This window comes from Lathyrus oleraceus, chromosome 3 (assembly GCF_024323335.1).
Source record: "Lathyrus oleraceus cultivar Zhongwan6 chromosome 3, CAAS_Psat_ZW6_1.0, whole genome shotgun sequence".
Lineage (NCBI taxonomy): Eukaryota > Viridiplantae > Streptophyta > Magnoliopsida > Fabales > Fabaceae > Lathyrus > Lathyrus oleraceus.
In genome coordinates, this window is record NC_066581.1 from 233,202,198 (window position 1) to 233,274,286 (window position 72,089).

Consider the following 72,089-nt stretch of genomic DNA (forward strand, 5'->3'; position numbering starts at 1 on the left):
ATATATATAGATATATAATTTTCAGCATAATAGGTGTAGGATTTGGTTTCAATTATATGTATAAATGGTACTAGTAGGCAATGATAGTGTGTAGAATTTTGCAATTAAAAGAGTGACAATTGAAACTAATAGAACAATCAAAGATAGAAATTATAATATTAAAACTTAAAATAAGAAAATGCAGAAAAATAAAGGAGAAAAAAATACGTACTAAAAGTAACACAGTGCAGGAATTGGATACTGGAAAACTTGTAAATACAACTCTGGAATTGATATAGCGGCAAGCTTAAATGATGAACGATCCAAGTACAAACATGAAACTTGTAGAATCTTAAAACTATGGTGTGCTTATTACTCGATGTGAGCAATTAAGCACTTTTACAATAAGTGACTTTTCTTCTTATTTTATTCTAAAAAACTTGCTTCTCTTTTAAACCTAGAAACAAACACTATATATAATGTTCCAACTGCTAAAAAGTAAGTCAAATTCGTGTAAGAGTAGTTGACAAAATAATTCTGAAGTGAGAGAAGACTGAGCAATTGCTATTTTTTTGGTTACGAAGTCCACGGCGGACGACATGGCCTCATGGTGAACGCCATAAGCACTTAGTGGTGAACGTGGATAGTGAAGGGGTCATGGTGAATGCCATGCCCCTGTGGCGAACACCGTGAGCTTCAGATTTCAATTTTCTTGCTTTTTCACCAAGGTGGGTGGCGCCCCATGGGTGCCACGTCATGGCGCACGCCATGGAGGTCGTTACTAGTGCATTTTCTACACTTCTTCTTCTTCTTTTTGACATTTTTGCTTTGTTTTCTCTTGTATCTACTTCTACTTGTAAGGTACCTGAAATTGACACAAACTACCAGGATAACACTACAAAAAGGTGACAAAATAACATCAAATGTTAAGTGAGTCGAGTCAGAAAATGCGGTATATTATGTGGTTATCAATTATCCTCCCTCATAAGCTTTCCTCTTTCATTTAATGACTTATAGATCAATTTTATCAATCATTTTATGATCTCCCATTCACAATTGTATCCGGTGAGCTGGGTATTTGTCAAGGTTTTTCAACATTGGTGTGAGTTTAAGTTTTGTTTTCATCTCTTCAAGACTCAAAATAGTACGGCTAATCACGCACGCATTTTAGGTATGATTTCTTTGAGTCAAAACTCTCAATTCTTTGAGACCTATTATAACACTGTGAAGCATTTCAAAGATTGCTTCTTTTTTGTTACTCCCTTTAACTAATAAGCTCATGCGGATATATGTAAAATAGAATTTGGGCCTCCGTCTGTGTGTACGAATTCATTTCACAAACTCTAGAGCCAAAGTCATTTTTTTACTGGGACATGATTTTAGGGTTAGAAGGATGAAGACTTTTCCCAAGAAGAGTTTAAGGGGGATAAATTGTCTCATGGAACCTACAAACTCGAAGAGCTAGATGGAAGACCCATATCAAAAACTTGAAACTCAGTTAACCTGAGATATTATTATGGTTAGTCATTTATTATTTCATGTCTAATAAGGCAAGAGGCTTTGCCTCCCCAATGCATGAACTCTCTTATCGTTTTATCTTTATATCAAGGATAAAGTAACATTTTTTCCTCACATGGTTTTTAATGAGGCACACATCCTAAGAATTGTCTAAATGATGAGGTTAGATGTATTGAATGATGGAACTTCGGTATAGTATCCTTGTTTCCTACGAGGCTATTGAATGTTGGAACTTCAATGAAGTATCCTTGTCACTCACAATGCTATTGAATGTCAAAATCTAATGAAGTATCCTTGTCGAATCTTCATTAAATATATATATATTTTTAGGATAAATCACTTTGCCCTTTCCAAGTCCTCATGCTTGAGGAATTGTGGACTGTGATAATTTTGCTAATCTTAATAAGGGTATCCCATGAGATTCAAAAGAGAACCAAACACTTTTGCGTCAGGAGAGCTCATGCATGAGGGTGATATCTGTCCAAAATAGGCATATAGGTCTCCAAACTCGGTTGGGCCGCCTCAGGTAGATTGTATTGTAGAGCCAACATTGAACCAAAGATTCGCACCACCTATCACACATGGCTGCGACGTGGATGAGAAATAATGGTCTAGAGAAACAGTCAAGGAGGGATATTTTCTTTTTCCATAATGGAAGGAGAATTTTCTCCCTCTCTCTCTCTCTGTTCCACATTTTGAGGTTGAGGAAACCGCTCTTAACTCTTGAGTGTAAGCCCAAAGATCTCCAATATATCCCGATTTTAGAATGCTAAAGGGGGTCACGAAATTCTCTCAGAAACACACTTATGAACTTTCTACAACCCTTATATGGGCGAGATCTCAACATCCTCAAACACCCTAAAATTTCATACACACCTACACAAACAGGGTATCCCTCATTATACTCTTGTAGCAAGTACAAGTTTCGATTTATGACACAAGTTTATATTGAATGGATTTGGATTACAAAATTCGAAAGATATTTTTGTCAATTCCAAAATTTTCTAGTGTTTGAGGGGTGGAAACAATTTTTTTAAAGGCATATTAGTTATTCAAGTTCCCTGCATGTTCAAGTTAAAAGAAATATGAGTGGGACTGAAAAAATTTAAATCATAAGATCTTAAACATAAAAATAATAGACAGATATAGAATCAAGATTAAAACAGGATTAGCTAATATCACACTAGATAACAAATTTCAAATCAAATCCTAGCTAAAACTAATGCAAAATTTAATTCAACCAACCAAAAACTTTGATATATGAAACCAAAAATTAAATTCTGACTCCATTCTATTAGAGTTAAGGAAATAATAAAAACAAGTATGTGTTGAATGTTTAAACAAAACCAAACATTTAAATGCTAGTTATATGGACAACCAGTTGCAATAGATTTCATAACAGTAAATTGGAAAGAAAGAAACAAGCTAAAGTTGAGACAGTTTCATAATAAGATGGAACACGATTGATCAATTGAAAGATGGGAAAATCTTCTAAGGTGTGACAAGTCAACATAAAGACTAGTTTGAAAAATACAACTATTTTAAACAATGACTACCCTGTCTAACTAACAACATTACATTACATAGTTCCATGTTTTTCTCTAATCACATTACACAACATCTCATGATCTCGTTGTTGTCTGGCTGTCATCCCAGATATATCCTTAAAGAGAAATTCCAACTTAAACTCTCTCTCATTCATATTCAACTTTTTATCCTTCAACTTATTTTGTTCATCTTGAATACCTGCCATTTCTACCATGATGAGAACTTTTCTCTTTGGAATCTCTTGCACTTAAATTACCTCAACATTAGCCGAAGATGTTTCCTCCAATTTTGACTTTCCCTTTCTTTGCTCAACTTTTGTCCCTGTTGGACAGACCACTGTAGGTGAAATTGCGTTGTATTCACAACATGAAGGCATCTCGAGATTAAAAGTTGTCGAGTATGTTCCAGAATCAGAAATCTTTATTTTTTACTCGTTCCTTCAATTGATGCAGCATTTGACCATTTAGGTTCATCTTTTAACAATCGCCATGCAAACTCTTACTTGAAATGTTCGCCTTCGTCTTGATAATAAAGTGTATATGCATCTTGCCTGATATCAGACTCATCTTTCAACCGCAAGTTTGGGAACATTTAGCCATGTTTGGATGAAAATTTTATCTTCTCCAGCGGTGAACCTTGTTCTTGGCTTTTTTTTAGTTAATAGTTGTTCTTCACCAAGCATAACATTATTCAACCCAGACTGGCTTGAAATCGATGGGGTTTGAGCCTGAAAATAATATCATAATAATTACTGAACATTTAGCCCATTGACACTTCTGATGCTCCCCAGACTCCCCAACATGTTATTTACTAATTTTCTTATAGAACATCAAACTATATGCACCAGAAAATGAATACCTATAGCATGCCTAGCCTATGCATCAATGGGAAATTTATATAAGAACCAACAAATTGTCAAACTGAAAAACAGGCCAAACCAGATAGTTATAAAATGAATTGTTATGGACGAAAATTTTACATAACTACCAAGAGTCTATTTAATATCCATACTGAATAGTTCATCGTATTTAGGCACTAGGCTCTGTCCTAATAAAGAAGTGGTATCAGAAGGCACGAACAAAGATTTAGTATCAACCTAAACAATTTGAAAAAGTAATTGCGTGCAATTAATTTATAAATCAATTCATATTAACCACGACATTGCCAAAATTTGGCACAACCAAACAGTTGAGTTCAAATCTAAAAACCTTTTAGCCCACCACAGGCCGCAATGGCGTAACTATATAGCAGATTTTTGGCCTTCCGCCATCGACAATATTAAAAATAACTGCTGAGTGTAAAAGTAATTGACAAATACCTTAGATATAGGTAGACCAGTCAACCCATCTCTAGCGTTGGGAATGAATAATACCCGGAGGAGCTTCAGGAGCTCTATTCCTAAAGACGAGCACATGTCCAACATAAAATATGAAGGGATTATCAATTTCTATGACATATTGCCCAAACCCTATAAAATAGCTTGACCAATATAGAATCTACTATGTAAAGAAAAAATAACAAGCTAGAAGGTTTTACAAGCAATGTGAAATATTCAAAACTTTCATTGAAACTAGAAAAACAAAAGAGAACTACACTTCATAGGACAACATATGAAGTTTCAACAAATATTAAGTGGGGGATTCTATAAATTATCAGATTCAGACAGTACCCTATGACCCTCATAAAACATAGTAGAAGATTTTTCCTTTTTGATGTTCCTCCTGTCAAACATGTCCATCAAAGAATACATGAGAAAACACATAAATATTATGATTTAAAAATATATATGATTTTTTTAAAGGGAGAAGAATGCAAGATTAAAAAAATCGGAGGTTTGAGAAACAAGTGGAGAGGGGAGAGTGAGATTAAAAGCTTACATGGTTGGAGGATTGGATTCAAAGACAGAGGAAGTAGAAGCAAGAACAACTTATTTATATGAAACCATGAGACGAAGAACAAATGAGGATCTAGACTAGATTACTGTGATAAAATGGTGTTTTATTTTATACTGCTGACTAAGAGTATGATGATAATGATACGAGACCGAATTGGGTCTCACTCTTGCACTTTATTTTAGGGCTAAGCTATGTAACTTTGTCTTTTTTGAAGAAGCTTTATTCTCATTAGGTATTTAGTAAAAAAATTGTATTATATGTAAATCAAGTTTGAGTTTTGAGTTACTTATCATCGGAAACCGAACTTTTATACAATTTGATTACGAATTAAATTGAGATTTTTATTGTGTTGATCTTGAATTTATTGAGATTTTGTACAAATTGAACTCAAAAAATTGAGTGAGATTTTATACCAGGTTCATGTTTAACCAATAGAGATTTTAATCGGATCGAGTTCAAGAATCGTTGTAAAACATTTTCTCTAGTTATTCTTCAAGAATCCAAAAGAAGAGTTTTTCTTCAATGGTGGAGATCAGAATCAAACTGGAACTTATACTAACGCCAACCCCTCAAAGAGTTTTTATACAAGTTTAGATCCAAACCGAAATAAAAACTTCCTAAAAAAGAATAATTTATCGAGAGGAAAAAGAACTCTTGGTAAATGTATAATAATGTCCTTACCCAAAACAATTTTTTCACTAAACTCAAGAACACTCTCAAAGAACTATGGGTAAAAATATGAGAGAAAGAGAAATATTTTTAAAGAGATTTAGAGAAAGGGAAAAATTTAGATATTCATGTTTTTCTAGATGTTAATAAATGAAAGGGAAACTCTCTATTTATAGGCCAATAGATGGTTTAATTTAGAAAAAGATTCATAGGCAAAATAAATGACCGGGTCGACTAGGTACATGCAATAATCGATTGTTTTTGCCCAAAATGAAAGGTTTTGATAGAGAGAGTTGTTATCATTCATTAACACATTTTCATAATCGATTATGAACTTGATTCACACTCATCTAATCGATTAGGTATGTGTTCTAATCAATTAGACAATTCAAAAATTTGTCCAATCAATTTGACAGTTCCCAATTCATCTGGTTAGGATCCAAAAACATTTTTGGTGATTTATTTGAAAGAGAGAGAATTCTAAAATACTTTTAAGTGTGTGTGCATGTGTATGTGTGTTGTTATTCATACTACTTACAAAAACACCCTTGTGTCTTTATAATACGTTGATCCCTTAGACAGACACGATCAAACGAGCTTTCACACTTTATCTCTTTTACACTTTAAAGCTTTAAGTCCTTTTGTTGGATATATCAATTATATAAACACTTCACTCAAATATTTTTATGGATGAGGCTTAAGATACCTTCAAGCCAGTCACCATCATATGAGAGTAGTAAAGATATCACTCGTGATTATAAATCCTAATTCTTTAGCTTTATTCTGAGGAGTAAATTATGGAACCTTATTTTACAGGTCATAGAATATGCTTTTGATGATGACAACTATTAAAAATAATCATGCCCTGATAATAACTAAAGTCAAGCATAAAATGGTTAAGTAGTTAAAGATGCAAACCATAATATTAGGGTTAGATAGACTTGACTATATGATGATGGAAACCAAATGGAATATAACTCAAGCCTTATTTCAAAGCAAACTCAAACAAGTGTCTATATGGATGAAACATCTGACAAGTCTTAAAGCATAAAAAATCTCTACCTCAATTAGTCTGAGTAAATACATTGTAAAATATAAGAGCATTCTCGTAAATGTGCATGGCTAAGTCACACACACACACACACACACACACACACACACACAAACTTGCTTTCAAACTTAGTTTTATAAAAAAAAAAAATTCAAAATAACTTGAAGTTGGGGCAGAAAAGTTAGGAGTTATCAGAAAAGCTAGGGGCAAATTTTTGTCTTTGCCAATCGATTGGCATCTTAACCCAATTGGTTGGGTCAGTTCAAAAATATGTCCTAAGCAATTAGGGCATCATCTTAATAAGGTGTAGCGGTTAAATATCTTTTTTTTCTTTTCATTTTTAACATAGTAATCTATTAATTTGAAGGCAACCAATTGATTGGTGTATGTTGTCAATCGATTGACAAGTCATAAAAGGCCATAAATCGTTTTCCTTTTTGTGTCAACTTCTAACCTATAAATATAGTCCCCTTCCCACTTTTAAAATATCCAGAAATGTGATTTCATTTCTCACTCACTCTCTCTCTCTCTCTCTCTAAAAACTTACTTTATTTACTTCCTCTCACTAAGAATTTAGCCCAAGTGCTTTTCAAGAAAGTTATTTTGTGTGTAAGGAAGTTGTAGTTCTAGAAGGGTAGTTTTGCATGTTCACCAATGAAGCTTTGTTTATACTTTGGTTGAATATTTTATCCATTTAAGGATTGTTTGTTTGGGTTTGAAGCTAAACCCGTAAAAATCTTTGGTTTGAGATTTATGTGATCAAGTCTTTGTTTATGTTCGAGGTCAGCCCGTGATAAATTATCATAGGTTCTCGGTTAGCCTGCGATAAAACTTATATTAGTTTAAAAATCATCCCAATGTTAAAAGCTTATTTCGGTTTGAGATCAGTCTGGTGGTAAAATCTCACAGGTTATTGGTTAGCTCGATATAAAACTAAAATTTAGGTTCGAGAGCTCATCCAGATGTTAAAAGCTCCAAAAGTTTCTTTGAATCTTGAAGACTAATTGCTTTAAGATTCTTGTGAAAAGGAGACTGGCTGCTTTGATCTTCCGTTTGGAAGGAAGGATCACCGCTTCTCTCCCGTGTTTGTTGTTTCGTTGGAAGTTAGTCATAAACATCATTTTCCTCGTATAAGAGGGTTCAAGAGTTTAACATACTAAAAGCTCTCAAGTTCATTGGATAACCTCAAGATCAGTTTTTGAGAACTATACTAAATCAATTTTTATTATACATGTATAAATTTTGGTGTTCCTCTCTTCCCTTAACTATTTACATTTCCGCATTTATCTTCTTCAATTTATTTTCTACTGCATAACCCTATAACATTTCTAAAAATGTTTTCAAACTCTGATTTTAATTCTTAAAGTTTTCAAATCCAAGTTTTTCTGAAACACGCAATTCACCTCCCCCACCCCTCTTGTGTATGAAGTCACATGTCCAACAAGTGGTATTATAGGCTAACTCCTATTTAAGGACTAATCCTGTAAAGAGGAGGATTACTTCCATCATTAGTTCCTTTCTAAACTCACCGCCACTTTTAATATTAGTATATTTTATATTTGGAATACTAGGTTTATAATTTTTATTCAAAGTCTAAATCATGAATTATTGGAAACTATAATAAATGGTCCTTTTATCCTTACATGCCAAGTAAATGGAAAAGTAGTAGATACATATGATTCTCTTCAGGCAAAATAGGAAGAGAGAAAGTTTGAGATAGATTTTAAAACCAATAGTTTTATAATAATGTCTTTAGATGATTGCAAAATCTATTATGTTCATAAATACAAAATTGCTAAGGAAATATGGGATACTCTTGAGATGATATATGAAGTTTCTTCAAGTATCGAACAAGAGGAGATAAACACACACGGTAAAGAAGATGAAAATACCATCTTTAATGGTTTTTCAAATTTTAGTAATATTATAAATTATATTGGAACGTTCGTCACAAACCAATGTCTAAGAGCTGAAAATTGGAAGTTTAATCTAATCCTTAAATCAAAAGATGGGAACCTTCGTGAATTTTAGGAAAAATCAAGAAAGAATGAGATCATAGAGAAATTAAAAGAACTAGTTTAATTACTAAAAGATGAAGAAATAAAAATCGATTAATAATTAACTTTATCATACTCTTATCATACAACTCCAGTAGAATCCTTCGAAAGAACATATTCAGTAGTTGAACGACCTTCAAAAGATTTAACATCAAATGAAGAAACCTCATGTTCAAGAAACAATGAAGAAGAAGAAATGTCTTCAATATTCAAACAAAGAAGAAGATGAGAGACATCAACCTCGGGGAAAAATATAAAAGAACCTTCTTCCAAAGAAGAATATGAAGTTTTCTTAAGGGCATCATACGGGAAAAATATTATTAAGGTAAACTTTAATGATTATTAATGGAGATGTGCAAAGCAAAGGTATACTTCTAAGTATACAGTTTGTATGAAGTCTCGAATCCAAGAATGTAAGATGATGGTAAATATCAATAAAAATGATCAAAGAAAATGTTCTTGAGAATATCTCAATGTGTATGATCCTTAGTGATCAGTTGAGTGGACATGTTTATAATGGACTTGCTCATCTCGTTGTTTATACAAACTCTTGCATCCAATGATGTGTAGAGAAAGACACACCATAATATGTTTGATGTTTCCCTTTAAAGGGGAGTTTTTATCAAATTATTTTTATATGAAAGGTAGTAGACAATTTTAAGGTTGAAATGACCGGATAACTCCGACTAACCCTTTAAAATAATGGTTTTAATTTTGGCCACCTCGATAAAAATAGTTTTAACAACCAAAAGTATCAAACTTATTGTGTTGTAAATCGTCACTTGCATTGTAAAATCGTAGAAACCTTGAAAAAGTACTAAACATCCCCTTTTACACCAGTCAAATCGGTCTAGAACACTTCAGAGTAGACCCAAAAAATGACATATCATGCACGTGATAACTTGCATCCCACGTGATACTGACTTTACTTTTCTATCACGCGCGTGATTCAACGTGTGATTATTCTAGTAGATGCATATTTTTGCTCATTTCCCACCTGATTTTCACTAAGTCCTCATTTCTTCATACTTAGCCATTTTTGCATCTTTCTTTGATATTTATTCTTCGTTTTTTGCTCCTCTTTAACTTGTTTTGATCTGTTTCTTTGATCGAAAACATGCAATGATAGAGTGTCATCACAACCGCAAACTTAATACGTCGACTGTCCTTAAATAACTCGCCACAATTGCATATTTCAAACAGAAAAACGAATTGTAATAATAACGAATGAACATTACCAATTATGTTACCTGATCATCATTCCAATTCCTGACTTCAATCGAGCAAATTTGGAAAAGTTCTTCCAACACAACAAGTACTCAACCTGTCTCTCAGCTCACTAATTTTTTACTCGAATTGACAAGGTAATCACACAATCAACATACATAAGTATTTTACCATAAGTTTATAAAATTTATAATAAAATCAATTAAAGTCATCTAAACACACACTTTTGGAGGTCTTTTAAGGTTGTAATAAGACTTATGTCAGGGAAGGATAATTTGGGATAATATGCTTAAACTTTTGGAGTTACGTACCTAGTTTTCCTTATTTTATCATATCCCTTTTCATATAAACTCTTGCTTATTTACTTTTGTATTAGAGATTAACATTTTATGGTACTAAACATTGCTTTTCTCATTTTTTTTAAGAAGTTGCTTTGAATTCTTGATTTTTCTTATTTTTATTTTTGAATTTTTGACCAAAATCTCTAGTACACCAACCCCAAACTTAAATTTTGCTCACTTCCAAGAGCAACCTCAAACTTATTCTTTTGCATGTGATTAAGGAACTCAATTTTCTACCTAACTCAAAATAAAAGATGGAAAGATTTTATCTTTCAAGTCAATTGGCTAATTATCGTGACTATGTCACCGAAAGAAAATGGCTTAGAATCAAAGTGGTTAGCAAATGATATAAATATGATATACGAGTTAGTTTGAAAAGACTCAGACTTTACCACAAACAAGTACCTCATTGTGTATTCATTAAACCAATAGATTAAATCAGAAACAATGCAAATTCTAGAAAATAGCAATTATATGGATACTCCCATAATAAGGAAAAATAAATAAGGGAATAATTTGCTCAAACGTTATTAGTTGAGGTATCTGGAGATTAAGTATAAGGTAGTTGGTTGTTTCTTTCTTTCTCAACTCTCAATCCGCAATGAACTTTCCTAATGATCACCTTTGTTTTTTATGATGCTTATGGCTCATCTATTCACCACTAAAATTGCAATTTAGTAAATTCGAAAGAAATAGCAGCAACAAACTTATTTATTAAATACAAACATAAATTTGTTGGTACAAAGGGGAACCAAGTATTGTGGGTAATACTGTAGATTGACTTGTTGGACGTAAAAGAGAATCGCATATATTAATACAAATTTTGAAAACTCAAAATTAACATGGCATTGGAGCGGAAAAAGTCTTGCATGATATTGTTGAAGTCTTGGTTCTGTTTGGTCCACTATGCCCTCGTCTGATTGACGATGATGCTCGAGAGGAGCGATTCTGTAACACCCTGTTTTTTTATTAGATATTTTATTATATTTTAATTGTTTGAATTAGGGATTTTGATAATTTATTTTATGGTTGGGTGTTGGCGGAGTATGTATCATTGAGTTAGGGGTATAGAGGGATGATAGAAGTAAGTTGAATAATTGAGAATTGTTTTGATAATTAAAAATAATGTTTTATTTATTTTTATTATATTAATTAGTGAAGATAGAATAATTTGGTCAAATATGAGAAATTGATAAAGTTAGTGTGAGGAAGGAATATGAGATAATTAAGTTTGGGTCAAGTTGGTGTTTTGAAAAAGTTTACCCTAAAAATAAAAAGTTAAGAGGAACCTAGGTTTAGGGAGATTTTTCACAGTACGTGATATTTGAGAAAAAGGAACAAAGAGGCAATAGGAAAAATGATCAAGGGAAGAGAGTGAAAGTTTCAATTCAGAATTTTTATAAGGAATTCAAGTAAGGGTGAGAACTTGTTCCAATAGTAATGGGTATGGTAGAAGGGTAGAATGGAGGAACTCTTACCCTCCTTAGGGTTAGGTGTTTTGATTAATAATTTTGAATATGGATGCTATAATGGTTGTTATATGATGAATTTCATGTCCCTTATGTGCGTGTATTTTTTTATTTTTATGATTGAACATATATACACCATTGTTGCAATTTCGAAGGTTTTAGGCATAATCTTAAAACTGTGATTAAATGATTTAATTATGTTAAAACTAGGGGTGGCAAAACGGGCGCGGGCCAAGGATTTAGGCCTTCACCCTCAAATGTGTCCACCCCGCTGTAACACCTCAAAATTTGCCCTCCTCTCTTGGGACTAGTTTAACATATTGCATATCATTTTTAGGTCATTAGGCATTGCATATTGCACATCATGTGGTTACATTGTGCAAGGCTTCCTCCTAAGTCTTGATCAGAAGATGAAGAGGTCATGATGCAAGCTAGGGTTTCATTGGACTGGATCACTAATCATCTGAGGATATGATGGTTCAAATTAGGGTTTTTGATTCTCAGGGAGATTGATCTACATCTTGGTTGAAATGATACATCATCATCATCATGGTCTTGTTATCATCTAAGAGATTCAAGAGGTTGATCAGATACCTTGAGATTAGGGTTTTGACCACTGGTCAACCCTAATCAGTTGCATTGGGCCAACCAGGGCATAGCAAGGAGATGGGGTCTACAATGGATATGGAGATCATAATGTGATTGTATTGAGCATATTGAGGCTAGGGTTTCATCCTTGGGCCATTTCATCAGAGAATTAGGGCTCAGATTGATCAGTGCATTGCCAAATTCATCTATCAGTTAAAAAGTCAACTGTGGTCAACTGTGCTTGATTTTATGGATTTGGAGGTGGGAGAGAGTTGGATACACTTCATTCATGTTGAAACAAGTGTCATTTGACATGTCAAAGCTCAAGAATGAAGAAAATAAAGTCAGACAAAAAATTGCCAAAAATAGAAAGTGACTTGTAATGGAAGTTTCCAAAAATGGAAAGTTTTTCACCACAAAATTACATGTCCAAAAAAGCTTCAAATTAAAATTTGTTCAACATGAAAGCTGTAGATCTTGTTCTCACCTTTTCAAAAAGTCCAAGAACTTGAAATTCTCATGTATGGTTGGCAAGTTATGGTCCATTCATTTTCCAAAAATGCCTATAATCAAAGTGGCATAACTTTCACATGGAATGTCCAAAATGAGTGATCTTTTTATGAGCAAACTCCATTTCACATGTACTTTCATGGTGCATAATCAAAATTCGTCAAAAATGGTCAATGCAAAAGGTCAATTTTCAAGTGCAACAATTAAAATCCAAGGGCAAAATGGTCCAAGTTGAGAAATACATGGAATTTTGGAATGAGGATTTTTGCAACACTCTCCAAATGCCAAATAGAAGTTGTTTGAGCTGTCATGAGCTGTCATGGTGCAATATTTGGCAAGGGCATTTTTGGACTTGCACTTAAGTTTCACATTACACTAATTAAACTCATTTTTGCTAATTTGTGATTAAGAGGATGATTAAGGTGAAGTATAAGATGCTAATCATAACAGAAATGCAAATCAGAATCACAATTCACAAGAAATCTAACTAACTTTCCCTCCATTTTCTCCAAATTCATCAAGAACTTCATGAAACATTTTTCACAAAATCTTCATCAATTCTCAATCAAATTGAGTAATTCTTTTTGATTCATCCTCTACAAGTCAAGATCTCCAACTGTTTTGCCAAGCCATTGCCAAAAAGCTCAAGAACCGTGATTGTTCAAAGGAGGCTCAACAATGAAGTTTTGAGATTTCTTCCACTTGGATCAACATTGAGCTTAGCTAGGCATTGCGTTCACCTTCCTCAACCTTCATCATCATCTGTTTGAGGCTTTTGCGTCCAAATACATCAAGAATCATCACTGTCTTCAACCTAAGGTGCAAAATCGAATCTCACCATTTTTTGCTTTGTCATATGCGTTTTGTAGTTCATGCATTGTAGATCATCATGATATGTGTAGTTTTTGGATTGGTTAACTGTAGAGAGAGATATCGTGCTTCGAAGTTTTAAGTCCATATCTTTAATCGATCGATCCCGAGTGTATGTTAGGAATTAGGTTGAATTGATCACATATCCTTAATCTACATGTTGAGACGGTCACGATGATATATGATTTGTTAATTTTGGTTGAGATTTGCGTGTTTTCATTTTTCTGGAATTTGGACGAAGAAGATGATGAAAACGCGTGTTTTGATCTTTGATTTCGCCTGGCCACTTTTGAAAGTTGTTTCCCGCCGTGTTTCAGCCAATAGGAAGGCGCCATCGCTTATAAACCAAACGGCGTCGTTTTGGCCGAGTTGTTTAATATTACGACATTGCCATTTTCTGATTTATTTATATATTATTTCAATTTGTTTTTTCATTTCATTTTCATTTTGTTACATGAACTTCCAAAATTCATATCTCACTCATTTTTCATCCAAATTGAGTGAGACTTTTTGCATTATTTTCATGATGATGTGTAGAATTTTATGGTGATTTTTGTGGATTTTTTGCATGTATAGAAAAATAATTGGCCTAGGGATTGTTTCAATGTATGCATTTTGTACATGTTTGGCCAAATCCTTCATGAAATAGTGATGCTTGCAAATAAATGGATGAAAATTTTTGTGCTTATTCTGGACATGTTGATGGTGATTTTCATGTAGAGTTTGTGATTTTTGGATACTTGGTGATGGAGATATGATTTTTTGAATAGAGGTGTGACAATTTGTGTCACACCAAGCTAGGTCAACTTTCTGATTTTATTTAAAATGCTTAGGGATGTTGGTTTGAGCTGAAATTTTGTGTGGATGATCATTGATATGTCAAGATTACATGAGAATCTTTCTGGAATTTTTGATGGAGTTTTCTAATTGATTGATAATTTTCTTCTCTGTGTGCTCATTTGGTAACTTTGTGTGACACATGTTGGTAATTCATTTGTGAAATGCTCATATTGTATTGGATGAAGATGAAATTTGACATGAGCATTCTAGACACATTATAGGACATTGTGGTTTTGATCCCATTCATTTCTTAATTGTTGTCACTGTTTTATGATTTATGGAAGTTAATGCTTGTGTTGATGCCTTGTGTTGGCTTGTTTGAATGTGTCTGGACTTCTTGATTTTCATTGACCTACTTTCTTTTGTCCAATTGAGCTGAAAATTGACATGCTATACATTGAATGGGTCCTATTTAGGTGTGAATTTTTGTGGAATTAATTGAATTGTTTTGGTATGCTTTTGATTGAGATAGTTCTGTTTGGACTTTTGGAGTTGCAAATTGCATGATTGATGTTAAATTGTGCATAAAATGATAATGGTGATTGATATGAGCATGGGACCAATTGCATTTGTTTCTAATTTGTTTGAATGTGATTTTGGATAAGTTTCACTTGCTGTTTAGAATTTTTTATCTCCTTTGGACCCTAGGCTTGGCCTAGTGGTCTAGTTTCTCACATTTGGCTTGGATTTTCAGGATTAAAAGTGCAAAAGGCTTAAGGAGAGAAATTCAAGTTGTAAATTGAGTTTGTTTGATGTTGTAAACTAACATTGGTTTTGTGTTGTAGGGTTTGATGCTTGAGCTTGAGCTCATGGCTTGCACTTATGTGCATTAACTTGTGTTGTCTGTATAGATTGACTTTTGCTGTTTATTGTTGGTTTGTCTGAGTACTGATGATACTTGATTGATTTCAGGTACATTTAGTCGCTTACAGTTCTTTAAGAACTTGCTTGCTGCTGCTTGGTTTTTAAAACCAATTGAGGTAGACTCTCTTGTCTCCATGTAGTCTGGAAGACCTGGCCTGTTACTTGGCCAGGCAACTGTCTGAAGTCCTCCTTAAGAGGCGATGTTTGTGATTGTTTACTTTTGTGCCAAGCAGGTAAAGACCTCTATGAGGCAATTGGCGGAACCCAAGGGATATGCAATTTATCCCCCGCTATTCTGTTGAGTCGTCCCTCTGCTCACACCACTGTGTTGACGCATTGGGACACAAACTCAAGATCTTATACTTTGTACAGTTGTGTCAGAGTCTTGAGCGTAGAAGGGTCCCTCCATTCTGGACCCACGCTCCTTTGTCTGAAGCTCTCCCTGGTCAGGGATAAGAGCTGTGAAGTCTAATCTTCACTCACCTCTCATCGGCTTCACCTTAGCCTCTCAATAGCAAGGTTAAGAGCTAACTCTACCTCTGTACAGATGACTTGCCTCGGCAGTCCACCCTTGTTTGAGCCTCACTTGACTGGATATAGTGTGTGCTTTGTGAATACTTGCTTGAAATGTTTGTTTTATTTTGATTGATGCTTGCATGCTTGCTTTCTTCCTGGATAGGATTAGCTTGCTGTTGTGCAAGTAGGTAGAAACCACAACATAGGGCAATGATGCATGATAACACTAGGCTCGAGTACAGCTCCCTGGTAGTGTGTCTCCCCTTGGTTTCTGGCTAGAATTTCTTTCCCTTTCAGGGGAACTACATCGCCCTGATCCTCGTTCCAGACGAGGTATGTAGGCAGGAGACCGTGCGAGGTCTCTCCGGGCACTTTTTCTTTCTTTTTGTGTGTGTGCTTGACAGTTATAGGCTCGAGTTCCCGACTCCCTATTAACTTGTTGGTTGTTGTGTGCTTGGAAGCTGATGTAAGTCCATCGAGTGGCCTTCGGGTTCCAGTGTGCGTGTGTTTGGTTCGGATGCCGACGTAAGTCCAGTGATTGGCGGTCGGGCTCCACGTTTGCCGTTTTGTGCGTGTTTTGGTTCGGATGCTGATGTAAGTCCAGGGATTGGCATTCAGGCTCCATGTTTGCCGGTGTGTTTATTTGTTTATTTGGCGTTCGTGAGCCGAACTACGACAGCTCTGATTCTCGTTCCAGACGAGATACGTAGGCATAGGATGCGACGTCCTATCGAGCTCTCTTCCTCTTAACCCCACCTGTGTTGTCTTCGGTGCGTGTGTGTGTGTGGTGTTTTAGCAACCTTTTCTTTTCTTAGAGCGTGGATCCCGTCGAGTACGACGGACGTGAGGGGTGCTAATATCTTCCCCTTGCGTAACCGACTCCCTTACCCTTTCTCTTTGGTCGCGAGACCATGCTTTTTCCAGGTTTCTCTGAGCGTTTCCTTTCCCTATCTTGGGATAAATAACGCGCAGTGGCGGCTCTGTGTTGTTTTTGTTTCAGCCCGCCGGTTGTTTTTTCGCGGATGCGACAGCTGGCGACTCTGCTGGGGATGAGAAACAGATGTTGACCTGTGCTGGTCCATCTTCCCTAAGCGAGTCCTTCCTAGCGTTCTAGGATAGTTTAGGTTGCTCGTTTTGCTTTATTTATTGCATTTATTATTCTGACTGTGTATATATTTGCATAAATATTTGCATGCATCATATTATCATGATTGCCGTCCTCTATGCAGGTGGTTACTCTGTTTGGGGTGGGTGTTCTGAGTGGGGCTAAAACCCAGGCCCGAGTATACACCTAGGATTAGTGTGGTCTCATGTTGCCTCCTTCATGTTAGGTCAACATGTGCCTGGCAACGTGATGTACCACAAGCCGGACGAGGTTCATTTGATAGTGCTTTCCTCTGTGGAGTATCCACTTTGGTTGAGTTACTTCATTTGAGCTGTTGACTCTGGTGACCGATCATTTCCCGGATCTTTGGTTTAGACGATCTCAGGAGAGCTACAATGGCACACCCGAAAGGGCAAACCCATTGAGTATCTCTGCCCGATTGTCGAGACTATTATCCGCCTTAGGGTAACCTGATTAGAATTTACCTGTGAGGGGAGGGTGGTTCTTTCAGATGCATGTTCTGTTGGTGACTCAAATGGTGACTTTTGGTTCTGTTGATCAGAGTCCTATTTATAAGTCGGATTTATGGACATTTCTTTCTGAGACGCCGGAGTGTTGTCCGTGTTATTTATCAGTGGGGATCCGTTTATTTCAGGATTCCCCGGGCTGATTCAAAGATTATGGGGTATCTGCTCAGAGATTGTTTGGTGACGGTGATGATGTATCTTTCACTTCCGTTTATTTCGGAACCCTTGAGTTGGATTTGTGGTTACATTTTCCTTCAGATGGTTGTGATCGGTTCAGAAAACAAGGCCGTGATTCAGAGCAACAGATGATCAGAGGACTGGGAGGATGGCACAGTGCATTGCATTCATACACCTGCATCATTCTCATTTTGCATTCATCTGCATCGAACCTATGTCTAGCCATATGGGGAGTATTATTGATTGAGAATCTGGTTGAGAGACATCTTGAATTTCAGAATGTGGATGTCAAAATATTATCTGTCTCGATGAAGCCAGAATCAAAGGACAGATTCTTCCTCATATGGATAGATGGTGCATGCGTGAGTCATACTAACCCATTTGCTGTTTTGTAGGTGTCAACCGGTGCCGTTTACGTGACATAGCTTGTTTGCTCAGATATCCTGCTAGGGGCAACAAATCCAAACTGATGGATCCTCCCAACGCCGACATCCTCGAACTGAAAGAGATGGTGAGGGATTTGTTCAGTGTTGTGCAAGGGCTTGCCTTGGGGCAGAAAGCCATGGCCGAGAGATTGGAAAGGATTAAGGGCTGGATGATCAAGGAGAAAGTTCAGGGAAAGGTTCTGTCGTCCGAAGTGACAAATCCCTCTGTCGCTGTAGCAAAGAAGCCCTCTGGCAATGGTCATCTTGAGAAGGAAGTTGAATCAGGTGGTGTGCATGCCAAAAGAGAACGCGGTAAGGATCGTTATCACCCATATGCTGATACGGTAACAATCCCTACTAGTAATCAATCTGCACAACAGCGGCAACCACCACCTCAACAGAGGACACAAAGAGCAGTGGGCCAAATGAGAAGGAGGACGACAGATCGTCATTTCAATAAGCCTCCCGTGACTGACGCCTCTCTGTTTAAAAAGTTGAAGGATCTTGGGTTGGTGCAGCCGAGGACATTGATTCTGGGGAAACCGATCAGAGGGTTGCCAGTTACGATGAGAATGTCAGGTGCGAGTTCCATGCTGGGGCACCCGGACATCATGTTGAGGATTGCAAAGCTTTTAAGCATGTGGTCCAGGACTTGGTGGACTCTAAGGCTATCAATTTTGCACCATCACCGAATGTTAATGCCAATCCCATGCTGGCGCATGGTCAGGCGATGATGAGTGCAATTGCTGTAGATTCGGATCACGCCTGTGCAATGGGTGGAGAGATCAACAGTGACTGCGGGTTTGATGGTTGGATAGAGCCGTGCATACCAGGAAGTTGGAAGGCCTAAAACAGATCATCACTGTCACTTATCCTGAAGGGTAATATTTCTTGTTTCTCAATTTTATTTGCATGAAAGCCATACGTGTTGCCCGACACGTAATGGTTCATTGTAAGGGCCACCTCATGTTTCATTTCGCAACATTTTGCATCATTAATAAATGGATGTTTTTCAGTCAAAAAGCGGTGTTCCCTGTTTTTCATTTATTTTTGCAGTTTAAAAACAAATAAAAATGGCGATGTTTATTTTCATTTTTCTCCTTTTTTTGATTTGTCTCGTTCCGAATTCAAAAATAATTCTCCGGATCTCATTGATAACAATTTGGTTACACCTCATATGACTTCGACAAACCGATCTATCATGCCAAAGAAGAAGGCGAAGAAGATTGTGATCTGTTGGAATTAGCCAAGTTGCTGAAATAAGAGGAGAAGGTGATTCAGCCGCACGAGGAGCGGGTTGAGGTTGTTATTCCAAGCACCGCCAAGGTCAGGAAGGAAAAAAATTGAGGCCGCTTCAGAGGCGAGTCGAGAGCAGAATGGTAGTCCTGTTGAAGGGACATGTGGATACCTTCGCCTGGTCGTGTCAGGATATGCCAGGGTCGGATACCGGTGTCGTTGTGCATAAGCTGCCATGGAGAGAAGATTGTCCTCTAAAGAAGCAGAACGCCAGTGCGTGTATCAGAAAGCCATGGTGACCTTGTTTCATGATATGATTCATCATGAAATCCAATGCTATGGTGATGACATGATAGCAAAGTCCCAAAGCAGAAGAGGGGCATCTGGAAGACCGGGGCAAGTCATTTGACCGGTTGAGACAATTCAAACTGAGGTTGAATTCAAGTGAGTGCACTATCAGAGTGCGGGCCGGTAAGCTGCTGGGGTTCATTGTCAGAGAGGAATCCGAGGTTGATCCTGCTTAAAAAAAAAGAAAAGAAAAGAAAAATGCCTGAACCGAGAATAAAGAAAGAGGTTCGTGGTCTCCTGGGTAGATTGAACTACATGTCATGGTTCACATCTCACCTAACAGCCACGTGTGAACCCATATTCAAGCTGTGAAAAAAGAGATCAAACGGTCAGGTGAAATATTGATTGCCAAAGGGGCATTGAAGAAATAAAAGGGAAAGTTGCAGGAACCTCCGATTCCGTTGCCTCCCTATGGAAAGATATTGTTAATCTGTACTTGACAGCCCTCGAGGGGTCTATGAGGTGCGTATTGTGTCAGCATGACGAGTCTTGTCAAAAAGAGCATGCAATTTGCCTTAGCAAAAAGTTTACCGACTGTGAAACAATACATTCACTGTTCGAGAAAACTTGATGTACTTTGGCATAGGCTGCTCGCCGACCGAGACAGTGTATGCTGATTCATACCACTTTGTGGATTTCGAGATGGATCTGATCAGGTAGATTTTTGAAGAGCCAGCAATGACCGGACGGGTTGCGAAAGGGCCAATGATTTTGATTGAATGCGATATTCAGTATACCGCTCAGAAAGCAATCAAGGGGTGTATTGTCTGATTACATCGCCCAGCAACCTGTGGAGGATTATCGACCGATGAGGTTTGAGTTCCCTGATGAGGACATCTCGAGGTACTCTAATCGAAAGATTGAGGGTAACCGATCCCGGAGGAGGGGCCTGACCCCAAATCCGAACGGATTCTGATGTCTGATGGGGGAGGTTAAGATGAATAAGCTTTTGCTGCCCGGATAACATTTGAATACACCAACAATGATGGCTGAGTACGAAGTCTGTATCCTGGATATTGAACGTCAGTGCGTGCATCTACGGGGGCAACGCCTTTCTCACTCAGGTATATGGAATGGAGGCTGTATTACCTGTTGAAGTTCAGATTCCCTCTTTGAGAGTCCTGATGGACGTGAAGTTGCAAGAGGCTGAATGGGTAAGGACCCGGTACGAAGAGCTGAGCCTGATTGAAGAGAAGAGGCTGGCAGCCATCTGTCATGGGCAGTTGTACCAGCAAAGGATGAAGCGTGCTTTTGACAAGAAGGTGCGACCTCGGGTATATCACGTGGGTGATATGGTGCTGAAAAAGATCCTTCCTCCTCAAAACGATCGAAGGGGCAAATGGACACCCAATTATAAAGGTTCATTCGTGGTCAAGAAGGTTTTCTCTGGTGGAGCCTTGTTGCTAACGACCATGGATGGTGAGGATTTTCCATCCCCTGTGAATGCGGACGCAGTTAAAAAATACTTCGTGTAAAAGAGACCCGCTGGACGAAAAGAATAAAATAGTCCAGGCAAAAATGGGCATCCCGGCGAACCAAAAACAGAAAAAAGGTTCGGGCAAAAATTAGGGATAAAAAAGAAAAATGTACACCCGGCAAGTCGAAAATCTGAAAAGGCGACTTGGGCAAAAATGGGTATCCCGGTGGACTGAAAACCCGAGAGGGCGGTCCAGGCAAAAGAGGGATTGAAACGAACAACTGCGTCTGGCATGATCGTTTGCGCTTTGGTTAAAGCATCATGGATAATACCCGGCGGGGATCAATCAGAAACGTCTTGTTCAAAAGGCAGAAGGAATGGAGAGTCTGAGGACATATGGGGTGTAACCGAGTTGGAACTCGATGAGATCACGGGTTTCACATTGCCATTAGGATAGATTTTTCCTTTTGTGCGCAATTACCTCTTTTCAGGAATTGCTTCCTTTGTATTGCTCAATTTTGAGCCACACACTTTTTCAGTCAATAAAATGCATATTCAGTCAAATAATTTTGTTTTTGTTTTTCATTACCGCTTTGATTGCAAAAACATCCAGATATTTTTGATAAAGAATCTTGCATTTTAAGACATACAGGTCCCTTCCAATGCATGCTTATAAGATTGAAAGCTTGAAATCTTATTCGGAAGGTTGAGTGACCCAAGTGTTGAAATCTTGACACGCCTGGGGCACGGTTTTATCTAACGATCTGTTTTGCAGGAACTGTTAGATATTTTTCACTCGCTTGCAGGTTGTGATGAGGAAGTTGTTGGCGAAGCAAATCCCTATGGAGTCCGATCAGGGACGAATGAATGTGAAGGGATGACGAAGAGACGTCGAGACGTACGACGACCCTTGAAATTAATCAAGAAGACTCTTCAAAGTCGGAAAATTGAAAAGTCTGTATGAATCCCCAGGAGTTCGCTCTCCGTCGAGCGCGGAGCGGTTGGGAGTACAAGATGATGGAGCAGAAAAGGTCCAAACGAGTCTGGGAGTTCTCAAAAGTGGAAAGCTGATACGAGGTTGGGAGGCGGATACCATGGTTCGATGAGTCGACGGGTGTTCTGTACCAACTTTTCTCATTTCCCCCAGTTAGGTCCCCAAGCAGAGTTGTGAGGACTAACTCCCCAGCAGATCTAAGGTCTGTGGATCCCCTAGCTGAGTCAGGATGGTTATCCCCGGCGGGTTTAAAATGGTGTTTCCTCAGCAGCCAGGCCTGGAGGTTGCTATTCCCCGAGTGGAGCGGGTTTCAATGAAATATATCTCCAGCAGTGTTCATCCTACCAGTGGATTGGATGAGTTTCCGTAGCAGACTGATATTTGCGTCCCCAGCTGGGTTGATTCTACCTATGGATTGCATGGGTTGTCCCCAGCGGAGTAGCATTCGCTTCCCTAGCAGGGTCAGGATGGTTATCCCCAGCAGGTGTCAAATCAATGCTTCCCCAGTCACCAGGCCTGGCGGTTGTTGTTTCCCCAGCAGAGCTATCTGTGAGCATTTCCCCAGTGAAGTTGCCAGATATCTGTGAGGGTTTCTCCAAGCAGAGACGGGATTGATATCCTCAGCAAGTCAAAGACCGATGTATCCCCACAGGGCGTGGGTGGTTCTAATCCCCGGCAGTTTCCCGAGCGGATTGGGTGCAAAGGAGGTTCTTCCCCAGCAAGGGTTACCTTTTCCCAGCAGCATCAGTGTTATTCCCCAACGGGGTGGAGATCGGAGTATTGACGAGTTCCTCAACGGAGTGTCTCGTGCTCCCCAGCAGAATCCCTTGAGGGGGACGTTTTTATGCATTCATCATGAAAAAAATAGCATAGCATGTTGCATAGAAAAATAATAAATCGCGTAGCATTTCCATAATTATGGAGCATTACGCAGAAAAAGTCATGCATCATTGCAAACATAGGCTAGTCTCAAACTGTGGTTATCGTTTGAGAGGTGGTTTCGCTGGTTGGAAGATCAACATCAGCGTTGCAAGCGTAAGTCAACAATATTCCCCAGTAGTGCGATGCTGGAGGAAGCTTTTCCGTCGGACAGAGATAGAAATGTTACGCGATCAGCGCGACTCGGGCCGTGGTTACCGCTTGAGATTTGGTTGTGCCGGACAGTGAAGACGATACTCCGAGGAGTTCAACATTGTGAGTTTGGAGCAACAGTATTTCCCAGTCATCAGTAAGTGTCTGGTCGAGCTTTCTTTGGTGTCAGTAAACATCATCATTCGATGTCCAGTAAACGTCGAGTTATTTCCCAGTCATTGTTTAATGTCTGGTCGATCATTGTTTGATGTCCTATCAACATCCTTGTTTGATGCCTGTCAACATCATTGTTCGATGTCCTGTCAACATCATTGTTTGATGTCCTGTCAACATCCTTGTTTGATGCCTGTCAACATCATTGTTCGATGTCCTGTCAACATCATTGTTTGATGTCCTGTCAACATCCTTGTTTGATGCCTGTTAACATCATTGTTTGATGTCCTGTCAACATCATTGTTTGATGCCTGTCAACATCATTGTTGGTGTCTTGTAAACATCATTCTTCGATGTCTGGTAAACATCATTCTTCGATGTCTGGTAAACATCATCGTTCGATGTCCAGTAAACGTCGAGTTTCTCCCAGTCATCAGTTAATGTCGAGTCGAGTTTCCTTTGGTGTCTTGTAAACATCATTCTTTGGTGCCTGTAAACATCATTGTTCGATGTCCAGTAAACGTCGCGTTTTCTCCCAGTCATCAGTTAGGGTCTGGTCGAGTTTTCTTTGGTGCCTGTAAACATCGTCGTTCGGTGTCCAGTAAACATCGCGTTTTCTCCCAGTCATCAGTAAGTGTCTGGTCGAGTTTTCTCTGGTGCCTGTAAACATCATTGTTCGATGTCCAGTAAACGTCGAGTTTCTTCCCAGTCATCAGTCAGTGTCTGGTTGAAGGTGTTACTCTGAGGAGTTTAGCATCATGATGTCAGATCAGCAATGTTCCCCAGTAGTGCGATACTGGAGGAAATTTTTTCCGTCGGGCGGAGATGGAAATAAAATCAAAGGACGTTACGCGATCAGCGTGACAATCGGGGTTCAATCGGAGAAAGGGAAATGTTGAGGCATTTTCTGGAGATCGGGGTTCAATTGGAGAAAGGGAAATGTTGAGACATTTTCTGGAGAGCGGGGTTCATATGGAGATTGGAGATGAAAATTATATCCAGGATGAGGTCCGTAGGATTGTCTTCTGTTCATGTGTCACCTTAGACTTTGGCTGAGGCCAGTGGAAGTCGTTATGGGTGTCTTCTGAAGAAGAGATGCACATGTTACCTTCCTTTGTGAAGGTGTACCCTCTGATATGTCGCCCTCAGAGTGGTGTTTGGTGTTATTTCCGTCGTTGCCAGCGGAATTACCACGCGAGATGGGAGAAAGGGGTCCAAATGGAGAAAGGGAAATGTTGAGACATTTTCTGGAGATTGGGGTTCAAACGGAGAAAGGGAAATGTTGAGGCATTTTCTGGAGAGCGGGGTCCAAATGGAGAAAGGGAAATGTTGCGACATTTTCTGGAGATCGGGGTTCACAATGGCGATCGCAAGTTATCGTCAGGCGACTGGGGTTCAAACCGGAGAATGGGGTTCATTATTTTGGCAAATGGGAGAACGGGGTTCAAATGCAGTGATCGGGGATCATTGGCGCGAAAGAAAATTTCAGGGTTCAAGAAAATGAAAAAAAAGAGCGATTATCAGAAATTTCGGGGTTCAAGAAAAGCATAAAAAAGAAAGGAATGATAATCCCCAGCGGATATGTGGTGTTCAGGCCGTGGTTATCCCTGCGTTACCATTTATTTTGGTATCCAGGTCGACGTTGTTGTTTCGGTGATTGGGCCGACTTTTCCGTACCAGATGGATTTTTCAAAAGATTGTGTTTCTTTGCCGATTCTGACAGGCATTGTTAATTATTTCCCATCAGAGTGCAAATTGTTCGTCTGTTCTTGGTATTCAATCACTCTTCATCCTGATCATCTGAAAGCCGAGGCTGTTCATATCGACAGGTTCACAGTGGATTGAATAGGGGCAGCTGTAACACCTCAAAATTTGCCCTCCTCTCTTGGGACTAGTTTAATATATTGCATATCATTTTTAGGTCATTAGGCATTGCATATTGCATATCATGTGGTTACATTGTGCAAGGCTTCCTCCTAAGTCTTGATCAGAAGATGAAGAGGTCATGATGCAAGCTAGGGTTTCATTGGACTGGATCACTAATCATCTGAGGATATGATGGTTCAAATTAGGGTTTTTGATTCTCAGGGAGATTGATCTACATCTTGGTTGAAATGATACATCATCATCATCATGGTCTTGTTATCATCTAAGAGATTCAAGAGGTTGATCAGATACCTTGAGATTAGGGTTTTGACCACTGGTCAACCCTAATCAGTTGCATTGGGCCAACCAGGGCATAGCAAGGAGATGGGGTCTACAATGGATATGGAGATCATAATGTGATTGTATTGAGCATATTGAGGCTAGGGTTTCATCCTTGGGCCATTTCATCAGAGAATTAGGGCTCAGATTGATCAGTGCATTGCCAAATTCATCTATCAGTTAAAAAGTCAACTGTGGTCAACTGTGCTTGATTTTATGGATTTGGAGGTGGGAGAGAGTTGGATACACTTCATTCATGTTGAAACAAGTGTCATTTGACATGTCAAAGCTCAAGAATGAAGAAAATAAAGTCAGACAAAAAATTGCCAAAAATAGAAAGTGACTTGTAATGGAAGTTTCCAAAAATGGAAAGTTTTTCACCACAAAATTACATGTCCAAAAAAGCTTCAAATGAAAATTTGTTCAACATGAAAGCTGTAGATCTTGTTCTCACCTTTTCAAAAAGTCCAAGAACTTGAAATTCTCATGTATGGTTGGCAAGTTATGGTCCATTCATTTTCCAAAAATGCCTATAATCAAAGTGGCATAACTTTCACATGGAATGTCCAAAATGAGTGATCTTTTTATGAGCAAACTCCATTTCACATGTACTTTCATGGTGCATAATCAAAATTCGTCAAAAATGGTCAATGCAAAAGGTCAATTTTCAAGTGCAACAATTAAAATCCAAGGGCAAAATGGTCCAAGTTGAGAAATACATGGAATTTTGGAATGAGGATTTTTGCAACACTCTCCAAATGCCAAATAGAAGTTGTTTGAGCTGTCATGAGCTGTCATGGTGCAATATTTGGCAAGGGCATTTTTGGACTTGCACTTAAGTTTCACATTACACTAATTAAACTCATTTTTGCTAATTTGTGATTAAGAGGATGATTAAGGTGAAGTATAAGATGCTAATCATAACAGAAATGCAAATCAGAATCACAATTCACAAGAAATCTAACTAACTTTCCCTCCATTTTCTCCAAATTCATCAAGAACTTCATGAAACATTTTTCACAAAATCTTCATCAATTCTCAATCAAATTGAGTAATTCTTTTTGATTCATCCTCTACAAGTCAAGATCTCCAACTGTTTTGCCAAGCCATTGCCAAAAAGCTCAAGAACCGTGATTGTTCAAAGGAGGCTCAACAATGAAGTTTTGAGATTTCTTCCACTTGGATCAACATTGAGCTTAGCTAGGCATTGCGTTCACCTTCCTCAACCTTCATCATCATCTGTTTGAGGCTTTTGCGTCCAAATACATCAAGAATCATCACTGTCTTCAACCTAAGGTGCAAAATCGAATCTCACCATTTTTTGCTTTGTCATATGCGTTTTGTAGTTCATGCATTGTAGATCATCATGATATGTGTAGTTTTTGGATTGGTTAACTGTAGAGAGAGATATCGTGCTTCGAAGTTTTGAGTCCATATCTTTAATCGATCGATCCCGAGTGTATGTTAGGAATTAGGTTGAATTGATCACATATCCTTAATCTACATGTTGAGACGGTCACGATGATATATGATTTGTTAATTTTGGTTGAGATTTGCGTGTTTTCATTTTTCTGGAATTTGGACGAAGAAGATGATGAAAACGCGTGTTTTGATCTTTGATTTCGCCTGGCCACTTTTGAAAGTTGTTTCCCGCCGTGTTTCAGCCAATAGGAAGGCGCCATCGCTTATAAACCAAACGGCGTCGTTTTGGCCGAGTTGTTTAATATTACGACATTGCCATTTTCTGATTTATTTATATATTATTTCAATTTGTTTTTTCATTTCATTTTCATTTTGTTACATGAACTTCCAAAATTCATATCTCACTCATTTTTCATCCAAATTGAGTGAGACTTTTTGCATTATTTTCATGATGATGTGTAGAATTTTATGGTGATTTTTGTGGATTTTTTGTATGTATAGAAAAATAATTGGCCTAGGGATTGTTTCAATGTATGCATTTTGTACATGTTTGGCCAAATCCTTCATGAAATAGTGATGCTTGCAAATAAATGGATGAAAATTTTTGTGCTTATTCTGGACATGTTGATGGTGATTTTCATGTAGAGTTTGTGATTTTTGGATACTTGGTGATGGAGATATGATTTTTTGAATAGAGGTGTGACAATTTGTGTCACACCAAGCTAGGTCAACTTTCTGGTTTTATTTAAAATGCTTAGGGATGTTGGTTTGAGCTGAAATTTTGTGTGGATGATCATTGATATGTCAAGATTACATGAGAATCTTTCTGGAATTTTTGATGGAGTTTTCTAATTGATTGATAATTTTCTTCTCTGTGTGCTCATTTGGTAACTTTGTGTGACACATGTTGGTAATTCATTTGTGAAATGCTCATATTGTATTGGATGAAGATGAAATTTGACATGAGCATTCTAGACACATTATAGGACATTGTGGTTTTGATCCCATTCATTTCTTAATTGTTGTCACTGTTTTATGATTTATGGAAGTTAATGCTTGTGTTGATGCCTTGTGTTGGCTTGTTTGAATGTGTCTGGACTTCTTGATTTTCATTGACCTACTTTCTTTTGTCCAATTGAGCTGAAAATTGACATGCTATACATTGAATGGGTCCTATTTAGGTGTGAATTTTTGTGGAATTAATTGAATTGTTTTGGTATGCTTTTGATTGAGATAGTTCTGTTTGGACTTTTGGAGTTGCAAATTGCATGATTGATGTTAAATTGTGCATAAAATGATAATGGTGATTGATATGAGCATGGGACCAATTGCATTTGTTTCTAATTTGTTTGAATGTGATTTTGGATAAGTTTCACTTGCTGTTTAGAATTTTTTATCTCCTTTGGACCCTAGGCTTGGCCTAGTGGTCTAGTTTCTCACATTTGGCTTGGATTTTCAGGATTAAAAGTGCAAAAGGCTTAAGGAGAGAAATTCAAGTTGTAAATTGAGTTTGTTTGATGTTGTAAACTAACATTGGTTTTGTGTTGTAGGGTTTGATGCTTGAGCTTGAGCTCATGGCTTGCACTTATGTGCATTAACTTGTGTTGTCTGTATAGATTGACTTTTGCTGTTTATTGTTGGTTTGTCTGAGTACTGATGATACTTGATTGATTTCAGGTACATTTAGTCGCTTACAGTTCTTTAAGAACTTGCTTGCTGCTGCTTGGTTTTTAAAACCAATTGAGGTAGACTCTCTTGTCTCCATGTAGTCTGGAAGACCTGGCCTGTTACTTGGCCAGGCAACTGTCTGAAGTCCTCCTTAAGAGGCGATGTTTGTGATTGTTTACTTTTGTGCCAAGCAGGTAAAGACCTCTATGAGGCAATTGGCGGAACCCAAGGGATATGCAATCTATCCCCCGCTATTCTGTTGAGTCGTCCCTCTGCTCACACCACTGTGTTGACGCATTGGGACACAAACTCAAGATCTTGTACTTTGTACAGTTGTGTCAGAGTCTTGAGCGTATAAGGGTCCCTCCATTCTGGACCCACGCTCCTTTGTCTGAAGCTCTCCCTGGTCAGGGATAAGAGCTGTGAAGTCTAATCTTCACTCACCTCTCATCAGCTTCACCTTAGCCTCTCAATGGCAAGGTTAAGAGCTAACTCTACCTCTGTACAGATGACTTGCCTCGGCAGTCCACCCTTGTTTGAGCCTCACTTGACTGGATATAGTGTGTGCTTTGTGAATACTTGCTTGAAATGTTTGTTTTATTTTGATTGATGCTTGCATGCTTGCTTTCTTCCTGGATAGGATTAGCTTGCTGTTGTGCAAGTAGGTAGAAACCACAACATAGGGCAATGATGCATGATAACACTAGGCTCGAGTACAGCTCCCTGGTAGTGTGTCTCCCCTTGGTTTCTGGCTAGAATTTCTTTCCCTTTCAGGGGAACTACATCGCCCTGATCCTCGTTCCAGACGAGGTATGTAGGCAGGAGACCGTGCGAGGTCTCTCCGGGCACTTTTTCTTTCTTTTTGTGTGTGTGCTTGACAGTTATAGGCTCGAGTTCCCGACTCCCTATTAACTTGTTGGTTGTTGTGTGCTTGGAAGCTGATGTAAGTCCATCGAGTGGCCTTCGGGTTCCAGTGTGCGTGTGTTTGGTTCAGATGCCGACGTAAGTCCAGTGATTGGCGGTCGGGCTCCACGTTTGCCGTTTTGTGCGTGTTTTGGTTCGGATGCTGATGTAAGTCCAGGGATTGGCATTCAGGCTCCATGTTTGCCGGTGTGTTTATTTGTTTATTTGGCGTTCGTGAGCCGAACTACGGCAGCTCTGATTCTCGTTCCAGACGAGATACGTAGGCATAGGATGCGACGTCCTATCGAGCTCTCTTCCTCTTAACCCCACCTGTGTTGTCTTCGGTGCGTGTGTGTGTGTGGTGTTTTAGCAACCTTTTCTTTTCTTAGAGCGTGGATCCCGTCGAGTACGACGGACGTGAGGGGTGCTAATATCTTCCCCTTGCGTAACCGACTCCCTTACCCTTTCTCTTTGGTCGCGAGACCATGCTTTTTCCAGGTTTCTCTGAGCGTTTCCTTTCCCTATCTTGGGATAAATAACGCGCAGTGGCGGCTCTGTGTTGTTTTTGTTTCAGCCCGCCGGTTGTTTTTTCGCGGATGCGACAGCTGGCGACTCTGCTGGGGATGAGAAACAGATGTTGACCTGTGCTGGTCCATCTTCCCTAAGCGAGTCCTTCCTAGCGTTCTAGGATAGTTTAGGTTGCTCGTTTTGCTTTATTTATTGCATTTTTTTCGCGGGCTTTTGCGGGCACGTGTATTTATATAAATTTTTTCATTTTTAGGCTTAAAGAGTGCAGTGCCCGCGGGCTTTCTCTGCCCCGCCCTCACTTTTTTGCGGGGAGGGTCTAAGTTTTAGGCCCACATCCTCAACTATGACCGCCCCTCCCCGCCCTGTTTTTTTGCAGGCTTTTGCGGGGCGGGCCTAAACGGGGCGGGCATGCCCGTTTGCCACCCCTAGTTAAAACTGTAAATTAACTTTAGATAATTAGAGTATTTCATGGCTTGTAATTTTCTGAGCGTTTGACTTTTTACAGAATCGAAATCGGAGGTCCGGAAGGCCTCCAACAATGAAAAACGCAGAAAATTCTGCATTCTGTCCGTCACGATCACACTCAACGCAGAAGCCTTTTTTGTATTTTTCAGTCGAAATCGTTTTTGCCATAAATTTTGATCCATAAGTCCAAATCGAGTGTCGTTTGAAGCATTGGATATCTGAAATAGAAGACTATAATTTTGTTTCAAGGATAAAATAATTTTGGTGATTATTTCATGGATGTTTTGGAGGTTGAAAAAGATGAAAATTGTGTTGAAAAATTTAGAAAACAACAACTTTTTAGTAACGCCTTTGTGCATAGTTTTGATCATAACTTTCAACTCGTGAATCATTTTGGGTTGGAGTTTAAAGCATTAGTAAGATGACTCTAAGAATATAATGTGATGGTGATAAGTGAATTGATTGATTATTATTCCTATGGCTATTATGTTGGTGAAGTTTTTGTTCATACGTTTGGTTAAGGAATTGTTGACACATCCCGACGATTTGGTCATAACTTTCATTTCGTAAGTCCGATTTTGATGGCGTTTGAAGCGTTAGAAAGCTAACGCTCAGACCGATAACATGGTAGTGATTTTTGAGATGTTTTAATAGTACTCACATGCTTACTATGTTAATAGATGTATTGGTTTATACGTTTGGTTAATGAATCATTGCATTGTTGTAATATCGTGGTGTGATAATTATGTTGTTATGTCGATGCTGTTAAGATGTTACCAAGTTGATTATGTTTGTTGATATTATTCATGTGGTAACACGAATTGGTTGTTGCATGATGAATGATGTGATGCATAAATGATGAGATGTGTGTGGGGATCCTTTAGGTGAATCTTGTTGTGTTGATGCATGTTATTTGAGAGTCATGCATCTTGGTGTACGGGCTTCGGTCCAATTTTGGCGAGCCTCGATTCTATGGTGATGGGTCGGATGTGAGTAGATAATTCTTATTATGAAGGATTAGTGAAGCGTTACCTATGTTGATGGTAACGAGTTTTCGTGAGCCCCGATCCCATTGTGATGGATCGAGTGCGAGTAGCTAATTTCTATTATGTGAGATTAGTGAAGCGTTACCTATGGTGATGATAGCGATTTTGGTGTGCTCCGGTTCCAAGAAGGAATCGATCCTATGGTGGGGGATCATGGAGTGAGATGAACCTAAATGTTTATATTTGGTACCACATGCATGTCGAGTCAGTGTTAAGTACATTACATAAGTGTTGTATTTGTATTGGTTGTTGTTGATGTGTTGTTAGATGAGATGTTATTGCATATGGTGTTAATGATAATTAAGATGTGGTTTTGTATGATGTTGATGATAATTGATATGTTATCGTGTATGATGTTGATTATGATTTGGATGTAAGAATGTGATATATTGTTGTGCATGATTGTGTAGAGGTTGTACTTTATTCTTCATTCTATATCGTTATTATTGAAATGAATTCTCATCCCTTCTGTTTGAGTGTTGCCTTTACATGGGCATTGTGAAGATACTAAAGAGTAGTATTGTTGAAGTAAGTGGAAGGTAGCTCTTGGATTACTTCTTTATTTTATCGCTTTTACTAGTGGTACCTTGCTCTAATCATGTAACATCGGGTTGGGTTAAACGCTTATTTTATTCCTTAAGTCTAATTATGTTGAAGTCATAAGACTAATTTTACTGTTGAGAATTCTTAAGATGTTGAGTTGATTGATTACAACTCTCTTATTTTGTTATTACAATTGAAGTTGAGACTAGATGTTATTACTAGCTTTATCTTTAAAAAATTGTGATGATAATTCCGTTGCGATGATACTTTAAAATGGAAGTGAGCATGTAATGACAAGTTATGAATATCTTATTATGTGAATATATAATACCAATCAGATGAGTAGATGTCGTGTAAACACCCTTATTACAAATGTGTGTATTGAAATTTACTGTTGAAACCCGTGTTACGTGACGGGTCATGTGTGTTATGAATGTGTGACACCCAACGCGGTTTTATTTTATATTTAATTTACGTGATAAATTATGTGAGGGGTTTAGGGTGTTACATTAGTGGTATCAAATCCTAGTTGGTCCGTCCGGCTAGGTTGTTTAATTATGTTTGTTCCCTAGTATGCGACATGTGTATGAGAACATTATCAATGCTTGTTTTGTTTTCCATTTGCAGGTTGGGAATGAAACAAGTATGGAAGAAATGTCTTCTTCTTTTGGATGTTCCAACTGTATAGAGCTTGGACATCATGTTGTTGCATGCAAAAGTGCAGTGTTGGCTAGTTAACCTGTTTTAAGAATGTTGTGCTTTTCCTGAACCTGAAGAGAGGTTGGATTCGAGGATGGTGTTGGTTAACAAAATGGTGTGATCCTTGAGGGAATATGGTCAGGTGTTATCGTTGGTTGCTTCCTTGTGAGGGGGGAAGGCGATGTTTTGGCCATAGATTATCTAGTGTTGTGTTGAGTATCATGACGTGTTCCCTAGGGATGTGTACGGTTTGTATTTTGTTGGAACAAGTTAACGTTATTCTTGGAATGAATTAGTTAGAGTTAAACCAATTGTTTATCAATTGTTTTGATAAGTTGATGCAGTGTGCCATTGATTGCAAGAGCTAAGGCGATAGTAAAGTTGTGTTATTCCTAACACTAAAGATGTTGTGGATTTGAGATTCCTGTCTGCCGACCAAGTTGGGAAGTCTTTAGGGAGATCGATCAGGTATTGCTTATGTTGGCTTCTCAGAGAGTAGAGAGCAATGTGACGACTACTGTTATGCCAGTGGTGTGTGATTCTTAATATTTTCCTAAAGATATCTGCGACTTGCCTCTAGAGCGTGAATTTGAATTTGATGGAGGTGAAGTGTTGAAGTTTGTATGAACTACGCAAGTGAGAGAATTCGTGAAGGATATGGCACAAGTGTTTGTGATGTTAGCTTCGTTGGAAGCTAGAGGACAGAGAGTTGTTCGTGATCTTCCTGGAGTGTGTGAATTTCCTAAAGTGTTTCCTGAAGACATCAGTGATTTACCTCTAGAGTGTGAAGTAGATTTTTCTATAGACTTAGTACCTAGTACTAATCCGATGTCAATGGCTTCTTATAGGGTGTTGTCATACCCCAAAATTTGCCCATTAATATTTCAAGACATTTTTCAGGGCACTCCGACTCATTTTTATGACACTGATCTCAAAGGAACGAAGGCCCAGCTCACGAATGGCCCAATCCAGAAAATGGCCCAAAACTGGCATGTTCGCTACACGTTCGCTACACGCTCGCCTAGCGAACGTTCGCTACACGCTCGCCTAGCGAACGTTCGCTACACGTTCTCTACCAGCTCGCCTAGCGAAGCTGACAGACAACAGAAAATTCCGGGCTTCATTCTGAGCCCATTAGGTCATGAAAAAGGCATTATAAATACCAGCACTTCAGTAATGAAAGGGGAACGAAAAACCGAGAGAGGGAGACGGACGGAAACCCTGGCACAGAAACCCTGGAGGCTACTTTAGAGAGTTCCGAGTGAAGAAACCCTGAAGGCCGCTCCTCCGCTCCGAAGCTACCGCCGCCCAACTCCATCCGATACCAAAAGCGATCAGTCTCTTCAACATAGCAGCTTAGTTGCAAGCAGGTTTGCGCATCACTATTGTTTTATGCTTTTAATCGGTAATCTCTATATACATAAAGCATCATGATTGAAGTTTCGAATACGTAATTTGATTTCACATGCGAATTTAAATATGCTTGAATATCATGAATGTTTGTCCATGTTATGCTTATAATCAAATGCCATAAAAGTTCAGGTTTTCGGAGGTCATGCTGCTGTTAAAACTTCAAACCCGTGGCCGCTCGCTAGCACATCGCTAAGCGAGCCTGTAGCGAGCATTCGCTGAGTCGTCGCTAGGCGAAGCAGAGGCGAACGGGACAGTGGCTGCTTTGTTTCTTTTCTATTCTATCTTACGTTTGTCTAATCATGATTTATTATAATTCTGCATCATTTGGCCTGAGTTCATGACTGTTGTGTTTATGTTATGGTGCAACTTTCAATTATACTTTATCTCGATGCTCTAATCCGTGTGTTGAATTGTGTAAAGGCTTACATATTCTCGAAGAGACGGCCGGCTAGGTATTCCACCTTATGTGTGGGATACCCTTATGGAGATTCACCATGAATTACTCAATTGATTTTAATGTATTAATTTCATGGTGAAGTTCCACCCTAGTGGCTTAATTGATCTTAATGTACCGATTTTAATATGGACCTAATTACTTAATCGACTACGGCTATCTAATTAATTGTAAAACTTTGCCTTTTAATACGCGATCTTGGACCTCTCTTTGTTACCCTACGATTACGGTATTATGGTCATGTCCCGCGAATGTGGGGATGCACTTAGCAAAGACCCTTCGGTTAAATCATCATAGTCCCTCGAACGTTGCCTTTGTCCCTCGATGACCCTTCGGTGTAGCCTACGGTTAAATGATGATAGTCCCTTCGAATGCTAAGGTATCCTCACAACTGTTGCCTTCAATGACCAATCGATGACCCTACGATGTCCCTTTACATCCAAAGGATAAAACTACTTACTTCTCAATAGTAAGGACAGTTTTACCCTCATAAGGATAGGAAATGCCCGGAAAGACCTCGGACAGGTATAACCCTTAATTGCTCATTCATAACCACTTTCAAAACAACTTTCAAAACTAAACAACTTCCCTTTTCAAAACAACTTTCAAAACTAAACGAGATAACCACTTTGTATACATTCATACAAGAATCATTAAAAAGTTAAATTCTCCTTTTCAAAACATTTTCTACACATTTTTCAAACACTTGTTCAAACGAGAAAAACATAAATGATTGAGCAATTAAGAGCCCATGGATAACCATGGATACAAAGGGTGTTAATACCTTCCCTTTGTATAATGTACCTCCCGAACCTAAGAATCTAAATTAAGGTCTTTCCTGTTCTTTTCCACCTTTCCTTATTGAATAAAAGAAAAGTCTGTGGCGACTCTTGCTAACCGCGACATTGCGATTAAAAACACATAAAAGTCAGTTCACCGTATGACAGAACTGGCGACTCTGCTGGGGACATACAAAGAGAGGTCACCTTAAAAACCATTTATGTTTTCAAACTGTTCCTTCTTTTGAGGGTATTTTATGCTTGAGTGAAAGATCCTACACCCGGATCTAGTGTACCTTAGGTAAGTAGCAATAGATCATCGCGACTATCCGGCGTATACTGGAATGGTTAAAATGATGGCTACGGTTAATGTGACACTTTGGATGTCCTGATGTTCCTCATGTTTACTTGAGGAAAAATTTGGCATTCGCGTGGTGTCATCAAAGCATTAACCAGACCTTTAGAATCCTAATTGACTCATCCTAGCCATTAGAAAGTAGTGAGATAACTGGCTTCGGTTCCGACTGGGGTTGGTTGATACTCGATACTACACTCTTTGAGATTGGACTTTAGGGAAGCTTTGGTCAACCACTTGGTGTTGCACTGAAGTGGACTTAAAGAAAGGTCAATGATTTGAGATCCTTCTAGAACCCGGTTACTATTCTAGGACAGGTTGAACCAACCAAACTTCAGTGGGGAGGGTACTTACCTATGGAACTCATGCAAGCCTTAAAACTTAGGAATGATGGTTGTGTGACTTGCTTGTGCTTGTTATTTACTTAACATCATAACATCATCATAACATCATGGCATTGAACTAACCATTTCGAGGACTTAGGGATTTAACTTTGCTCTATTTTGTAAAAAAAAAAAAAAAAAAGTTTCCTTTTTTTGGTAGTTTATGCAAAGTTAAATTCCAAAAGTCCTTGAAAACATTTCATACATTGCATAGCATAACATTGCATAACAGGTACTCTAAAGGGATCAATGTTCTCACGGTTTTCCTCCAAACAGAAAAATGGACCTCGAACAAACTGTCAAGGATCTCCATACTCAGAATGCTCAACTTCAGGAGATGATCTTGAACTTATCCAAGGGGCAGGAAGAACTGAAGGCTCTCTTGCTCGAGAAGAAAAAAGACAAGAAATCTGTGAGGCACATTAACCCGGGAAGAAGGCAGTTTACGAAGATCAATATGACTTTAGCACAAGCACTGCAGGGTATGCTAAAAGCAAATTTAATTACCCTCAGAGATCCTCCTGCAAAACCCAACACTACTTCTCCTAGTTATAATCCCGACGCCAGGTGTGCGTATCACTCCGATAGCCCCGGGCATAATACGAACGATTGTTGGTCGTTGAAGAATAAAATTCAGGATATGATCGACGCCGGAGAATTTGAATTGAATCCGCCTGAGACTCCTAAGGCCATCACTGCTCCTCTGCCTAATCATGACAAAACTCTTAATGCTATAGAGGATGCCGACAGCAATTGCGACCTGGATAGCTGGGTCTACCCAACAATTGGTGACGGACTCAATAATTGGAAGGCTGAAGACACTATCCCGATTTCCTTTAGTCGGGAGTAATTGTTATTGCTATTTTGGTATTTCAAAAGCATTGTGTCTATACCCGGGGCACAATAGCTAATTTTTCAAGGGTTTTGTCATTTTCATAAGCATATTCATATTCAATAAATCAATGGACTTTTTGCATTCAAATATTGCGCTCTTTATCTTTCCTGTCATTTTTCAAACAAGCTATGTTTTCTTGCACACACTCACGTAACAATTTGCCGATCCATATCCACTCTGGATCCTGTTGGTAATGACTCTGCTACTGTTCATTATGACTTTGAAAATCCGATCTACCAAGCCGAGGATGGAAGCGAGGAAGATTGTGAAGTCTCTGGAGAACTTGCCAGACTGTTACTGCAAGAAGAAAAGACTATACAGCCGCATGAGGAGTCAATTGAAACTGTAGATCTGAGTACTGAAATAAACAAGAAAGAAGTCAGAGGTTTCTTGGGGCACTCGAATTACATTGCCCGATTCATTCCCCACTTGACTGCTACCTGCAAACTATCTTCAAATTACTAAAAAAGAAAAATCAAGAGATGGTATGGAATGATGAAGGACAAAATCAAGAAGTATCTCCAAGAACCTCCAATCCTGATACCACCAGTTGAAGAAAGACTCTCATCATGTATTTGATCGTGTTAGAAAATTCAATGAGGTGTGCGTTGGGGCAACATGACGAGTCTGGTCGAAAAAGAGCATGCCATATACTGCCTTAGCAAAAGGTACCGACTGTGAAACAAGATACTCACAGCTTGAGAAAGCTTGCTGTGCTTTGGCTTGGGCTGCTCGCCGACTAAGACAGTATATGTTGAATCACACCACTTTATTGATTTCTAAGATGGATCTTATCAAATATACATTCGAGAAACCTGCTGTCTCCTGAAAGAGTTATCACTGATAATGGTACTAAACTGAACTCTGCATGCAGTTCAAAATAAAACACCATAACTCTTCTCCGTACCGGCCAAAGATGAACGGCGCCGTGGAGGCTGCTAACAATATCAAGAATATAACAGTAACATACAAAGACTGGCATGAGATGTTACCTTTTGCTCTTCATGGTTACCGCACTTCGACAGGGGCAACCCCTTTCTCTTTAGTCTATGGAATGGAAGCCGTTTTACCAGTGGAAGTTCAGATTCCCTCTCTAAGAATTGTGAAAGATGCAGGCTTAGATGAGGATGAATGGATTCAAACTCGACTCGATCAGATAAATCTGATTGATGAAAAGAGACTTGCGGCTGTTTGTCATGGGCAGATGTATCAGAAGCGCATGACCCAAGCATTCAACAAAAAGGTCAAGAGACGAGTGTACCAACTTGGCGCCTTGATGATCAAGCGTATCATCCTACCACAGGGTGGTCCCAGAGGCAAATAGACTCCCACATACGAAGGGCCATTTGTAGTTAAGAAGGTATTCTCTGGTGGAGCCATGATACTTGCTACGATGGACGGCGAAGATTTCCCGCATCCTGTGAACGCGAACATAGTTAAAAAATACTACGCATAAAAGAGACCCGCTAGGTCGACGTATCTAGGCAAAAGTAAGGGCATCCCGGCGAACCAAAAGGGTTCGGGCAAAAATTAGGGCTAAACGTATAAAAACGTACACCCGGCAAGTCGAAAACCTGAAAAGGCGGCTTGGGCAAAAAAGGGTATCCTGATGGACTGAAAACCTGAAAAGGCGGTCCAGGCAAAAATTAGGGATTAAAGCGTAAGACTATGTCCCGTTCTCAGTCAGCTTCAACCAAGTTCAAGGGACTGAACAAGCCAATCACTTCTATCCGACAGCAGGAGATGAGAGGCTTGAAGACATAATGACAGTAGTGGAATTAAAATCAATAGGACCTTTTCTGCATAGCTTTCTCTTTGTTTTCTTGACGATTTCCTCTTACTAGGATTTCTGTCTCCCTGTACACAAATTGCTTGTTTACAGGCCCTCTTTCAAAATCAATACAATTTCATTTCCAAAAAGATGCTTTTGTTTCACTTTCTCTGTTTTGTTTGCGTAAACGTCCATTGATTTAACTTGAATTGATTTATGCATTTGAATATGATCAATGTTTACCAAAAAATGCATGCCTAGAATAGTAATAGCAATTACTACACGACTTCAGGATCGAGGAGGTCTAATCACGCTTCCCAATGAATCCGTTGCTAATTCGATTCCTCGGCAACGCCAGTTATTCCCCAGAAGAAATTGGCATCACTAGACTGGTCATCTCTTCTACCCCCAGCCAGGCTCTGTTGAATATCTCTGCCATCAGATAAAAGTCAAATACCCCTAGCTAAGGAAGGATCATCAATACAAATATCTCCGACCAGAAGACTGAGATTTATTTCCCCAGTAGAGTCCCCTGGAAGAACGTTTCAGACACATAGTGCATTCATTACATCATTTCACATCACATACCTACATACAATTTTCATTCCGCATCATATACATTACATCATTTCATAACATATACATGTATGCAATGCTCTCATTTATTCCAGATGCATAATTCACTCATTACATCATTTCACAGCACACACATGCATACAACATTTGCATCTCATGCATCATGACATGGCATGAAGCTAACTTTATTTTTCAGGTTAATTATCCCCTGATACAGTCAAAACAAAGGTCCATTCAGACGGACATCTTTATCAGTTACATTCAAGATTCAACTATACCCCTCAGATACTGCCTAGCGTACGGTATATTCCGAGGTGCAGTCTAGCGTACGACTACTTTCTTCTTCAGATACATCTTTCAGATATACTCCATGTCGACATTCATTCTGACATCCTCCTAACGATGGCATCTATAAGCCCATCCCAAATATTCATTGCAAATACAACATATGCAAATACTATCAGATATAGCCTAGCGTACGGTTCATCCTGATTCATCTTAACATATGACTCCTTCAACTCAGATACGATCTAGCGTACGATCCATTCTGACCTTCAACAACTCAGATACGATCTAGCGTACGCTCCATTCTGACCTTCAACAACTCAGATACGATCTAGCGTACGATCCATTCTGACCTTCAACCACTCAAATACAGTCTAATGTACGACCAAGTTAGACCTTCAAGTCCTCGGAGGCCACTCAAATACTGTCTAATGTACGACCAAGTTAGACCTTTAAGTCCTCAGAGGCCACTCAAATACAGTCTAATGTACGACCAAGTTAGACCTTCAAGTCAGATTCTGCAAATACAGTCTAATGTACGACCAAGTTAGACCTTCAAGTCAGATTCTGCAAATACAGTCTAATGTACGACCAAGTTAGACCCTCAAGTCAGATTCTGCAAATACAGTCTAATGTACGACCAAGTTAGACCAGACGTTGCTCAAATACAGTCTAATGTACGACCAAGTTAGACCTTCAACGGCTCAAATACAGTCTAATGTACGACCAAGTTAGACCAGATGCCGCTCAAATACCGTCTAATGTACGACCAAGTTAGACCTTCAACGGCTCAAATACAGTCTAATGTACGACCAAGTTAGACCAGATGCCGCTCAAATACCGTCTAATGTACGACCAAGTTAGACCTTCAACGGCTCAAATACAGTCTAATGTACGACCAAGTTAGACCAGATGCCGCTCAAATACCGTCTAATGTACGACCAAGTTAGACCTTCAACGGCTCAAATACAGTCTAATGTATGACCAAGTTAGACCAGATGCTGCTCAAATACAGTCTAATGTACGACCAAGTTAGACCAGATGCTGCTCAGATACGGTTTAATGTACGACCAAGTTAGACCTTCATCTGCTCAGATGCTACCTAGTGATAGGTACAGCTCTGAAGTGTAGTCTAGTGTACGACTACCCCTTTTATAAGCAGATTCAGCCTAATGGACGGCTCATTCTGCTCAGATACGGTTTGATGTACGACCCAGTTAGACCTTCATCTGCTCAGATGCTACCTAGTGTACGGTATACTTCTGAAGTGTAGTCTAGCATATGACTACCCCCTTTTATAAGCAGATTCAGCCTAATGGACGGCTCATTCTGCTCAGATACGGTTTGATGTACGACCCAGTTAGACCTTCATCTGCTCAGATACTACCTAGTGTACGGTATACTTCTGAAGTGTAGTCTAGCATATGACTACCCCCTTTTATAATCAGATTCAGCCTAATGGACGGCTCATTCTGCTCAGATACGGTTTAATGTACGACCCAGTTAGACCTTCATCTCCTCAGATGCTACCTAGTGTACGGTATATTTCTGAAGTGTAGTCTAGCGTACGACTACCGGACGACTCATCTTGCGACTCCAATACGGTCTAGCATAAGACCCATTTGGATCTTCAACTCAGATACGATCTAGCATACGATCCGGTCTGATCTTCTATCCCCGATGAAATCACCCGCTTAATGGAGGTGTCGTTCTGCAACTCAGAGACGATCTAGCGTACGATCCATTCTGATTTTTCATCCTCAGCGAAGTCATCCGCCCAATGAACAACTCACTCTGGTATTCAGAGGCGATCTAGCGTATGACCCATTCTGATCCCTTATCCCCAGCAGCGTATAACACACTCTGACTCGGTACGACATCCATGTCTTCAGATATCGTCTAATGAACGACGCGCCCTGAAGTTCTCATCATCAAATTCCCTGGATGGCATCTTTAAGCCCATCTCCATCAAGACTAGCTCCTGATTGACAAGCGCAAATTTTTGGGCATTTTAGTGTTCAATAATCTTCCACCTCCAGACCACGAATGGTGCACATACCATTCTACTCTCTCGGTTCAAGAATATTGAACAGGGGCAGCTGTCATACCCCAAAATTTGCCCATTAATATTTCAAGACATTTTTCAGGGCACTCCGACTCATTTTTATGACACTGATCTCAAAGGAACGAAGGCCCAGCTCACGAATGGCCCAATCCAGAAAATGGCCCAAAACTGGCCTGTTCGCTACACGTTCGCTACACGCTCGCCTAGCGAACGTTCGCTACACGCTCGCCTAGCGAACGTTCGCTACACGCTCGCTACCAGCTCGCCTAGCGAAGCTGACAGACAACAGAAAATTCTGGGCTTCATTCTGAGCCCATTAGGTCATGAAAAAGGCATTATAAATACCAGCACTTCAGTAATGAAAGGGGAACGAAAAACCGAGAGAGGGAGACGGACGGAAACCCTGGCACAGAAACCCTGGAGGCTACTTTAGAGAGTTCCGAGTGAAGAAACCCTGAAGGCCGCTCCTCCGCTCCGAAGCTACCGCCGCCCAACTCCATCCGATACCAAAAGCGATCAGTCTCTTCAACATAGCAGCTTAGTTGCAAGCAGGTTTGCGCATCACTATTGTTTTATGCTTTTAATCGGTAATCTCTATATACATAAAGCATCATGATTGAAGTTTCGAATACGTAATTTGATTTCACATGCGAATTTAAATATGCTTGAATATCATGAATGTTTGTCCATGCTATGCTTATAATCAAATGCCATAAAAGTTCAGGTTTTCGGAGGTCATGCTGCTGTTAAAACTTCAAACCCGTGGCCGCTCGCTAGCACATCGCTAAGCGAGCCTGTAGCGAGCATTCGCTGAGCCGTCGCTAGGCGAAGCAGAGGCGAACGGGACAGTGGCTGCTTTGTTTCTTTTCTATTCTATCTTACGTTTGTCTAATCATGATTTATTATAATTCTGCATCATTTGGCCTGAGTTCATGACTGTTGTGTTTATGTTATGGTGCAACTTTCAATTATTCTTTATCTCGATGCTCTAATCCGTGTGTTGAATTGTGTAAAGGCTTACATATTCTCGAAGAGACGGCCGGCTAGGTATTCCACCTTATGTGTGGGATACCCTTATGGAGATTCACCATGAATTACTCAATTGATTTTAATGTATTAATTTCATGGTGAAGTTCCACCCTAGTGGCTTAATTGATCTTAATGTACCGATTTTAATATGGACCTAATTACTTAATCGACTACGGCTATCTAATTAATTGTAAAACTTTGCCTTTTAATACGCGATCTTGGACCTCTCTTTGTTACCCTACGATTACGGTATTATGGTCATGTCCCGCGAATGTGGGGATGCACTTAGCAAAGACCCTTCGGTTAAATCATCATAGTCCCTCGAACGTTGCCTTTGTCCCTCGATGACCCTTCGGTGTAGCCTACGGTTAAATGATGATAGTCCCTTCGAATGCTAAGGTATCCTCACAACTGTTGCCTTCAATGACCAATCGATGACCCTACGATGTCCCTTTACATCCAAAGGATAAAACTACTTACTTCTCAATAGTAAGGACAGTTTTACCCTCATAAGGATAGGAAATGCCCGGAAAGACCTCGGACAGGTATAACCCTTAATTGCTCATTCATAACCACTTTCAAAACAACTTTCAAAACTAAACAACTTCACTTTTCAAAACAACTTTCAAAACTAAACGAGATAACCACTTTGTATACATTCATACAAGAATCATTAAAAAGTTAAATTCTCCTTTTCAAAACATTTTCTACACATTTTTCAAACACTTGTTCAAACGAGAAAAACATAAATGATTGAGCAATTAAGAGCCCATGGATAACCATGGATACAAAGGGTGTTAATACCTTCCCTTTGTATAATGTACCTCCCGAACCTAAGAATCTAAATTAAGGTCTTTCCTGTTCTTTTCCACCTTTCCTTATTGGATAAAAGAAAAGTCGGTGGCGACTCTTGCTAACCGCGACATTGCGATTAAAAACACATAAAAGTCAGTTCACCGTATGACAGGTGTCTACTTCAGAGTTGTGGAATTGAATAAGCAACTAGAAGATTTGCTTGAGAACAAGTTTGTTCAATGATCGGGAAAATAGCAAGTGTACTATTTTGCCTTTTATAGTAATAATGAGGAAATTCCCTGAATGTCGATCTTAAGGACTGCAAGTCAATATTGAGTTTAAATTATCATTCAATTAAACAAAAAGTATTAATTTGGTTTTTAGGTGTAAAAATATAATAATAAAAGTAAAGGCAAAGAAGAATGAAAATAAGGGTTTATAGAGAAAAATGAACAATGCCATGGAAGGTGTATGATTTATCCCTGTAACAACTCAGAGTCACTATTGCATCAACAAATATCAATTACTACCAGTTCTTAAGGGTATTTTCTCCCAAGTCCTTGGTGAGAAAACCTTTAATCAATCTACCCTAATTTTTATGTCCATAGCCAATTAGGGTGAAGTTAAGCTTTATAATATCAAGAATACTCTGGTTCATACATGGTATCCCTAATCCTAGGTGATATCTACTGTAGAGTAACCTTATGAAAACCTTATCAATGGCGGTCCAGCCTAATGGATAACCACAAATCAATCTCGATTGGTCTGAAAGAGAAAGCAATAAACATACCAAAAGGTTATCGTAAAAACAATATTATAAATGCAAATGTAAACTCAAACTCATTACAAGTCTAAATCAGGGACACCCCCTAGCATTGGGGAGTTTAGCTACTCATATTGTTTAAAACAAATTCAAGATAAAAATTACACATTACAAGTAATTTGATGACTTTGATCTTCAATTGCTCCCGCTCATGAAAACCTTCAGCTCTCCGAATGCCTTGATCTCTGTAATACTTGATTGCTTCACAATACTGTATTTTTCCATATTCCAAAATGATTTTTCCTTTGGCAGAAGGTCCTCTTTTATAGTGAAATTTCCAAGCAGCAGTTGGACATGTCCTAAAATATCTCTGAAAAAGCCCAACGAACAAAAGCCCGAGAAAACTAAATTTTTGGGCTTGGGCTGACACGACCCGTCTAAGCTGACACAGGTGGCCGTGTCATCCTACTGTCCTGGATGACACGCCCTTGCCATGGGGTGACATGGCTGGTTGAGGTGCCTGACACAGCCCATGTCAGCTGACACGGATGGCCGTGTCAGGCCACTGTTTTCTTCAACACGTTCTCCCTTTCCTGACACGGCCCATGTCAGGTGACACGGGTGGCCATGTCAGGCCCTCTGTACCGGGGTTTTCTGCTCCTCTGCTTGTCGGAATCTTGCATTGTCTCATTCTGAGTTCCCTAGTTCTTCTACCTGGACCTGACGGACAAAAACACAGTTATCCCACGCATAAAATCATAAAAATATAACAATGACCAAAAATGCTTAAATATAATACCGGAAGTAAAACTAACTCGAAAAGTATAAAAAATGCTTGCACATTGTTTCAAAAGTCTCGGTTTCTTGTCGGATCATTAACGAAAACTTAATGCAAATGGTGACTGATCACAACCTCAAACTTAGCTCATTGCTTGTCCGCAAGTAATGTTTCAGACAACACTGTCACTCCTCAGAATTTTTATGTTTCTCACCACTGCTGAGACCATTCGCTAACGCCTTCCCCTTTTCTTTCCATGAGTCTTGCTTTTTCTTTGTAAGTTTTCATTCGCACTTCCACCTCAAAGCACCGTTTCACTTGTCAGCTTATATCACATTCTCACCAATTCTCTCGGGGTTAACTATTTTCACTCATAATTCAGAGTATGCAATATCAACTCGCAAGTTTGAATAGTCTCTCTTTTCCTATCACATACACACACCACACACACTTTTGAGGTCTTTCGGGTTGTAACTTGGCCTGGGTTAGGGTATGGATTATAAACAAAAACGGGAAACAAATGGGTTTTTGGTTCAGAGTCGATGTTACAGACTGTGTTTGTTTCTTTTATTTGCTCGATTTTTCTTTTTTTTTTCTATTTTTCTACCGAATACCCTTTTTCGTGCTTCTTTTTGAATCTTCGAGTTATAAAATTTTCTCTTTTTATTATTTATTTTTCTTTCTCTCGATTCAATTTTTTCTTTTTGTTCTCGCACTTTCTTGGGCTTTGGGAGTTTTTGGGGTTTTTACCCCAAACTTAGCTTTTCAACACAGTTTAAATGCATTAACATGACTCTGAACAGGGTAAGGAAGTGTTTTGGCCAAGGGGTACAATTATGGGGTTTAAACAAACAAATGGATATAGGCTCAAATGGGTTTAACGAGGGATATAGTTATCTAGGATGGCTAGAAAGGCTCAGAGTTAATTTCAAACAACGTGCCTCAGTGTGTGTATCATGCAGTGACAATCCCAAAGAATCTACGCAAATTCAGAGTGATAAAGACAAACCTGAATGTCACTCATGATGATCAATGTGTTTGGCTTTTTATGACTAACCATTTTTGGTTCAGCTTTGACAGGATCCACAATACTCTTTTAGCCTGGTGTGATTTCTTCCTTACTTCAGAATGTATAAGATACACATGTTGGTTAAGTTGTATACGTTGCGTCCGATCTTAATTTCAGCATTGTCAACTTCCTGGGGAGATCCTTCACAATAAAAAATGGTAAATGGGGTGATCCTTTCAACCACTCCCAATCGTGATCATTACTATTTCCAACCTATCAACACAGGCTTGAAACACTCGCAGCATAATGTACCTTCAAACAAAAAACCAAATCTAGAATGCACAAAAGTAAAATAATAAAATACTGAGATAAAATAATAAAATACTGAAAATAAAATACCAATAAAAGACATAAAATTTCCCCCACACTTGAACTCAACATTGTCCACAATGTTTGCGAACAAGAGCGAAGGAGGACACTCACAGTACCCTACTAAGGAGGTAGTTATAGGAAATGCAACATCAACTGTCACATCATGCTGCTCATCTCATCCAACATCGCCCCCTGACAGGCTTGCTTCATGCCTTGCCGTTGTTGTTCCGTCCTCAAGTCACATATTTCGGTTTGTACTCAGGTCCATTGGTCAATGGACCAGGAAGATGAACCCGCCTCCTGCTGGGTAGGTTCCTGATGTGGTGGTACAAACTGGTCCTGAGGTGCTTGAGGTTCTTCTTCTGCCTCTGTGCCCTCCACCTGGTCATCTATAAACTGATCACCTGCAGTAAAATGGTCAGTGTCGTAGCCTTCCTCTGTGTCAGGGTCAGCGCTCACATACAGTCAATTAGCATAATCAGTAATATCAACTATGTCCGAATCCGGCAGAGCGATAATAAACCTCTTATGGATAAGAGCATAATAGTAAGTAGGGGCAACAACAATCATACCTTGTGAAATTAGAGCAGACATGTCAATTTTGGTCTTACCCATAATTGGCGTGTCTTCGAGTAAAACAGCTTGATACCCGAAATGCTCAGTGATTTGGGTGATCATCCCACCTACGGATATGCCTCCGGAGTCGGCTCGGCCAACTCTGCCCAGATAGTCCGCTGCAAATGCAGCTACGTTGATGGCCTTGTTTTGTGCCATCGAGTACATAAAGAATAACTCTCTCTGAGTAGCTACCATTGTGCTATCGCCTCTTCCAAACAGGGTGTAGGTCAAACCCTTCTGAGCATACTTGAAATATGGATTCTGGATGCCCGAGGCCTTATCACCTTTGGAGGTGTAATCCTTCCTCCCGGTGATGGCAATCTAGAAATCCTTAGGTGAGAACCCATCTGGGACTGCTCCTGGTCCGTACAGAGGGAGTCAGAGTATCGCTGCTAACTCCTTAACAGATAACTCATGATAATTATTAAATAACCGGAAACGCAAAATGCCGAAATAATACATGGTCGTGTCTATCCACCGCTTCTCAAGTTGGAATTCCAATATGCTGAGGAATTCGAGAGTGATGCGCTCGTATGTTGGCGCTTCCAGACTCATGAACTCTAGCATTCCTAAAACATGGAACATCCGGTATACCTCCATTTTGAGCCCAAGTGCGTTCAGAGTATGCTCACACATGTACCTCGTCGGCGTGAGTTTGTGCTTCTGGTGAATTTGGTATCTCTTTTCTTGTTTCGGATTGTCAAACACGATGTTGTGTGGATTTGAATTCTGACTCGGGCTTCCGTGACTTCGCCATCTCCGCGAGCTGTTGCTTTCCGGTGAGAATTCTCCTCGGGGGCATTTTGGACCTTCGAAAATAGAAATTATTTGAACTATTGAGTTAGGAAATTCCGAAACCGTTGTTAGGACGGGGACGAGTGGAGTAATATTTGTGAAGGGTGTTTTTGCGATAGGTGAGTGGAAATGTGGGTTATGAAAGGTTTTAGGTTGTGGGGTATGTGAGTTTTAATGGAGGTTGGAAGGTTTTGAGAGAAAGAGAGTAAGAGTGATGAGAGAGAATAATGAGTTGGTAATAAAAAATCTGATAATGATAAGGTGAATGGGAAAATTTATGGTTAATGGTGGATTAAATGTGTCGGTCCCACTAAAAATTCAGATTTCTAAAAAAAATTCAAATTTTCCGCCTGCCTGACACGATCGTGTCAGCCGACACTGGTGGCCGTGTCAGGCTACTATATCTCACCACATTTGGGGAATGACCTTTAGTGCTCCCGACACAGGCCGTGTCAGGCTACTATTGATCAATAAAATTTCATGCCACCTTCAGTGGTCCTGACACAGCCTGTGTCAGGCCACTGTTTTTCCACTTTTTTTGGTTTAATTTTACACCCTCCTGACACGGCCCGTGTCAGCAGACACGGGTGACCATGTCAGCAGACACGGGTGACCATGTCAGGCTGCCTTTTTGGCCGTTTTTTGGCTTTCTCTCTGGTTCAACTGCTGGTATCTTTGGCCATGTTGATCATTCTTTTGCATGACTTGGACATTTGTTGACGTGATGTTCCCTCCTTGTAGAGCTCCTGTGTAAACCTACAAACACACATAACTGATTAAATATAAAATGTGTGAGTTGCCTCCCACGAAGCACTTCATTTAACGTCGCATGGCTCGACAGTTCTCCATCTGCTTAGGTGAGACGGATTTTGTCGATTGGACCACCCTCCTGGTCTTGTAGGTACGGTTTGACTCTCTGCCCATTCACCTTGAACGTGTCTCCGTTTGCGGGATTTCTTAGTTCAACGGCTCCATGCGCAAATACTTTTTGTATCAAAAAGGGTCCCGACCATCTTGACCTTAGTTTCCCTGGGAATAGCTTCAACCTTGAGTTAAATAATAAGACCAATTGTCCTTCCTAAAGTTCTTTCTTTTGAATGCGCCTGTCATGCCATGTTTCGGTTTGCTCTTTGTATATCTTGGCATTCTCATATGCTCGATTTCTGAATTCTTCCAGCTCTTTTAATTGGAGGATCTGAGATTTACCCGCTTTGGAAAGATCATAGTTGAGGAATTTTATAGCCCAGAATGCTCTATGCTCAAGTTCGAGTGGTAGATGATGTAACAACCCAATTTTAGTATTTATTTCTTATATTATTATACTATTTTATTTTATTTATTTGGGGTGTTAATTAATTAATTGGTTATTAGGTAGGATAATAATTGATTATATTAATTAACTTGGTGTGTTAATCAATTATTTAGTTGATATGAGATATAATGAATAATTGAATTAATTGACTTGGTGTGTATATTGTGTTAGTTTAATTTATTTGAACTAAATAGAGATATTATAATACTATGTCTTATTGGGCCTAATAATTAAATTAGAGGTATCATTTCTTAAGCCCAAATATAATACTAGGATAGTAAGAGGTGAGGAGAGTGAGAAGTAGCACTCACTTGGTCATTTCACGGCAATAGAGATAGAAAAGAGGAAAAAGTAAGGAGAAGAGGGGAAAAACAAGGCAGAAGCTAGGATTTCCAGAATATTGAAGAGGTAAGGGGGAGAATCCTTATTATTATGGGTTAGTATAATTGGGTCAATGGGTAAAAATATGTTTAGGTTGAAATCCCTAATTTTTATGGTTTTTTGAAATTGTTAGGTTTTGATGAGTAATCTTTGATTTGTGATGATTAATTGTGTTTGGAATTGAAATATGGGTGAAATTGAGGGATAGATTGAGAATCCAATTTGATATTTTATATTGTAGCGTCACTACTTGTTTTTCTTTTCTCACTATATACTATATAGCACCATTTCTCCATGCTAGAAAAATTCTAATTTAAACGGGTTAACCGGTTACCCCAAAACTGTTAACCAGTTACATGCTAACAAAATCTGCCCAGAAATTGAATTTTGTTTCGGGTTAACCGGTTACCACTATTGAAAAAAGGAAAAATTGAGAACTTTTAAAAGCTGTAACCATTTTGAAATAAAATCTAAGTGTCCATATAATATTATGCATGCAACAATCAGTTGAACACTTTATATATAAACATTAACTAAGATTAAATTCCAATACCTTTGTGATCAATTTCTCGAGCGACTTTGAGCTATGTATGATTGAAACTTTGTGTGAATTTGCTCTATTGAAGTCTTGATCCATTCTTTGATGATTGACCTTGTACGTGCATCGTTGTCTTCATCAAAATACTCGAGAAGCCATGTCTTCACATTTACTAGTGTTAATTGGAAATTGTGTGCGTATTTGATAATTAGCCTATATATGTGAATAGTATATTTGTTATGGATGTGTATACGTACAATTGGTGTATAATTCATAGAGTTGAATTATGATGATATGTGGAATGTTAAGATGGTAGAGATGATCTTAATTGCATATATTATTGGTATTTGTACATTCATTCATGGCATGGTCAGCTTTATGGTGGAAGCGGTGAAACTGTGGGTTCACATGGTAATAGACGTTGATCCTTGAATGGAAATAGGCGTAGAAGACGTTGATCCTTAATTGGAAATAGGCGTAGTGGCTTTGATCTTGTTCGGATCGGAAGTGTGGCTTGGATTCTAGATATTGAATCAGAAAGCGGTGAAACGTTGGGTTCACATTGCGGTACCACATGCATAGAGTCACATGTCTTGCATTGAGTCACGTTAGAGTTATGTGATAATTGAATATATGCATTGATGTGATTGTTATGTGTGTATGAGATATGGTAATTGAATTTGGTGATGTTTGGATACATAACTTGGTAAAATATGTGATTATGTGATAATTATAGTTATGTGTATATTTGGGAATATAGCATTGGATTTTAATATTATACTCCTTGAGTTTTGATGTATGCTTGAAACATGTGAAATAAATATTGGTTAGTATTAGTTACATGGTTATACAAGGTGTGGGCAATTCCTTTAATTGTTGATTTAATCATTGTGCTTTATTATACTTTCTTCATAATGATTCGAATTCTCACCCTTCTGTTTTAATGTTGCCCTCGTTTGGCGACATGCAGGTTCTGACGCTTAGTAGCTCACTCGAGATTTAGCCGGAGAATTTCCGTGTTTTGGCTTGGAGACTAGGTAGTGAGTCAATGCTCTGGTCATGTAACATTGGGTAGATTAGTAGTATTGAACTCATGTCTTATTTGGATATGTATTATGTTATTACTTGTGAACATGTTTATTTGCAATTTGTTGTTTGAGAGGCCATAGTGCCAAATATTCTGGATATGGTTTTATTTTATCTTGAGGAGATTATTGAGAGATGATCATGGTATGGGACATGAATCATTTTATGAAATACATGAGTATTCATTAATTTTCGCTGCGAACGCATATTCTTGATGATTCATGATATTTGAAATGTGTTATTTTAAATGACCAGGTGTATTGTATATTGATGATGAATGATGTTGGTTTTTGAAAGCTTTTAGTTTTTGAAAACGTCGATGTGACGCCCTTTTGTTTATATGGGTGCTTATTCATTCTGATTATATGTTAAGTATTTTGGGGTATAAAAAGGGGTGTTACATTAGTGGTATCAGAGCATGGTCGACCAGTTGGTCAATAATCCTTAATGTTTTCTAATCCTGTTGTATTCGATTTGTGTATCTGACACGATCGATATTGTTGGTCTGGTTGTTTGGGCTGTTTAGGACGATGGTTGTAGGCAGGAATGATGATGCCATTGCTGAGGCGTTGAGGATGTTGCCTTGATCCATTGGTCAGATCCCTCAAGCGAATGCTGGTAACCGCAATGGAGATGATGATGAGTTCCGTGCTTTGGGGAGGTTCCAGAGGAACAATCCTCCTGTCTTTGAGGGTGAGCATGAACCTGATAAAGCTCAAGCTTGGCTGAAGGCAATTGAGAAGATCTTCAAAGTCATGAACTGTACTGATGCTCAGAAAGTGTAGTTTGGTACTCATATGCTTGAGAAGGAAGCTGAAGATTGGTGGAACAACACTCTTCAGAGGTTTAAAGAAGATGGCATTGAGGTTACTTGGGCTCTTTTCCGTGATGTCTTCTTGGAGAACTATTTTCCAGAAGATTGTCGTGGGAAGAAAGAGGTGGAGTTCCTTGAATTGAAGCAAGGAAATGGTATTGTTGCTGAATATGCTGCTAGATTTCAGGAGCTTATCAAGTATTGTCCTCACTACAATACTGCTAATGCTGAGAGATCTAAATGCTTGAAGTTTGTGAATGGCTTGAGACATGATATCAAGAAGGCCATTGGTTACCAACAGATTACTCGTTTTGTGGAGTTGGTTAACAAGAGTCGGATTTATGATGAGGATAGTAGGGAGAGTGCTTCTTTCTACAAGAGTTTGAAGGGGAAAAATCAGGATCGTGGGAAACCGTATGATGACAAGAGGAAACAATCTGGTTTTGGCAAGAAGCCAAGTGGGGGAGGATCTTCTACTCCACTTAAGTGTTTCAAATGTGGTGTTGAAGGTCATCGTGTTGTTGATTGTGGTAAGGATTCTGTGACATGTTTCAAGTGTGGCAAGAGTGGTCACAAAGCAAACAAGTATGGAGTTGGTTCGAGTGTGACTTGTTACAATTATGGTGAGAAAGGTCACATTAGTACCAAAAGTGATAAGCCAAAGAAGGAGCAAGTGAAGGGAAAAGTGTTTGCATTGTCTGGTGCGGAGGCCACTATCGATGATAGGCTAATCCAAGGTACGTGCTTTATTAATGGTACACCTTTGATTGCCATTATTGATACCGGTGCAACACATTCTTTCATTTCTTTGGATTGTGCTAAGAGATTGAATCTTATATTATCTGATATGCGTATAAGTATGGTTATTGATACACCTGCTATGGGTTCTGTTTCTACTATGTGTGTCTGAATTGTCCGTTGAGTATCTTTGGTAGGGATTTTGGAATTGATTTAGTCTGTCTTCCTTTAGAGCAGCTTGATGTGATTTTGGGTATGAATTGGTTAGAATTTAATCGGGTGTATATCAACTGTTTTGAGAAGACGGTTATTTTTCCTGAGGTTGGTGCTAAGGAAGATTGGTTTGTGTCTGCTAAGCAAGTTGATGAATCGGTGCAAGATGGTGCCGAGTTGTTTATGTTGTTGGCAACTTTGGATATTCGTGAGAAGAGGACGATTGAAGAATTGCCAATAGTTTGTGAGTTTGCGGAGGTATTTCCGGAAGATATAAGTGATTTACCGCCGGAATGTGAAGTTGAGTTTTCGGTTGATTTAGTTCCTGGAACTAGTCCTGTATCGATGGCTCCCTATAGAATGTCTGCTTATGAGTTGAAAGAGTTGAAGAGTCAACTTGAAGACTTGCTTGAGAAGAGGTTTATTCGTCCTAGTGTGTCGTCGTGGGGTGCACCTGTTCTGTTGGTCAAGAAGAAAGAAGGTTCTATGAGATTATGTGTTGATTATAGACAACTGAACAAAGTGACGATTAAGAACAAGTATCCATTTCCAAGGATTGACGATCTGATGGATCAGCTGGTTGGAGCTTGTGTGTTTAGCAAGATTGATTTGAGGTCTGGGTATCATCAGATTCGTGTAAAGGCTGAGGATATTCAAAAGACTGCTTTTCGGACAAGGTATGGTCACTACGAGTACTCCGTGATGCCTTTTGGTGTGACTAATGCACCTGGTGTATTTATGGAGTAAATGAATATAATTTTTCATGATTATCTGGATAAGTTTGTTGTTGTGTTCATCGATGATATATTGATTTATTCTAAGAGTGAAGAGGATCATGCCGAGCATTTGAAGGTTGTGTTATCGGTGTTGAAAGAGAAGAAGTTGTTTGCTAAACTCTCTAAATGTGAGTTTTGGTTGAGTGAAGTAAGTTTTCTTGGGCATGTGATTTCGAGTGGTGGTATTTTTGTAGATCCTACGAAGATTGAAGTTGTATCTCGATGGGAAGCTCCTAAGTCTGTTGCTGAGATTAGAAGTTTCCTTGGTTTGGCTGGTTATTATAGGAAGTTCATTGAAGGATTTTCTAAGTTGTCGTTACCGTTGACGCAATTGACTAGGAAAGGTAAAGCTTTCATTTGGACTTCGCAGTATGAAGCAAATTTTCAAGAGCTTAAGAGAAGATTGACTACAGCTCCTATTTTGATTTTACCGGATCCGTTAGAACCTTTCGTTGTGTATTGTGATGCTTCTTTGTTGGGTTTGGGAGGTGTTTTGATGTAAAAAGGGCAAGTGGTAGCTTATGCTTCAAGGCAACTTAAAGTTCATGAGAGGAATTATCGGACGCATGATTTAGAGTTGGCCGCCGTTGTGTTTGTGTTGAAGCTTTGGAGGCATTATTTGTTTGGATCGAGATTTGATGTGTTTAGTGATCACAAGAGTTTGAAGTACTTGTTTGATCAGAAAGAATTGAATATGAGGCAAAGAAGATGGTTGGAATTCTTGAAAGATTATGATTTTGGTTTGAATTACCATCCTGGAAAGGCGAATGTTGTAGCCGATGCATTGAGTAGGAAGTCATTGCACATGTTTATGTTGATGATTCGAGAGTTTTAATTGTTGGAGCAATTTAGAGATTTGAGTTTGGTTGGTGAAGCGACGTCTTCGTGTGTTAAGCTTGATATGTTAAAGCTTACGTGTGGCATTCTTGACGAGATTAGAGAAGGTCAGAAGTCAGATTTGAAATTAGTCAATGTTATGACATTGATTAATCAAGGCAAATGTGGTGACTTTTGAATTGATGAGAATGGTATCATGAGGTGTCGTGATCGAGTTTGTGTTCTGGATGTTGCGGATTTGAAAAAGAGGATTCTTGAGGAAGGGCATAGAAGTGCTCTGAGTATTCATCCTGGTGCTACTAAAATGTATCAAGACTTGAGGAAGATGTTTTGGTGGCAAGGTATGAAGAAGGATGTAGCAGAACTTGTGTATTCATGTTTGACTTGTCAAAAGTCAAAGATTGAACATCAAAAGCCGTCTGGTTTGATGCAATCGTTATCTATTCCCGAGTGGAAGTGGGATAGTATCTCTATGGATTTTGTTTCGGGTTTGCCGAGAACATCGAGTAATTGTGATGCGCTTTGGGTCGTTGTGGACAGGTTGATGAAATGTGCTCATTTTATTCCAATGAGGATGGATTATTCGATGGAGAGATTGGCTAAGTTGTACATCGAGAGGATTGTGTGTTTGCATGGTATTCTGTCGAGCATTGTTTCGGATAGAGATCCGAGGTTCACTTCGAGATTTTGGGAAGGTTTGCAAAGTGCTTTGGGTACGAAGTTACGTTTGAGTTCGGCATATCATCCGCAAACTGATGGTCAAACGGAGAGGACTATTCAGTCACTTGAAGATCTTTTGAGGTCTTGTGTTTTGGAACAAGGAGGAAATTGGGATAGTTTCTTGCCTTTGATCGAGTTTACGTATAACAACAATTTCCATTCGAGTATTGAAATGGCACCTTTTGAGGCTCTTTATGGTAGAAGGTGTAGAACTCCTTTGTGTTGGTACGAATCGGGAGAGAGTGTTGTGATTAAACCCGAGTTGATTCAAGAGACTACGGATAAGATTAAGATGATTCAAGAGAAGATGAAGGCTTCTCAGAGTCGTCAAAAGAGTTATCATGATAAGAGGAGGAAGACTCTTGAGTTTGAGAAAGATAAGCATGTGTTTCTTCGAGTTACACCAATAACGGGTGTTGGTAGAGCTTTGAAGTCGCGTAAGTTGACGCCGCGTTTCATTGGTCCTTATCAGATTTCCGAGAGGGTAGGTGAAGTGGCATATCGGATTGCATTGCCACCGTCTCTTTCTAATCTTCATGATGTGAACCATGTGTCTCAATTGAGGAGGTACACTGCGGATCCATCGCATGTTGTTCCATTAGATGATGTTCAAGTGAGGGATAATTTGACGGTTGATACATCACCTATGCGAATTGAAGATCGAGAAGTGAAGAAGCTTCGTGGTAAGGAGATTGCTTTGGTGAAAGTGATATGGGGCGGAGCCGCCAATGTCAATATCACTTGGGAACTCGAGGATGAGATGAAGGAATCGTATCCGGAGTTGTTCGTTTGAGGTAATTTTCGAGGCCGAAAATCTTTTAAGTGGGGGAGAGTTGTAACAACCCAATTTTAGTATTTATTTCTTATATTATTATACTATTTTATTTTATTTATTTGGGGTGTTAATTAATTAATTGGTTGTTAGGTAGTATAATAATTGATTATATTAATTAACTTGGTGTGTTAATCAATTATTTAGTTGATATGAGATATAATGAATAATTGAATTAATTGACTTAGTGTGTATATTGTGTTGGTTTAATTTATTTGAACTAAATAGAGATATTATAATACTATGTCTTATTGGGCCTAATAATTAAATTAGAGGTATCATTTCTTAAGCTCAAATATAATACTAGGATAGTAAGAGGTGAGGAGAGTGAGAAGTAGCACTCACTTGGTCATTTCACGGCAACAGAGATAGAAAAGAGGAAAAAGTAAGGAGAAGAGGGGAAGAACAAGGGAGAAGCTAGAATTTCCAGAAAATTGAAGAGGTAAGGGGGAGAATCCTTATTATTATGAGTTAGTATAATTGGGTCAATGGGTAAAAATATGTTTAGGTTGAAATCCCTAATTTTTATGGTTTTTTGAAATTGTTAGGTTTTGATGAGTAATCTTTGATTGTGATGATTAATTGTGTTTGGAATTGATATATGGGTGAAATTGAGGGATAAATTGAGAATCCAATTTGATATTTTATACTGTAGCGTCACTACTTGTTTTTATTTTCTCACTATATACTATATAACACCATTTCTCCATGCCAGAAAAATTCAAATTTAAACGGGTTAACCGGTTACCCCAAAAGTGTTAACCGGTTACATGCTAACAAAATCTGCCCAGAAATTGAATTTTGTTTCGGGTTAACCGGTTACCCCAAAAGTGTTAACCGGTTACCACTATTGAAAAAAGGAAAAATTGAGAACTTTTAAAAGCTGTAACCATTTTGAAATAAAATCTAAGTGTCCATATCATATTATGCATGCAACAATCAATTGAACACTTTATATATAAACATTAACTAAGATTAAATTCCAATACCTTTGTGATCAATTTCTCGAGCGACTTTGAGCTATGTATGATTGAAACTTTGTGTGAATTTTCTCTATTGAAGTCTTGATCCATTCTTTGATGATTGACCTTGTACGTATATCGTTGTCTTCATCAAAATACTCGAGAAGCCATGTCTTCACAGTTACTAGTGTTAATTGGAAATTGTGTGCGTATTTGATAATTAGCCTATATATGTGAATAGTATATTTGTTATGGATGTGTATACGTACAATTGGTGGATAATTCATAGAGTTGAATTATGGTGATATGTGGAATGTTAAGATGGTAGAGATGATCTTAATTGCATATATTATTGGTATTTGTACATTCATTCATGGCGTGGTCAGCTTTATGGTGGAAGCGGTGAAACTGTGGGTTCACATGGTAATAGACGTTGATCCTTGAATGGAAATAGGCGTAGAAGACGTTGATCCTTAATTGGAAATAGGCGTAGTGGCTTTGATCTTGTTCGGATCGGAAGTGTGGCTTGGATTCTAGATATTGAATCGGAAAGCGGTGAAACGTTGGGTTCACATTGCGGTACCACATGCATAGAGTCACATGTCTTGCATTGAGTCACATTAGAGTTATGTGATAATTGAATATATGCATTGATGTGATTGTTATGTGTGTATGAGATATGGTAATTGAATTTGGTGATGTTTGGATACATAACTTGGTAAAATATGTGATTATGTGATAATTATAGTTATGTGTATATTTGGGAATATAGCATTGGATTTTAATATTATACTCCTTGAGTTTTGATGTATGCTTGAAACATGTGAAATAAACATTGGTTAGTATTAGTTACATGGTTATACAAGGTGTGAGCAATTCCTTTAATTGTTGATTTAATCATTGTGCTTTATTATACTTTCTTCATAATGATTCGAATTCTCACCCTTCTGTTTTAATGTTGCCCTCGTTTGGCGACATGCAGGTTCTGACGCTTAGTAGCTCACTCGAGATTTAGCCGGAGAATTTCCGTGTTTTGGCTTGGAGACTAGGTAGTGAGTCAATGCTCTGGTCATGTAACATTGGGTAGATTAGTAGTATTGAACTCATGTCTTATTTGGATATGTATTATGTTATTACTTGTGAACATGTTTATTTGCAATTTGCTGTTTGAGAGGCCATAGTGCCAAATATTCTGGATATGGTTTTATTTTATCTTGAGGAGATTATTGAGAGATGATCATGGTATGGGACATGAATCATTTTATGAAATACATGAGTATTCATTAATTTTCGCTGCGAACGCATATTCTTGATGATTCATGATATTTGAAATGTGTTATTTTAAATGACCAGGTGTATTGTATATTGATGATGAATGATGTTGGTTTTTGAAAGCTTTTAGTTTTTGAAAACGTTGATGTGACGCCCTTTTGTTTATATGCGTTCTTATTCACTCTGATTATATGTTAAGTATTTTGGCGTATAAAAAGGGGTGTTACAGATGACAAGCTTTACCATAGATCAGTTGATACGGGGACATACCTATTGGTGTTTTGAATGTTTTAGGTATGCCTAGAGTGCATCATCGAGCTTGATTGACCAATCTTTTCGTGAGGTGTTAACGGTATTTTCTAGGATTTGCTTGATTTTCCGATTTGATACCTCAACCTGTCCACTAGTCTGGGGGTGGTACGGTGTGGCGATTCTATGCTTGACATTGTATTTCCTCAGTAGGTTCTCCATCAGCTTATTGACGAAGTGGGTACCTTCGTCACTAATCAGTGCTCTTGGTACCCTAAACCGTGCAAAGATACAATTCTTGAGGAAATTTATTACCACTTTCGCGTCATTCGTGGGTAGTGCTACTGCTTTCACCCATTTCGACATATAATCAACTGCGACCAGATTGTATTGCTTTCCAAAGGACGGTGGGAAGGGTCCCATAAAATCTATTCCCCACACATCGAACAGTTCTACCTCTAACATGGCATTCTGAGGCATCTGATTTCTTTTGGATCTGTTTCCTGTTCTCTGACATCTGTCGCACTCTTTTACCACTTCTTGTGCATCTTTGAATAATATAGGCCAGTATAATCCAGACTGGAGTACTTTTGCTGCGGTTCTATCTCCGCCAAAATGTCCTTCATATTCTGAGTTGTGACAGGCTTTTAGGGTGTCCCTTTTATCTTCCTCTGGAACACATCTCCTGACCAGGCCATCTAATCCCTTTTTGTAAAGGAATGGATCGTCCCACACATAAAACCTACAATCATGCAAAAACTGTTTTCTTCTGTTAGAGTCAAAGTTATCAGGTATTAGTCCACCTACCACAAAGTTCGTGTAATCGACGAACCATGGGATATGTGTAACGGCTAGGATACGTTCGTCTGTGAACTCATCTCTGATGGGGTGTGTTTCTTCTGTTTCTTGAATCTGAGTCATCCGAGACAAGTGATCAGCAATAGTGTTTTCACTACCTTTTTTGTCTATGATTTCCAGGTCAAATTCTTGTAGTAGTGGGATCCATCGCAGCAGCCTTGGCTTTGATTCCTGTTTGACAAAAAGATATTTTAGAGCAACATGGTCAGTGTACACAATTACCTTTTATCCCAATAGATAGGACTTGAACTTGTCAAACACGTACACCACCTCCAGGAGTTCTTTTTCAGTGGTTGCATAGTTCATTTGAGCAAGGTTCAATACATGGCTTGCATAATATATCACATGTAAGAGCTTCTCCTTGTGTTGCCCTAGTACTGCCCCTATTGCGTTATCACCAGTATCTCACATTATCTCAAAAGGAAGAGACCAATCAGGGGCAATAACTATTGGGGCTGACACAAGTTCCTTCTTCAAGGTTTCGAAGGCCTGCTTGCATTCCTTGTTAAATAAGAATGGTGTATCTTTCACCAGTAGACTAGTGAGTGGTTTTGTGATCTTTGAGAAATCTTTTATGAACCTGCGGTAGAACCCTGCATGTCCTAAGAAGCTTCAGATGCCTTTTTCATTTACCGGAGGTGGTAAATTTGCTATTACCTCCACTTTTGCTATGTCCACTTCGATACCTTGGTTGGAGATCTTGTGTCCCAAGACTATTCCTTCACGTACCATGAAGTGACATTTTTCCCTATTCATAATCAAATTTGTTTGTTGGCATCTTTCTAACACAAGTGACGAGTTAGTCAAACAATTATCAAATGAAGAACCGAATACTGAAAAGTAATCCATAAATACTTTCATATGCTTTTCGAGCATGTCAGCAAAGATTGATGTCATACACCTTTGAAAAGTGGTCGGTGTGTTGCACAACCCAAATGACATTCTTCTATAAGCAAAAATACCATAGGGGCATGTGAATGCAGTCTTCTCTTGATTTTCAAGGGCAACAGCAATCTGGTTGTACCCCGAGTAACCATCTAGGAAACAATAGTAATCGTGTTCGGCTAACCTTTCCAGCATTTGATCAACGAATGGTAGCGGGAAGTGATCCTTCCTTGTTGCTACGTTTAATCTTCTGTAGTCTATGCATACTCTCCAACCTGTAACCATTCGGGTTGGAATCAACTCATTCTTCTCATTTTTTATCACTATAGTGCCCCCTTTTTTTGTACCACTTGGACTGGACTCACCCAAGAACTATCGGAAATAGGATAAATTAGGCCCGCATCCAAGAGTTTTACAACTTCTTTGTGTACCACTTCTTTCATGGCTGGGTTAAGTCTTCGTTGTGGTTGCACCACCAGTTTGTGATCATCTTCCATTAAGATCTTGTGCATGCAAATGGTCGGGCTTATACCTTTCAAGTCCTCAATTGCCCATCCGATTGCAGCTTTGTATTTTTTTAGAACTTGAATGAGTTCTGCTTCTTGGACACTTTGTAGACTGGAATTGATAATAGCTGGACATTTTTTCTTAGTGTCCAGAAATACATACTTCAGATTTGTTGGTAATTGCTTCAGATTTACCCTTGTTTTTGGTTCTTCAGTGACATCTGATGGTGGTGGTCTTAAATCTTCCCACCGGTGTGGTCTAAATCTAATCCATTCAGGTTGTTTTTCAATCATAGCGAGCACCTCAGACTCTCCTTCATCTTCATCACTTTCAAAAATTGATAGACTTAAGACCCGTTCTAGTGGTGACTGGGGTCTATGCCTTTCATTTTCTTGAGCAATTACTTAATCTATTATCTCTATAGTGTTGCTTGTGCCAATATCATCTTTGTATTGCATTGTGTTCCTCACATCTATTTTTAACTCTTCATCATAGACCTTGAGGGTCATAGTTCCTTCCTCGATGTCTATCATATAATGTCCTGTTTCTAAGAAAGGTCTGCCCAATATGAGAGGAATCTCCTCATCTTCAGGCATTTCCAGAATGGCGAAGTCAACTGGAAAACAAACTTGTAAATTTTTACAAGAACATCTTCCACAATCCCATAGGGTCGCCTCATAGAGCGATCAACAAACTGAAGTGTCATTCGAGTATCTTGAACGGAGCCGATGCCTAATTTTTTATAGATGGACAGTGGCATCAAGCTTACACTCGCTCCTAAGTCAATCAGAGTTTTCTTGAATTTTCTATCACCAATAGTGCATGGAATAGTAACCGATCCCTTGTCTTTCTTTTTCACTGGAATTTTCATGCCTTGGAGAATGGCACTGCATGTTTCAGTTAGGATGATCGGATCTATCTCAATGGAATGCTTCGTGGAGATGATGTCTTTCATGAACTTGGCATATATTGGCATTTGTTCTAATGCCTCAGAAAAAGGGATGTTGATTTCGAGTTTTTTTGAACATTTCCAGGAACCTCTCAAAGTTCTTTTCATGTTGATCTTTCTTTTTCTGTCTTGGAGGGTAAGGGAGTTTGATGACTGGTTTTGGAACCTTCTTTTTCTCCTTGACAGGTGGTAGTATCACTTCTTCATCTTGGTCCTTGGTTTCCTTGATTTCTAAATCCACTTCTATTAATCCATCTTTTTCCATATCATTTTCCTCTATTGACTTCCCACTTAAGGTTACGACAGTGTTAACAGTGTTATGTTCCCGCGGATTTGTGACCGTACCGCTAGGTAGGGTACCCGGGGCTTGAGAATTTGAAGCTAACTGTTGTTCTATTTGACCCATTTGGACTTCGAGATTTTTAATGGAGGTCGTGGTGTTTTTCTAATTAGTCCTTGTTTCTTCTTGAAATTATATGTTGTGGGTTGCTAATTTTTCAATGGTAATTTCCCATTCAACCTTTTTAGGTGCCTGTTGTTGCTGCTGTTGTTGATACCGAGTCTGATATTGCCTTGTACCTTGTTGCGGAGCATTCCCTCCCTGATCTTTCCAGAAGAAATTTGGATGATTCTTCCAACCTGGGTTGTAAGTGTTAAAGTAGGGATTATTCTGCTTCAAGAATTTGATCTCTTCAACTTGTTAGGGAGTAGCAAAACAATAGACTATGTGATGAGGTCCATTACAGATTTCACAAGTGCTAGCCTGAGCTGGCTGGACATGCGCTATCTGTTGAGTACCTATATTCATAGCTTTCAACTTCTTGCCTACTTCTGCAGCAACTGTGTCTTCTAGACGGATTTTATTTGTCTCTAATTTTAGATCAATCATCCCTTCTGGTTGACTAGTACACCCGTCGTATAATTCTAGATGCTCATTGGCAGTTATAACTTCAATAATCCTCTTAATACCAGTGGCTGTTGAGAAATTTGTTGAGCCACCGACTGCTTTATCAATCAACTATTTTGTTTTTATTTTCAGCCCATTAACGAACATCTGCATTTGTTCGGTCTGATCCATATTATGAGTTGGACATGCTACTAAGATCCTTTTGAATCTTTTGTAAGTGTCTCCCAATGATTCACCATCCTTTTGTTTGAAATTAAGAATTTCATACCTTTTTCTCATGAATACTGATGCTGGAAAGTACTCATTTAAGAATGCAATTTCCATCTTTTCCCATGATGTGATACTGCCGGCAGGAAGAGAATAGGACTATTCTTCCGCGTCTTCAGCTAAAGTGAACGGGAACATTCTTAATTTTTTTTGCTTCATCAGTATGACCATCAATTTTCATTGTGGTGTTCATGGTCAGAAATCTTTGCAGGTGTTTGTTTGCATCTTCATTAACCTTTTTGGTGAAAAGTTTTCTTTCCAATTGATTGATCGTGCTAGGATGTAGTTGAAAATTTGTCACATTCACCGGTTGGTTGACAGTGGTCAGTCGACCACCCGGTGCGTTTGCACCTCCATAGTCACCCAGGAGTCTTTCCGGAGTTGAAGGAGGTGGAATTGGAGGAACTTCAGCCATTGGTTCCTTGACTTCTAAGTGATCAGAGGTACTTTCTTCTTTGGAATCCACTCTTTGATTTTTTCGTCTTCGGTGAAGGGTTCTCTCGATCTCTGCATCAAAAAGAAATTCAGTTGAGGGTTCTTCTCGCATACACAAATTAGTAAATTATAAATGACAGAAAAATAATTTTATTGCAGAGCAACAAAATTTTAATTGAAATTAAAATTAAACTCTATATTTTGGCAGTCCCCGACAACGACGCCAAAAACTTGATCGGGAAAATAGTAAGTGTACTATTTTTCCTTTTATAGTAATAATGGGGAAATTCCCCGAATGTCGATCTCAAGGACTGCAAGTCAATATTGAGTTTAAATTATCATTCAATTAAAAAAAACTTATTAATTTGGTTTTTAGGTGTAAAAATATAATAATAATAAAAGTAAAGGCAAAGAAGAATGAAAATAAGGGTTTATAGAGAAAAAGGAACAATGCCAGGGAAGATGTATGATTTATCCCTATAACAACTATGAGTCACTATTGCATCAACAAATATCAATTACTACCAGTTCTTAAGGGTATTTTCTCCCAAGTCCTTGGTGAGAAAACCTTTAATCAATCTACCTTAATTTCTATGTCCATAGCCAATTAGGGTGAAGTTAAGCTTTATAATATCAAGAATACTCTGGTTCATACAGGGTATCCCTAGTCCTATGTGATATCTACTGTAGAGTAACCTTATGAAAACCTTATCAATGGCGGTCCAGCCTAATTGATAACCACAAATCAATCTCGATTGGTCCGAAAGAGAAAGCAATAAACACATCAAAAGGTTACCGTAAAAACAATATTATAAATGCAAATGTAAACTCAAATTCATTACAAGTCTAAATCAGGGACACCCCCTAGCATTGGGGGGTTTAGCTATTCATATTGTTTAAAACAAATTCAAGATAAAAATTACACATTACAAGTAATTGGATGACTTTGATCTTCAATCGCTCCCGCTCATGAAAACCTTCAGCTCTCTGAATGCCTTGATCTCTGTAATACTTGATTGCTTCACAATATTGTATTTTACCTTATTCCAAGATGATTTTTCCTTTGGCATAATGTCCTCTTTTATAGTGAAATTTCCAAGCAGCAGTTGGACATGTCCAAAAATATCTATGAAAAAGCCCGACGAATAAAAGCTCGAGAAAACTGATTTTTTGTGCTTGGGCTGACACGGGTGGCCGTGTCAGCCTACTGTCCTGGCTGACACGCTCTTGGCATGGGGTGACACAGATGGTTGAGGTGCCTGACACAGCCTGTGTCAACTGACACGGGTGGCTGTGTCAGGCCATTGTTTTCTTCAGCACGTCCTCCCTTGCCTGACACGGGTCGTGTCAGGTGACACGGATGGCAGTGCCAGGCCTCTTGTACCGGGGTTTTCTGCTCCTCTGCTTGCCAGAATCTTGCATTGTCTCGTTCTGAGTTCCCTAGTTCTTCTACTTGGACCTGTCGGACAAAAACACAGCTATCCCACGCATAAAATCATGAAATTATAATTAAAATATAACAATGACTAAAAATGCTTAAATATAATACCAGAAGTAAAACTAACTCGAAAAATATCAAAAATGCTTGCACAGTGTTCGAAAAGTCTCGGTTTCTTATCGGATCAGTAACGAAAACTTAATGCAAATGGTGACTAATCATTCAACCAAGTGTTTCTACATGGGGTGTGTCGGTGTTATTAGTGACAAAAGAGTGACTATAGTATGAGGCTATGAGTGATCTGAGAAATGTATTGTAGGCATTGAAAGAGAACCATTTGTACGCAAAGTTTTTCCAAGTGCGAGTTATGGTTAAAGGAAGTGAGTTTTCTTGGTCATGTGATTCTAGTGGTGGTATAGTTATGGATCTATCGAAGATAGATGTCGTGTTAGAATGGGAGACTCTGAAGTTTTCCATTGAGATTAGAAGTTTTTCTTGGATTGATTGGTTACTACAGGAAGTTCATTAAAGGTTTTTCAAATTTAGCATTGTCGTTAACTCAGTTTACTCGAAAGGGTCAATCCTATGTTTGTGATGTGCATTGTGAAAGGAGTTTCAAAGAACTCAAGAAGAAGTTGATGTTTGCTCTAGTTTTGATTTCGCCAAATCCAAGTGAGGCCTTTGTCGTATATTGTGATGTTTTAAAAATGGGTCTGAGAGGTGTGTTAATGCATAATGGTCAGGTTGTGGTTTATGCTTAGAGACAATTGAGATTTCATGAAAGGAATTACCCTACGCATGATCTTGAGTTGACAACAATGGTATTCATGTTGAAGATTTGGAGGCACTACCTATTTGGCTCTAAATTCGAAGTGTTTAATGATCACAAGTGTTTGAAATGTTTATTTGATGAGAAGAGTCGAATATGAGGCAGAGGAGATGGCTTGAACTTGTGAAGGGATATGATTTTGATTTGAGTTACCATCCGAGTAAAGCTAATGTTGTAGTTGATGCCATGAGTAATAAGTCTTTACACGGGTCAATGCTTATTGCTCGAGAGTTAGAACTGATTGAGCAATTCAAAGATATGAGTTAGTGGGTGGAGAAACTCCTAACAATGTGAAGTTGAGTATGTTGAAGCTGATGGGTGGTATCCTTGAAGAGATCGGAGAAGGTCAGAGATCTTATTTGAGTTTGATAGATTGTGTCACATTAATCAACCCAGGTAGCTGAAGCTAGCAGAAATATACCCAAACGTATCTCACGCTCGAACATACAACAAAGTTACCATCGAACTTTATTTATCCACAAAGGGAAGAGAAAACATCGATAAAACCCGGGGGAAAGAGATATACTGGGTAAGGAAGTCGGTTATGCAATGGGAAGGTATTAACACCCCAAACATCCATGGTACTCCATGGGAACCATTTTGATTATTTTCACTCGAATAGGTGTGGTATAAAGTTACTCGCAAAAGAATGAAGGGAGAGAAAAAGAAATAGATAAAGTTCTCGGTGAGGATTAGGGCCTGCATGCCTATGTATCCTCATAGTGCAATGAGGAATTCAGAGCTTCGTAGTTCAATGAACTAGAGGTGTGAGGTGAAAAGGAGTGTGATAGAGGTATGGTATGAATCAAAGAATAATGTTTTGAACTTCAACAAGGGTGAAAAGATGAACCCAAGAACAAGATGGCTATTACCAATACGTGGACCAGCAGCCCGCCACTATAGTGGTAAAGCCAAAAGACGAAGAAATAGGTGTTTGGGTACAATCCCAAACATATCTTGGTTCATAAGGTGACTCTAGAAGGAGCACAAAGAAGTAGAGTGTTTGGCTCAAAGGTAATTGGTATATCACGTGAACTGAAGGAAGGTAGAATATGAATGTATCATGGAAATGAATGGGATGAAGTGACCGAAGTCACAGAATTGAATATTTGGTGATAAGTGATTGAGAAAGTATTGTTTGAAATAGAAAGGTGAAATTGTATTGAAATCCATAAGAGAAATGAGATTTGTACCATAGAGGGAAACAACTTTAACCGATACGTGGACCAGCAGGCCGCCACTATAGGGTGTTTAGCCAAAAAAGGAGGAATTAAGTGTTTGAGGTTGTAGCCCAAACAACTTTAGGTAGAAATGCGGACTATATTAGGTGTCCTAAAAGGATGTATATGGAATTCCAAGGAAAATGTATCTCAATTCAAAGAAATAGTATGTCACTGGGTGAACGATTTATGATCGAAGGTAGGTAATGAATAATGAAAGATATGGATGATGCCCTAAGGCGGAAGAAGGAATGATTAGAAGTATGATCGCCAAGGATTCGCATCCTCGTGCCTACGTATTCTCATGGTGCAATGAGAAAGTCAGAGCAATCATAGTTCGGAACCATAAGAATAGAGAGAGATACATTTGTCTAAGCAACGGGGGATCACAAGACAAACACCACTTCAAGGAATGATTGTAGTACTGTTGTACCAGAAATGTTATCACTTGCTGGGGAAACAAATAGTTTGAGATCAAATAAGAATAGTATCTTGGATCCAAGAAGGAGATAGACTCTGAATCAAAAAGAAAGATAGGCATTTACCAATACGTGGACTAGCAGGCCGCCACTATAGGGTAAAGCCGAAAAGAAAGACTAAATTAAGTGTTTGGGGTTGTAGCCCAAACAACTCTCGATTGAGGAGACGAAATGTCGGTAAGACATCCCAAAAGGATAAACAAGGAGTCCAAGGAGAAATATGATTGATCTCAAAAAGATGGTATATATTGAATGAATGAAGAATGGTAGATCAATAAATAAGATAGCTCGCGAAGAAACTGAGTTCTTCTGCCTACGTATCCTTATAGTGCAATAAGGAAATCAGAGCTTTCGTAGTTCAGCCCACTAGGGCTGAAAGCAAGAATGATTGGCGGCAAAAGAATATGATTGAGTGATTGGAATTGAAGTGAATAGAAATGGAGAAATGAATGAAGTAAGAGAGTGAAGTGATAAGAGACTTGACAGTCGATTGATAAGAATCACACTGAAGTCTATGAATAAGGGTGGACGCTTTGAATATTTGGGGCCTACGCCCCATACACAAAGTCTCTCTAGACGAGGATAGGAGAGACTCCGTCTCGTCACTCCCTATTACTTAAGACTCGAGGCGCATGATACTTCTCTTAACTGACAAGTTGCTTGCGAAGAATCTTCGTTGTTGTCCCTCGTATTGATGTTGATTCTTGCATGAAGAAGACTTGGTAGTTTAATCGATTCGTATTGCACTAAAGTCTATGAATAAGGGCGAACACTTTGAATATTTGGGGCATACGCCCCATACGCAAAGTCGCTCTAGACGAGGATAGGAGAGACTTCGTCTCGTCATTCCATATTGCTTAAGGCTCATTTCATACAAATTGAATTATGTTTACCAAGTGTTGGCCTTTGATTTATCTTGTATAATCCGCTACTTGATGTGACTGAGGATGCCTTGATTGAAGATCTTGACTTGAGGCTTCGAGCTCCACAGCTTAGAAGAAAAGTCCTATTAAGTGACCAAGGGTCTTTTGGTCACTCAATTTAGATTGTGGGATTATACAAGTTCAAAGGATTTAATCAATCAAAATTGCTTTTTATCAATTTAATCATGAGTTTGTTTTGGTTTGAAAACTAGGTTAGAACCTAATCTAATGGTTAGGATTAATTACAAGCTAATCCTAAGGGTACATGCCATGGTTAGTCAAAAATTTGATTAAAAGTCAATGTTAAAATTCCTAAGGGTACATGTTACAGTTAAGATTCTAGGTTAAATTCTATTCCTAAAGGAGCATATGATTATATGAGTGAAAATATCCAAAATTACCCCAAAAGGGTAAAATGGTCTTTTGACAAATTTTATGGTTATTGAATCAAAAATTATAATTATGAAAATTTTAATTAAACTCTTATTTGATCCAATTAACCTAAATTCTATCAATCAAAGTCATCTAATTAACAAAACAAAAGCAAATAAAACAAATGAAATAAAAAGCCTTTGCAAAATAGAGGGTGTGTTGGCCTGATTTGGATGTGCAGGAAAAAGAGAGCAAAACAGAGCCCAAATGCATGGACTTCAGGTGCCAAAGCCCAATGCTAAATAGATTTTTTCAACCAGGGGGTGCAGCAGAAAAATTGGGATGATAGGGTGATGCATTGGGCTTGGAATGTGGCGAGCCCCAAACAACAATAAGCCCAAAGCCTGAGAGCTGGCTTGGAAACAACCAACATAAATTTTAATATACATTGCGCACCTTTTCCATGACAATTCAGATCGTCAGCGTCAGATCTCCACCGCGGACCACCGTGCCAGAAATCGCTTCCGACGGTGGTGACTGCCGAAAATGAAAAGCGGAAACACCTCCATCTTCGTCTCCATCTCATAAACAAGGATCTACTCTCCAAATTCTCTAATTTATGTCCTAAATCCAATAACTGAGACCAAATCTTCAAGAATCCCTAAAATCTCAGATCTAACAATACTCCTCCATGAGCAAGATTTGAAGCTCCTCACGACAGGGGTTTGTAATAGCATGGTGTAATGTTCAACATAACAATCAAAACGTAATGAATAAAGGACCTACCTCCGAAGCTGAGAATTGCTTTGGCGAGTGTTGATCGGAGAAGATGAAGACGGAAAATCACTTGTACAAATAGGTGAAGTATTGCCTTTATCTTCCTCTGACTTGCTTGTTTTCTGAATCTTCTTCTTCAAAAATATTGTAGTGATGAGGTTAAGCTCACTCTTCTTGAAGCTTCAGTGGAGTTTTGGGAAATTGAGCTTTGAGTGTGAGAGGGAGAGAATTCGGAGAAAAATTGCAGAGAATTGAAGACGTTGATTACAAAAAGTGTAGAAAGTTTTGAGAGTAGTGAGTAGTGAAGACTTCAAATGATGGTGAAGATGAGAATTTATATAGATTAGGCTTGGGATCAATGAGGCTTGGAGTTAGGATTGGATATAGTTAAATGAGGTCTGGAGTTAGTTGGGATGAACTCGGTGAGTTTAGGTAGTTAACTCACTGAGTTGGAAGTTAGTTAATTGGTTAATTTAGTGGGAATGGTGGTTTATGAATGGCTATTGTAGGTGAGAACCTGGATGAAATCAGACTTTGATGTTGGCTAATGACATGCTATTTATTTGATTTAGGCATGGATGACTTACAGTTGTAGGTTACTTATTGTGTGGTTATGTTGTGCAAGAGTGATTTTGGGTTATGTTGTGTTTGTGCAGGTTTAAGTGTTTGTGAATTTGTTGCACTTGGTTTACTGCAGAATCACCGTGTTTATAATGCACAAGGAGTGAGTGAGTCGACTCACTCAGGTTTTCCAGAATTGAGTCGACCTGTTCGGACCCGGGGGTTTTGCGCCGAGTCATGAGTCGACTCACAAAGTAAAAACACCCAAAAATGCATTTTTTGCAATGTATTACACCTTTTTTTTGCACCTTTGTTGTATGTAATGAATGTTTTAGGGATGAAAATGAAAGAAATTGACCCATCGAATGAAAATGAATCGACTCGATACATGACATGACCATAAACTTGAACCCGAGATCTATAACTGGCACATGGAAGCGATAAACGTGAACCTATGGACCAAGCAATAGTGGCATGACCATGATCAAGTGAATGAATGAAAGTGGGTGGAGGTTATGAGACCAAGGACTCAGATTATGACCAAAAGACTCATATACCCATGGGACAAAATGAATGAACCAAACACACGAGGCTGAGTGCGACACACTGAGATCACATGAGATTAGGGTTTTAGAGGCCTTTGTGCCTTGGTGCAAGTCCAAACCAAGCATTCCCAGTAATTGTACGAACAAACCAAAGCCCTGTAAGTCAAACACTTGGAATCCATGGTAATGAATGATGCTCATGCATGAGTTATCAATGTATGCAATTGAACTCTAGTCAAATAGTTAGATGGAGATGTGAAGAAAAGGGGAGTGTAAATTTTAGGGTACAACAGTAACAAATGTGATTTCCGAGTTGATGAAAATGGTGTGATGATGTTCAGAGATAGAGTTTTTGTTTCTAATGTACCCAAACTTAATAGGAGTAATCTTTAGGAGGGTCACAGAAGTGGATTAAGTATTCATCCTAATCCTACGAATATATATAAAGATTTGAAGAAGATGTTTTGGTGGCGATGAATGAAGAAAGAGGTTGCAAAATTGTGTATGCTTGTTTGACCAGCCAAAAGTCAAAGATCGAACATCAGAATTCGTTGGGTCTGATGCAATCATTGAATATTCCAAAGTGGGAACTAGATAGTATTTCCATGGATTTTGTAACAGTTTTGTTGAAGACTTCAAAGGGGTGCGATTCAATTTGGGTGATTGTGGATAAATTGACCAAATCGGCTCATTTTGTACCGATGAGGATCAATCATCCTTTGCAGAAGCTGGATGAATTGTATATTGATGAGATTGTGAAGCTGAATGGTAATCCTTCAAGTATTGTGTCAGATAGAGATCTGAGATTTACATCGAGGTTCTGGGAGAGTCTGCAGGCTACTTTGAATACTAAGCTGAAGTTGAGTTCTTCTTATCTTACGTAGACAGACAGTCAAATAGAGAGGACTATCCAGTATTTGGAGGACTTGTTGAGGGCTTGCGTGCTAGAACATTTAGGTACTTGGGATAGCTACTTGTCGTTGATTGAGTTTACCTACAAAAACAATTTCAATTATAGTATCAGAATGGACCATATGAGGCGTTGTACGGTAGGAGGTGTAAAACTTATTTGTATTAGTATGAGTCAGGCGAAAGTATTGTGCTCGGACCTGAGATTATTCACTAGACGACTGAAAAGATCAAGATGATCCAAGAAAAGATGAAAGCATCGCAGAGTCGTCAGAAAAGTTACTGTGACAATAGGAGGAAAAAACTTGAGTTCCAGGAGGGAGATCACATGTTTTTGAAAGTTACACCGATAACTGGTGTTGGTCGAGCTTTGAAGTCTCGAAAGCTCACGCCGAGTTTTATTAGTCCATACCAAATTTTACAAAGGATATGAGAGGTGGCCTATCAGATTGCTTTGCCGCCTCCACT

General features: G+C 38.9%; 1 pseudogene; it reads right to left on the minus strand.

The window, feature by feature from the left end:
- Nucleotides 1-2,960: 2,960 nt before the first annotated feature.
- LOC127130602 (uncharacterized) lies at nucleotides 2,961-47,430 on the minus strand (annotated as a pseudogene).
- Between the last annotated feature and the right edge of the window lie 24,659 nt (nucleotides 47,431-72,089).